This window comes from Glycine soja, chromosome 16 (genome assembly GCF_004193775.1).
Source record: "Glycine soja cultivar W05 chromosome 16, ASM419377v2, whole genome shotgun sequence".
In the NCBI taxonomy this organism is placed as follows: Eukaryota; Viridiplantae; Streptophyta; class Magnoliopsida; order Fabales; family Fabaceae; genus Glycine; species Glycine soja.
Window position 1 is genome coordinate 1502584 of NC_041017.1, and position 69302 is coordinate 1571885.

General features: G+C 31.2%; 5 protein-coding genes and 1 pseudogene across 14 annotated transcripts; 3 read left to right on the plus strand and 3 right to left on the minus strand.

Moving 5' to 3' along the window:
• Positions 1–4507: 4507 nt before the first annotated feature.
• Positions 4508–7457, minus strand: LOC114389624 (soluble inorganic pyrophosphatase 1-like). Its single transcript, XM_028350333.1, has 9 exons — positions 7305–7457; positions 6891–7014; positions 6686–6714; positions 5992–6057; positions 5776–5883; positions 5436–5501; positions 5224–5344; positions 5031–5112; positions 4508–4788 (listed from the first exon to the last, which is right to left on the minus strand). Exons 2-9 carry the CDS (start codon positions 7012–7014, stop codon positions 4746–4748), a joined length of 639 nt encoding a protein of 212 aa, XP_028206134.1. The 5' UTR covers positions 7305–7457; the 3' UTR covers positions 4508–4745.
• A 5034-nt stretch (positions 7458–12491) lies between these two features.
• Positions 12492–18081, plus strand: LOC114391290 (serine/threonine-protein kinase ATG1a-like). 3 transcript variants are annotated; one of them, XM_028352377.1, is made up of 13 exons: positions 12492–13059; positions 13394–13511; positions 13824–13882; positions 14442–14506; positions 14897–14990; positions 15082–15162; positions 15306–15417; positions 15589–15643; positions 15734–15996; positions 16104–16468; positions 16932–17226; positions 17315–17385; positions 17545–18081. In XM_028352377.1, exons 1-13 carry the CDS (start codon positions 12817–12819, stop codon positions 17773–17775), a joined length of 2052 nt encoding a protein of 683 aa, XP_028208178.1. In that variant the 5' UTR covers positions 12492–12816; the 3' UTR covers positions 17776–18081. The 3 variants fall into 3 exon arrangements, with proteins under 3 accessions (XP_028208178.1, XP_028208179.1, XP_028208177.1); XM_028352376.1 differs by having other exon boundaries at positions 12494–13059; positions 15734–16023; XM_028352378.1 differs by lacking the exon at positions 15589–15643 and having other exon boundaries at positions 12493–13059; positions 15853–16023.
• Positions 18082–19391: 1310 nt separating this feature from the next.
• Positions 19392–32468, minus strand: LOC114389615 (protein LHY-like). 8 transcript variants are annotated; one of them, XM_028350322.1, is made up of 9 exons: positions 32180–32468; positions 31941–32064; positions 31797–31822; positions 31361–31573; positions 31141–31252; positions 30867–30928; positions 21659–21880; positions 20142–21569; positions 19392–20060 (listed from the first exon to the last, which is right to left on the minus strand). In XM_028350322.1, exons 4-9 carry the CDS (start codon positions 31397–31399, stop codon positions 19674–19676), a joined length of 2250 nt encoding a protein of 749 aa, XP_028206123.1. In that variant the 5' UTR covers positions 31400–31573; positions 31797–31822; positions 31941–32064; positions 32180–32468; the 3' UTR covers positions 19392–19673. The 8 variants fall into 8 exon arrangements, with proteins under 8 accessions (XP_028206123.1, XP_028206121.1, XP_028206117.1 ...); XM_028350320.1 differs by having other exon boundaries at positions 31936–32064; XM_028350316.1 differs by having other exon boundaries at positions 31361–31673; positions 31936–32064.
• A 14119-nt stretch (positions 32469–46587) lies between these two features.
• LOC114390169 (protein DMR6-LIKE OXYGENASE 2-like) lies at positions 46588–49318 on the plus strand. Its single transcript, XM_028350869.1, has 4 exons — positions 46588–46886; positions 46988–47235; positions 47390–47711; positions 48873–49318. Exons 1-4 carry the CDS (start codon positions 46668–46670, stop codon positions 49119–49121), a joined length of 1038 nt encoding a protein of 345 aa, XP_028206670.1. The 5' UTR covers positions 46588–46667; the 3' UTR covers positions 49122–49318.
• A 1329-nt stretch (positions 49319–50647) lies between these two features.
• Positions 50648–55345, plus strand: LOC114391053 (annotated as a pseudogene).
• A 1684-nt stretch (positions 55346–57029) lies between these two features.
• Positions 57030–59115, minus strand: LOC114389379 (protein CURVATURE THYLAKOID 1B, chloroplastic-like). The gene is made up of 6 exons (XM_028350040.1): positions 58810–59115; positions 58491–58594; positions 58314–58400; positions 58141–58203; positions 57530–57567; positions 57030–57399 (listed from the first exon to the last, which is right to left on the minus strand). The coding sequence occupies exons 1-6, from the start codon at positions 58964–58966 to the stop codon at positions 57342–57344; spliced, it is 507 nt and encodes a 168-aa protein (XP_028205841.1). The 5' UTR covers positions 58967–59115; the 3' UTR covers positions 57030–57341.
• Positions 59116–69302: the final 10187 nt, after the last annotated feature.

Genomic DNA, 69302 nt, shown 5'->3' on the forward strand with positions numbered 1-69302 from the left:
ATTTTAAACGTTGAAAAGTCTACAGCAGCCAACCATACAAAAGGGGAAAAATATTTAGAAATGGAAAGAAATTAAGGATGATTTTTTTATTTTCGGATTTAATATCTTTTTTGGATCTATCGAATTTTTGTTTAGTTCTTAAACAATATTTTAGTGTTTTTTATTTTATATTTTCCTATTAACAGTTTAATCATTTTATTAAGTAATAATATTCACTAATGAGTAATAATAGCATAACAACTCACGTTTGTCCTCTAAAAAAATAAACAACTCAATTTTGCAGTTTAATGACTCAGTCATTTCATAAAGAGTCGAACATATCATTTTTGTAAATTAAATTTTTAATCTTCTATCAATCAACTTGATATCATTAACTGATCTAAACAAATGAAAAATTAAAAATATAATTAAAAAAAAAAACAAATTACATGTAAGGTGATCTAAACAAGTCACTGAATTATCAATGTGACCGATACAATATTTACAGGTAAGGTGATATTTTATTGTCCAGGTTAATATTTAAATTAGCAAAGTAAAAATACAGGGAAATATGTGCTTAATCAAGGTTATGTTTATGGAAACACGAATAAGGCCTCTGCCTTAGGTCCAAATTGAAATTTTCAATTATTTTTAGAAAGAAAAAAAAACAATTGAAACTAGCAAAGAAAAAATATATAGAAATATATGTGTTAATCACCCACTAGGCACACACTATGCTACTTTACCATAGTGAAATTCATAAAAAAAATTGCAAAAATAATATAGGATGATACATCTTATCCTCTTGGAATAAATAGCACCTAAAGTCTCAATCAAGCATATTGACCCTGCTAGCATAATCTCAGGGTGTAGTTACACATGAAAACATTAGTTGGCAAGACTTTGTTGCATATGTAGGAAGTATTGCTGAGATGCAAGAGGTGTGTCGCACAGATTTCAGATGCCAACACATCCACATCAATGACTAATTGACCATACGCACAGTTTCTGGGGGAGATAATTTTGAAAAGTTGCCTGTTGTACGTGTGATCAAAATGAAAGCATAAGAAAATTTACTTCCTCCAGAGGGGGGGAATATTGTCAGTGCAACAGAGCAAATGAACAAAATGGGGTTATGTAAAGTATATTTCCATAGGAAAAATAAAAAGTGGTTTTGGGTGATGAAACCTGAAAATTTGGGAGGCCTTGATTATGTGAATATATATGAGTATGCATTGATTTTATGTGGTAATATATATGCTTAGGTGTATGGATGAGATTCAAAGCGTGGAAAGTGTGAGGACATCTATATGATTATGAACCGCCGACCACCTCATAATCTAATCCAACTTTATTCCCATCAAATCTGAATGCGTGATTCACATGCACTTTCAAAATTATGGCCTCTTCTCTTCTTTTATTTTGGTTATTAAAAATTTACTTGAGTTCAATCTCATTACTTTTCTCTAAGTACTTATAGATACTTATCGACTACTTTTTTAAAAAAAATCATCATATCAGCAAAGGAATTTAAACTTATATATTTATGGGATACGAATTCGATTCTTAATTGCTTGATCAATCTTTCTTAATTTTATTTTCTTTTTTCTTTATCCCACTCAACATATTTTACTTGATAAATGTTTTTTTATATAATTAATGTTTGCATTAAATTAAATTTTAGATTTATAATGAATAATTTAAAAAATAAAGTAAATCAAGTATGTAGATATATAAAAATAAAAGGATAATAGTTTGAGAAGGTTGAAAAATAATATTTTTTTAACTAATTACCAATAGAATATGAAATATTCCGCGAAAAAAGAAAATTAATATTAACAATCTATAACTGAAAATAGTTATATATTATATATAATTTATAATATATGAATAAATTTATCTTTTAACACATAAATTTTTATGCTTATTTTGTATCATCTTTTGTCTCTCTCTCTCTCTTAATTTATCGCATTACCTATTATGACTACCTCTTTTTTGTCTCTTTATTTCCTATGTATATAGACACATTACAAGAAGTGTAAATTTCTTCTTCTTTTTTATTTTGAACCACTTTAACATGTGCCATGTGATCAATTGAACCTTTTTCCAATAGCCACCAAATTCATGTTCTTATTGACGCGAAGTTCTTTCCCGACTAGAAACCAAGAACCAAGCTAGGCAAAGTTTCTTTAATCAGAAGGAACCATATGGAGTATATATATACATTGAACGGCATCTTCCAAAAGTGTTAGTTCCCTTATATCATGTGGAATTTCTGATAAAGATAGTCTATGATTTTATCCCTGGTTTTTTCTGAATTCACCCCCTTTAAACGTTATTGTGTGAGATACGATCAAATGTATGTAGCATATCAACAAAAAAAAAATGTATGTATACACACAATGGACGCACAATATAAGCCATAATTTTATTATAAGAAAATACCATTTACTAATTAATAAAAAATGTTAAAATTACTATCATTAACATAGTCTTTGTCTGATAAATTTAATTTGTTACGAGTCTACAATACACTATGGTATAATGTACTAATATTTTTTTTTTTGAAGGGGTAATGCACTAATATTTAATGTAGTGATAATATATATCGATTTTTATATGAATATAATTGTTAATCATATAATGTATTTTGTTAGTATAATCCACTATATCAATATTAATAATTTATTTTTATTATAGACTAATTTAACTCTAAGTCGTGATTTTTTATTTATTTTTGTAGTGTCAAGGGAAAATATAATGCAAGTAGTGGGTGTAATATGAACTAATAAACATCAGAACAATACTACTCAAGCAAATTTCAATGTAACTATTATTATATTTTTCCAACTTCCGACAGAATATTTTTCTAAGAAAAATCATTTGCTAACAAAAGTTATGCCAAAAACTAAGGGTTTAATGGTGATGCACATTGTAAAGTAATTTTACACTGTTATTTAATTACATATCACTATTAATATGACTTTTGAAGTAATTATCATAAAAGTCAATATCACTATTAATATGACTTTTGAAGTAATTATCATAAAAGTCAATAAACTTATCATTGTAATTGAATGACTGTAAAATTATTTTAGACTATAAGAGTGCATAGGTATTTTTCTTCTAAACTAATTGTTACCAAGTTTTTAGAAGGATCATATTATTGACACGTGTTTGATCTTACACCATCAATCTTTTTTTAGATATAAGGTAGACTAGATGGTTAAGAAGGGAAATAAAGGAGAAAAAAGTTACATGTTTAATTCTCCTGCTAACAAAAAATAACAATTAATATTTGTTTGATAAAAAAATATCAACATTTTTTTTATTTTATTTGGAAAAATATTTGTGATGGAAATTAGTTTCCGTTGAGTGTCTTGATAAAATGTTGTCAAGATATTCAACTGGGTGAATCTTGACATAATTGAAACTAGTTTTTATCAAATTGGTTACTAAAAAAATTAATAAATAAAATGTGGGAAAAGTATTGGAGGTGCAAAAACTCAAATGGAGAAAGCAATGAGGGACAAGATAGACCAATGCTTGTAAAAGAGAAAACAAGATGTGTTGAAAAAGATGAGGAGGTGGAATTAAGGGGGTGCGGATGAAGGGTACTTGGATAGTGGAGGGAGGGTGGGGTGTAAAGATGAGTAGCATAGGAATTTTGAAGAAAAAAGAATGAAAGAAAAGAAAAGTGGGGGATAGAAAAAAAGCAATAGAAGATGTCAATAACATGGGCTTTTTATGGTCATACCCATTTCTAGAATATATTGGGCCAAAATCATAACTCTATACACTTGTTTCTTTTATATAACTTTTAGTTTATCTTTTAAAAAACATTATAAATTGAAAAATATAATGCATAAAATGCTTGTTAATTTATCTAATTATTGAGATTTTTTACCCCATATTTATAGGTAGCAAAATGGCAGTTGCTTCCTACATCTTCAATTTTGCTTCCTGCACTTTTATAAGCTTCCAAAACACCTAATCTGAAATGTAATTTTCGGAATGTAAAATTACATGCTAGATTAGCCTTTCCAAAATGTAGTTTTACATTTTGAATTAAGTGCAGGAACCAATTAAAGAAATGCATAAGTAATTGCCTAACAAAATGATTAATTTGACCAAATTCGGACTTCTAGCCCTATCAGGCCAGGAAAAAGGCCTACTTTTTTTTATTTGAGCCACAAAATAATTCCCTAACCTGACTCCAACCCAAACCCGGTCAAAACTCGAATGGGTCAAGCGAAAAAAGACCGGAATTCAAGCTTAAAATCGAGTGTCTAAATTAAATTATCTGTTTTCGTATTGATTTGAAAATTTACAAAATAAAAGAAAATTTGCAATTTGTAAAATGAAGGCTATTAATATGGAAGTTTACACAATAAAAGAAAATTCGTAAAATCAAGATTTAGGCTAATCGGGACAATAAATTGCTAGAAATAGAACAGAAGTACCCCAAGTGTTTAGAATAAAGGTTACAACTGTGTGCAGAATCAAAATAAAACTAGATTAGCAAATATTAATTGAAAACTGAAATTATATTATTATATAAGAATAAATATCAATCAACTGGGATTCTACATGAAGCATTACAGTTTATGGATTTTTCTTCACTTAGTAAAACAAACAACTGTTATATATTATCCAACTCAATACAAAATACAATATAAAGTTTCATCAAAATGTATTCAAAAACCATCTATAATGCTGCAGCTAATTCTGATTTGAGGAGAATAGTATTAGTATATTATTCTTGTCTATCGCCTCAAGGTATGCAGAATATACTCCGCATAAAGATCCCTGCAACAAATCAGACAGTGAGGTGAAGTGATGCAGATTGCAGGCGCAGTATTTATGTTACATAAATAGAGAAATCTGATAAGCATGGTAGAATAATTGATCTACGAGATAGACAATATTTTGTTATTGGAATATTATCTCATTGGTCATAAAGTGTGTGTCTCTAGAAGGCAATTTTGACTAGCTACTAGAGATTAAAAAAACAAATAAACTAGGTGTTCTATAGATAATTAGACACTCACATTGAGTACTGGATGGATTCAACAGCAGTGGATGCAGGTAGAAAATCATTAACTGCTACCTCCTTGTTCTCATTCTTCTTGTCTGATCAAATATGTTAAGAAATGCAATCAATTTTTTTTATGAAAATACTATAAAGTAATCTTAAAGAAAACTTAGGTATCAAAGTTATTGGAATAAGATTTTTAAGGATACAATCTTCAAAGAAGCGGCGGATCTCCATGAGGCGATGAGGTGGAAGTTCTGTTAAGTCAGTATAGTGCTTAAATTCTGGATCATCAGCACATACCGCAATAATTTTATCATCCTTCTCCCCCTGTGTCAATAAGATAAACTTGTTAATCATTGTCTCAATGGTTGGAACAGAATTGCAACTGTTTATCAGCTAAAGAGCCAAAAATATATACCTGGTCAATCATAGGCATCAATCCAATGGCCCTGGCTCGCAGGAAACAACCGGGAAGAACAGGCTCCTATCATGTCAACAATTCAGTAAATTTACTAATGGATAACCTTGTTGATATATCAGATTTATTACTAATCTAAAAAGGTATTTAAGGTAATATGGCTAATGCAGCATTTGAGTTTATTTGGCAATTAGCACCATCTTTTGAATGGAGGTGGATAATTGAAAAGTATGATAATTAACTGAGGATTCAAAGTTGATGTATGAGAGGATGCTTTTAATTTTCTGCTGGTTAAGAGAGATTAACTGTGCCAAATTTTAGTTTCATTAACACTTATTACCTGCATGAGAACCAAGACATCAATTGGATCATTGTCTTCACATAGAGTTCTTGGAATGAAGCCATAGTTATGAGGATAAACAACTGATGAGTACAGAATCCGATCAACCTGACCATTATTTAGCAGGTAAGAATAATATAACGATGCACAAGTCATCTTTTTCAATTATAGCATTAGATACTCCCATTTTAAAATGAAGAAGCAATTGGTTCATACCTTAATTAATCCAGTCTTTTTGTCAAGTTCGTATTTGACCTTGCTTCCCTTAGTGATCTCCACAACCTGCAAATAGCAACTAAGCAAGTAAGCATTGAACAAGCATAAACAACATATATACATGGTAGGAAATTTCTGGTCAAGAATGGTGTGACAATTTTGAATGAATATTGATATTAAGAAAAGACAAACTAATAATGGAGATTTCAAAATGTTGTATTGTTGTAATATATAAGTAGAAAAAGTCTTTCAGAGTGTTACAGGGTTATGCCAATTATCATGATCAGGAGTCTATAGCAACCAGTGTTATTTTCACTTTGACAAGTAATATGTGATTCACTTGGACTTAAAATTCATGTCTACTTTGTGCTTCTTCTATGTAAAAACTTAGGCTTGTAGTTGATCTTTACACACCTAATTTTCCTAAAAACCAATAAAGGCTGCATCTATGGTGTAATCACTAATCTATAATTAATAATAGACCTGGATTAAATTCGAATCTAATTTTGACAGATACAATAGACCAGTGCATTGGTTACACAATTGTAGAGTCATAGAGACTAAATATTTGCACACTTTAATTTATTGCACATATGAATCCACCCCAAGAGTTTTTCTGAAGTAAATATAGAAAACAATAGCATTATTGTAGAAAATGAAGCAACCAGTATTCTTTTTTAGAATCAGAACTTACACAATTGAAAATCATAGGCGCTCCAGGTCCTGCATATGAAACCTAAGAACATTAACAACTTTTTTTTTTGGTAGGCGAAGACCAAAATAATCCTTGATTTAGCATAAGCATTTGGCCTAGCCACAAGGTAATATAGCAACTTGATTTTAAGTCATTCAATGTTAAATTAAATGTAATGAAGCAACGTAGTCAACAACAAGATTACCAATTTCAAGATCATGCCAAGGGTGAGCAGCAACTGATCTCCTAGACAGAGATGAAAGAATCCTTTCATTCAAGCGTGGAACCGGACGGTTTTCTCGAGGTTCTTCGCCATTCTCATCACTCATCTTCAAAGGAAAACCAAATGATCATGAACATTGTTAACATTTCACTAAAAAATTGTTCGATCCATTTCATGATTTGTTAAAAGTTTACCAAACATTAGTAAGTGGCAATAATAGTCATAGAGACTAAATATTTGCACACTTTAATTTATTGCACATATGAATCCAGCCCAAGAGGCAATGACAGAGAGGAATATGATAACTTGATGCATGAAAACAATACTAAACATAACAATAACATTAACAAAAGAAAAGGACATGTTATGAGGATTGGAAAAAAGCAAGGAACAAACCTTGTACAACAGCAAAAGCAAAACACTTTTTCACCAAAAAATAAAAGCAAATACTTTGAAAGAAGGTAAAGGGTAAAAGAGATCCGAGGAAGAAGAAGGTATGTTAATAGTATATATAGGGGTCAAGGGAAGAACAGGGTCAGTCAAGTCTTTACCTCAATCAACTCGTGTTTGTACGGGAGAAAAGTATGCTTACTATTCCCCCTGTTCTTTGGAACTTTCAAAAGACAATTTCGAGCCAATAAAAAAAAACATAACACTATAATTAAAAATAAATAAAAATTGGGACATGTGAAAGTAGTTTCTTTTTTATTTGTTTCCAGCTACTTTTTTAAGTAATGTCTGAAGACCATTAATTAAAAAATGTTAAAAATATAAAAGTCATTTAATGTTTATTTTTTAAGTAATTCAAAATATGATAAATGTTATATTTAGTTTCTAAGGGTATTAATTAGCGGGGGCGTAAAAAGTTTTTATTAAAAAATACAATATTTATTATATTAGAAATGTAAATTTATTTATTATTTTTTAAGTAAATCAAAACATTTAATGGTTTTTTTTTTATGTTTCTTAATTGATGTTCTTAAAGTATTTATAAGTATGTTTAATGTTCTTTGATGGGCAACCTTAAGTTGAAATGACAATCAATAGAATTTGATTACTATTTATAATCGATCATACTTGGACCTTTTTATCTATACTTTAATGTGTATATTTTTTAACAAATTAATGCAACAGAAAGATTATATTGATATTAATTATAAAAATTAATAAAATAAAATATTAATAAAAAGTGAACATCTAATCCCTTAATAAAGACAATTTTAAATGTGTGTTTTTCAACATTTGTGCTCTGTGTTCCTGTTCAGTTTCACGTCAAAAATAGGGGGGGAAACGCAAAAGTAAATCTGAGCTGCTTCTGCAGATCCACATCCAAAGGTAGCTAATAATGCATTATACCAAAAATAGTTTCTAGCAAGACTTGCTGTTTTAATTTTAATATTTAACCAATAAAATAGAGGCATGCGACTTTGTCAAATTTCGTGCAACGCGTTATTTGTAACAACAAGCAACATCTTGAGTTCTGGTTGATATAAAGTACATATTATTATTTTTTAACACAAATTTGAAATAGAATCATATCTCTTCAATTTTGGAGGGTGTTTATAATACTTGTTTATTTGAAAAGAAAAAGTAAGCTAAAGATGAAAATAATTATATATGAAGCACGAAGCCAGCGATATTACATGCAATATCATCATTTTTTATGCTTAAACATTGGAATTGTTTTTTTTATAGAGGAACATTGGAATTGATAAAGTATTACTTTCTTTTACTTTATATTGAATTTTTTTTAGGATGCTTTATATTGAACTTTTACCCTTAAAAATAGGGACAAATTAACAATGAGACTGAAGTTAATTATGATTATTTACCACATACGATAATTTAGAAAGTTACTATAAATATAATCGATTGAGTTATATAAAAAAGAATTTTGTGATATAAATGATTAAGTTAAATATAACCAAAATGTTTAAGTAGATAGATAGAGAAGAAGGTTACAAGAAAAAAAAAAAGTCATGTGATTTGAAGGAAATTAATATTCCATGTACAACTTCCAAGACAGTGATAAGAATATAAGATATAAGAATCAATGAAAATAAAATATAAAGGTGAAACTTATAAATAAAATATATATATATATATAATATATATATATATATATATATATATATATATATATATATATAATAGAGGTTTATTAATTTATACCTACTTGTTTTTAAGATTTTTTAAGATGAATAAGTTAATAAGTTAATCTAAGTATATTTTAAGAAAATTTATAATTATAACTCATTAACTTTTTCGTTTTAAAAAGTAAGTGGACGTATATTAATAAATTCTTCTTGTAAAAATTAAGTGAATATAAAGTAACAAATTATTTAAGTATTTGCTAATATACACTCACTTACTTTTGAAAATGAGTAAGTTAATAAATTATACCTAGGTATATTTTAATAAAATTTATAATTATAATTTACTAATTTACTTCTTTTTAAAAAAACAAGTGGATATAAATTACCAAACTCTCTCTATATATATAAAGGTGACACTTAATTAAGAGAAATTTATATTTACAAATATACAAGTTATACTATATTTTATGATGCGAACACCATGAATGGTCAGAGTTTTGTAACTTGTGATCTTAATCCCATCAAAATGTTTTAATACTCATGCATGTTCTGCAGTTTTTTGTGCTCCCACTCATGTTCATGATATCTCAAGGTGGGCCCATGATCTGTCATGTTAATAGGTTGTTGTTCATTGCCTTCCATGTTTCTTCACTTCACAAATTGTTTGCACGTTGTGACTAAAAATCACTTTTCTTTGCTTCTGGGAGATACGTTGAACAAGTGGTACGCCAACTTTATTTAGTCCACTCACATGAAAAATTGAAGCCAAAGCACGTGCCCACAGAGAGAATGCAAGAATTGACTATATCACGTCCTTTTCACAATTTAAGTTTGTGTTTTATACTTATTTTCAATTCATTAATTATATTTCGTGTTGTACCATAATGTAACAATACGAAATATAATTAAACACACTAAGTTATATAAATAACAATTTATGAATCTTGAATCCCATACAAATCCACTTCAAACATTCTTTCATGGATCCTCAAAAGTGGAATCGTGGGAACCAGAAAGAACACCATGTAGTAGAATCAAGTTTCAACAGAAGGTGATCAGGTTGGGGGAATAGAAGCGCTTACAAATAGATGAAATTCCATTGTCTGTTTTGGTTCATGCTATGTGAGAGGAATGGCACTGTGAAGGACAATTTGAGAATTCAATCCAAATCACGTGTCACTGTAAATGTCATGTCAAATTTTGATTGATGAGATGATAAGTAAGACATAATTAATCAAAAATTAATTTTGATTGGTGTTATAAAAATTGACTCGGAACAGTGAATTCCACTATTTGATCGGTTTTGCTTTCTATCTAGTGCTTATGCCATTAAATCAGGTTTTAACAGGAAAAACCCGAAAAAGAAATTGTTCAAGTCGGATCACATGTCAACCGCTTTTTAAAATTTAACTTTTTCTGCATTTTAAACCATATGTTTAGTTTGCCATTAAATCATGTTGCATTTTGTTGTAAATAATACAAACAATATATTATACTTTATAATTCTTATAATTTATATTGGTTTATGTAATTTAACCAATGACCTATCGAACCGATCGATCGTTGATTTATTGATTTAGTACGTCACCAAGTTAATAATCAATCTAATTTTTATCACTTTAGGTGAACTTTAGTTGTTCATATATAAGTTAATTGGTAACCCTCTAGTTTTGAAGTTGCAAATCAATGAAAATAGATAACTAATATCAAAACAAGAAAAAATAATACAAGCAGTTAATTAAAAAACGAAATAGAAGCCATAATTATGGCATATTCAAATAAATTTCTTCATAAGTACTTAGTTAGGAAGCAAAATTAATTGTGTGTTAATACATTGAAGTAAAAAATTAATTGAGTTGATCTATTAAAATAATAAAAATGATGTAGATAAGAAAATGTGAAAAATAATACTATAATCATAGAAGTTGCTCTGTTAAAAGTTGTTTCAAAATTCCAATCAATCACCTGGAAATGTTATGGGAGTTTCGTGAAGCTGCTTAATCTTGGTAATCTACAACGAAGGAAGGTTGACTTAATGACTTTTTTTTTATTGACTAATAACTGCAAAAACATTGGAAGTAAAGTAAGAGAGAACGTTGATATTGTGCATATTTGTCTCCCTATGACTCAGCCTTCCATTAATTTGTGGAGCACAAGTCTCCATTGTGGCGTTGTGCAAATTGCCACTCAATAGTTTGCCTACACTTCCTACAATCACATAGTTCGCATTAGTCCTATATGAATTTGATCCAAATTTTCAATTAGTAAATCAATTTAAATTATTGAACGTAAAAACCGTTTAAATATGAATGATAAGATTATTAATTTTCATAATAAAAAACTTTAAAAGTGACACATAAGACTAGTTGTGATTATTTGACAATATAAATTTTTTCATATTAATATTACTTTAAAATTAAATTCTTTTTAAAAATGTTTTCATTAAATAATAAAATTTCACATTTATAAATAACTATAGCTTGTGAGAGTTTCGCTCTCCTTATCCCTCACATTCAATTTCGTTTAAATTTTATTTTATCTAGAAAAGGTTAACTACTCTTTCTTCCTATGCAAATATTTTTCATTATAAAACAAATTCTTGATTTCTCTTTATTCCTCCTTTATCTTTTGATTTAAATTTCTTCATCTCTTCTATAATTTTTTTCAATTTTTTCTTGATTCGAATTAATTTGTTTCCCTCATGTCCAATTTCATAGGAATTTTCTCCAGTTTTTTAGAAAAAATTATCCTTGTCTCTTTTAATTATCATTATCTTCTATCGAATTTAACGTTTTTTTTTTATCTCTTTACCCAATTTAGCTTTAATTATATTTAATAATCTCAACCATATTGATCATGTCTAGAAACATAATAGCACAAAGAATTAATTTAAATTTCAATTATTGTGATTTATTATGTTGACAGTTATTAATTAATACTTTTTGTAAATCATTAAAGTCATTTATATATGAATATCTTTCATATTTTATGATAAATGATGATAATTATAAAACATACACATTAGATTTGATCTGTATAATGCATGAACTAAAGTATTAGTATATAATATAAAGATTTAGATAAATATATCATTATTATTTTAGTTAAAATAAAGTTTAGCTTTTAAAGTATACCTATTTTACTAGGAAGGATATCTAAGAAAAAAAAATGAAAAACGGATCCAAACAGAAACTAAGATTTGCTTTAAAAAGAAAAAAAAAAGGATAACATATAAGATTAGATGAAAGGCAATTAATGACTCATAAAATAAGATGAAAGGGAATTGATAACATTATTTTCCCACTTCATTAATTCAACACTTCAAAAGGCAAATTATTTATACATACAGAATTTCAAAAATCTCCGAAATCTCCAAACAAACAAGTGATTAAGGCAGGTTAGTGTTAGAGATTAGTGAAACATATCTAAAAACTAGAACTCAAAAAAAAAATCTAAAAACTAGAAACAGAAATAAAATCAAATAAATACATCATTGGTCGAAGGAAGCAAGCAAAGGAATGCAAATTCCAAACCTGAAATCAAATCAAATGAACCATCTTAACAGCAGAAAAAGATAGAAAGAAATAAAGCAAAGGTTGTTTTTTGTTGGTGAGAGAGAGAGCCATAAATAACAAAGAGAGAAAGCGTTGGTTCGTCCACTCTTGGCGCACACTCACTCCACTCTCTGCAGCAGCGTCGTTTCCCCACACCAAAAGTTCAAAGTTGGAATCTTTCGAGCGAATTTCGACGTGGGTATGACTCCATAGTTGGTTTTGTTGTTTAATACGTAGTTTTTTTGGGTGACGACGACGATGATGATGGAGTTTGGAGGACCCAGAGTGATCGGAGATTACATAGTGGGTCCTCGAATCGGGTCGGGTTCGTTCGCGGTGGTGTGGCGTGCAAGGAATCGAAGTTCGGGTTTGGAGTATGCGGTTAAGGAGATTGATAAGAGACAATTGAGCCCCAAAGTGAGGGAAAATCTTCTCAAAGAAATTTCTATCCTTAGCACCATTCATCACCCCAACATCATTCGACTCTTCGAGGCCATTCAGGTATGGTTTGTTGGTAATTTAGTTTGTTAGTTAGTTAGGTAATGATTTTGTACCGGTGGAGGTTTTAATTTCTGCTGGGAGAGGTGTTCGCATTTAGTACCAACTGTGTCTCGAATAGGATTGTCAAAAACAAGGATACTTGTGAAAAACTTTTACAAAGAATGATTTTTTTGGTTTGAAAGAAGAACGAATGTGTCTTTGTTGTTGTGGTTTAAGTGACAGGATATAATATCTGATAGTGTCTTAGATAGTATTGTCTCTAAAGGAGGATACTCGTGGGAAACTAAAAAAAAAAAAAGTGATGATTTTGTTGTTATTGTTGTTGTGGTTTAAGACCAATGACAGGATTTACCTTGTTTTGGAGTATTGTGCTGGTGGGGACCTTGCTGCTTACATTCATCGCCATGGCAAAGTTTCTGAACCGGTTGCACGCCATTTCATGAGGCAATTGGGTCAGTGATTGAACTTCAATCATTTGTTGTTTTCTGTAGAGTTAACTGAATTCACAACCTACGTCCTAATTTTCCATCTTTCGGGGTGCTTAATAATCTTTTGTAATGTATGTTGCTATGGATTATTTCAAGTTTATTGATTACATTAGGTGTCTTCGATTCTTTTGTATTTTGTGAATGGTTAATTAGGTAATTTTGCCTGTTCAAACATGGTATTCTCTCATCCTCTGTTGTTTTGTGTTCTGAATTGCTTGCACTAATTGGTATGCAATGTGTAAATTTCTATTATTTATAATGTGGCCATTCTTGTAGCTGCCGGGTTGCAGGTGCTTCAAGAAAAGAACCTCATCCATAGAGATTTAAAACCACAGGTATCTGAGTGTATTTTGTGAGGTTATAAATTTTTCATGGTACTTACTCATACGTTTGTCTTGGTGTATTTTAATTGATTGCCACTATCAGTGATTGCATTAGCTTGTTTGAAAACTCTTTTTTTTCCCCTTTACCTACAAGCTTTGCCTTATTTTTTGCTTAAAATGATCAATTTATCATTGTTTCATGCCTACATTGAAGTAAATGACTGGCAGAGACATACAGGTCATTGTATATATGTACAAACAAGTAGAAGGACTACTTAGTAATTACCTTCAACTCCTTTTTTATTTTTCTTTTTCGTTTTGGGGTTGATGTTTGATTGTAAATTGCTAAGTTACTGGGATTACTGAAAGAATAAATTAGTTATAAGACTAATATTTTAAAAAGTTTGGATAACCCTCAAAACTTGTGGAACCACTTGGTTTAGAAATGATGGCATCAGTATGCACTGTGTTATAAATTATAAATTGATCTAATTAACTCAATTGTTTTAGTTATTATTGCACACATAGTAATTCATTCATCATGTCCTTGATTCCCCCCCTAAACATGCAGAATTTACTGTTGGCAACTACTGCAGCTACACCAGTTATGAAAATAGGGGATTTTGGTTTTGCAAGGTAGGATGGTTTCTTGAGACGTTAAATAATGCAAACACTTTTTTCCCCTATATTGCTGTTATAAACTGGAGTGACTTGTTACTTGTTATTTTTACTTTTTGGTGGAGATGTTATTTCTTGCTCATTGGGTAATACAATTGATAGAAGTAATCATTAATAAATTGATTTACGTCACACTAGCTATCTTATAAACAACGCCTTTGCTTGTAGATGCTTAATTTTTTGGCTCTATATAATATCTCCTTTTTTGTTTTATATAAAAAATATTCAAATGGTAGGCTCATATTTGGTAAATTTTATCTTCAATCCGGTTGAAACAATAAGATGACAGAAGAAAAAAACTTGTGTATTTCTTGCACTTGGTACTTTCCTGATGTATTGTTGTACTAGGTCTCTCACACCCCAGGGATTGGCTGATACGCTATGTGGTTCACCCTATTACATGGCTCCAGAGATAATTGAAAACCAGAAGTATGATGCCAAGGTGACAAAAGATAGAACTGAGATCAAATTGTAATTACTGACATTGTTCCTGTTTTCTTTTGTAAAAGTATAAAGTTGTATAATGGTTGCAGGCTGATTTATGGAGTGTTGGGGCAATATTGTATCAACTAGTGATTGGGAGGCCACCATTTGACGGAAATAGTCAATTGCAGGTTTTGAAGAGGCTAAACAAGTTTTTCTTTTTCTTTTATCCTTATTTTTTCTGAAATTGGGAAGATGATAATCATGTATCTTTGATTTTTTTGGCAAATAGTTATGTACCTTTCTTTTCCCTTAACATATTTTTTGGTTGCAGCTTTTTCAAAATATTTTGGCATCTACTGAACTGCACTTTCCGCCAGATGCATTAAAAGTGCTACATTCTGATTGCTTGGATCTTTGCAGAAACCTTTTACGTCGAAACCCAGGTATTTATTGAAACTTTATTTCACAGGACATTTGTGCATGTTTATTCTGCTGTACTGCTTTGTGAATGTGTAAAGGGAATGAGTCTGAGGTTGAAATTATCATACATATATTTTTAATAACAGTTAGAGCTCATGTAGAGAACTTCTCTAAAGTTAGACTGTAATATGCAGATGAGAGGTTAACATTCAAGGCATTCTTCAATCACAATTTCCTACGGGAACCTAGGTCATTAATTTTTTTCTTCTGTATCCCTGTTGCATTTTCTTTCCATGCCGTAGCTATTTTTTGTGATCTCTCGTAATTCATAATTTATAGGCCTACCGTGAATGTTGAGCAGTTTCAATTACATCAATCAGAAAGATTGACAGATCATCAATTAGGTGTCTCTGCCTCCGAGAAGATTTCTCAATCACATTCTAAGTATCATGTTGTAGATAATCCAGTGGTAGTCAGTTCAGCTGCTGATGAAACCATGCTGTTGCAAAGAAAGGATGGCAAGATTACAGCTGGTACTAAGAGTGCTAAAGGGTCAACTCCAACTATTGCAAGTGATAAGCTGGGGAAGGCTGTTGATGCTGGTGCTCATTTGTCAAACCAACCCCTAGGTTTAATTGTCTCTGGATACTGTGTAGCATGTACTCATTTTTGCATTGTTTCTCACCTGTTGTCTTGTTTTTCTATTCAGTTTCCCATTTAATGGAGTCCATTGAGAAAGATTATGTCTTTGTCAATTCCCATTTCGCATCATTCGAAGCTTTCTCTGACTACTTTGAAGCATCAGTGCAAAATAGTTCCTCACATAGGATTTCTCTGTTTTCTTCTAAGAGGACTAATATGGAGGTTGGACATGCAAAACAAACAAAGGATCTGCCCTTTTCCTCCACTGAAGTATTAGAAAATTTAAAAAGCAATAAACAGGAGGCATGTGTGGCTTCCTGTGAATTTGCTGCCTTAAGGAAAGAGAATGGAATTTCCTCACTGCACCCTTCAAACAGATTACAGCTGTTGCATCAGTATGTGCGGATCCTTGCCGAACTTTCACAAGAAAAGGTAAGGTTGTGCCATTCAGTTAACCTAAGGTCATTATGTTAAGATTTTAAATGAAAAAATAAATTATTATTGTATTTTTTTTCTGTTTAGCATAGCGAAGAGCCTCTGGGCAATGGGGTACGAAGTGAAGTGTATTTTTTTTCTGTTCTTTTCTCTGCCATGGATGTTATATTCTATGAATTCTTTTACCTAATTAATTTGTAATTTCCCAACTGGATTCTTTGTGTGCTGTGGGTGGCTAAAATATAGTCGGTGTATACTTCTTAGTTCTTACTTGTATACTACTGCTTGATCGTCTCCATATTTTCTATATCATCAAATGTGAATTTCAGAAAGTTGTGTCAAACCTCTCCCATGATAAAAAAAAAAGTGACATACTCACTTATGCCAGCAATACAATATCTTACTTTCACTGTTTTCCTTTCTCATTTTGTAATTTAATTTTAATGTTTATTCGGTGCAGTATAATACAGGATTGTATCTAGAGTCGCTTGCAGTTGAGTTGGTGGTTTTAGCTATATGGAAAAAGACTCTAGAAATTTGTAGCTTTTGGATGGCCTCAATTACAAAGAGTGAGTTGCCTGGAAGCAGTTCGGCTAATGAATCCATATCTGCTAGTGATGTTGACTTGCCACAGTCTACAGAACAGAAAATAAATTTTAGTGATCCTTCATCTATCTCCCTGTGGGCGAAACATGAGTTTATTGATGCAGTTGATCGTGCTGAGAAACTATCATGTCATGTTCAAAATATGGATAGTAGGACTTGTTTTTTGTTTCTGAACTTAATACTTTCACATTTTCTAAAGAATTTATCTTAACTATGTACTCCAAAAACCAATTGCAGGGGCAGCTGAGATGCCAGATGCAATGGAAATTATATTCCAAAAAGCTCTCTTAATTGGGACAAGTGGTGCTGTAAGTAGTCCAATATTGTTAACTTTTAAATTTTCTAACCAACCTTCTATATTGTAAGTCTTCCTCAAGAGCATACAGACATGAAAAGGCCATTATTATAAATTAATCAGTACTTGCCTGAGTGGGTTTTTCTTTTTATTTCTTTTACCGTTTTTCTAGGTAGATGAATATATGGAGATCAGAGATAGGGCTGCTGCATCTTACTCAAAAGCGATGCTTCTACTTTCATTTATCGTGACAGAAGCAGAGAACCTTCCACTGAACCCACCATTTTCACTTCTTTCCACTAATAAGGAGCGAATCTTACAATATATTCACAGCTTGCAGTCTCGTAAAAAATCTTCAGCGGAGTCCTCTTCAGAGAAAGCACATACACTTTTATCAAAGTAAATAACTGGTTTTTATAGTGACTTTGCATCACCACTTTTGGAATCGGTGAAGCAATTTGTTGCTGACATGAATGTTGACTTCCTATGATGAGTACGGACGAGAAGCAACCTTTGACAGATACCATATTGTATATAGATAGATATATATAACCTATCATGGCCTTGTCAGGCGACTTTGCCTTTACTGCATGATTTCATGTATAGAATGTTAATTCTTTGACATGGAATTTGTAAATAGTGTATAGCTTATAGTCCTGTACAATTTTTAAACCACTATTATCAATGAATTGAAATTTCTAAGGGGAAAGATGGATTTAAATTTTACTTCCTCGGAAATTTTCCTGCAAATCTTGTTTGCATGCAGCAGGAATATTCAATTATCCAGGGGTTGCAGTAAAAGGCTCTGTCATCAATTGATTGCTTTAAAACAATTATGAAAAATATTTCAAATATAAGATGATGCCTGTTATCTTTTAATGAAAATTCTTTCATTACTATAATAAAGCAATATAAATGTCTATCTAATATTTTTTTTTGTACGGAACAGAATGTTGGGCGGTCAAGAGCCAACATGAGAATAAAGTAGGTGTAACGGAGATGAGGATGTTGCGGTGGATGTGTGGTAAGACTCGACAGGATAAAATTAGAAACGAAGCTATTAGAGAGAGGGTTGGAGTAGAGAGAGGGTTGGAGTAGCGCCTAGTGTAGAGAAGATGGTGGAAAATAGACTTAGGTGATTTGGGCATGTAGAGAGAAGACCGGTAGACTCTGTAGTAAGGAGAGTAGACCAGATGGAGAGAAGACAAACAATTCGAGGCAGAGGAAGACCCAAAAAGACTATAAGAGAGGTTATAAAAAAGGATCTCGAAATTAATGGTTTGGATAGAAGTATGGTACTTGATAGAACATTATGGCGGAAGTTGATCCATGTAGCCGACCCCACCTAGTGGGATAAGGCGTTGTTGTTGTTGTTGTTGTTGTCATGATTTCAGTATTGTAATGCAGAGAACTAGTTAGAGCCTCTGTCATTGTTTCACGCCCACAACCTAACTACGTTAGGCTTCTCAAAGTACAGAAAGTAAAAGGAAAATTTTTTTCCCAAGACAAAAAGCCTACCTAGTGGAAATACAAACAGGCTTAGTGCATGTTTGGATTGAAGTTGGAAAAACTCAAGTACTTTTACTTCAAAGTAACAATTTTCTTTCTCATTTTATGCATTGAAACATGCAATTTTACATTGTTATTCACAAAACATACTTTGTAACTTTAAACCAAACATAGCTTTAGTAACCACAAGCAATTTAAAATTATTTCAATATTTATCATTGATTTTCATTTCAAAATAGGATTTGATGAAAAACAACTATTGCAAACTGCATTTATAAACATGGAAAATTAATAAAAGTCATCGTATACAAGAAATTTAGGATTGAGAATTTATTAACATCATCAAGGAAGCCGACAAACTTCAAAGCCTAGTGAAAAAGAAATCACTTCCGTCACATTGTAATGCATCCACCACATCAACATGCAAGCACATCCTGCAGTCTGAAAAATTGGTTCAATCTGGGTAGAGTTTGTAAAAGAAAAAATAGTTCATATGTAAAACGTGGAAAGTGGCTGAATGAAGGATCATAAATTACTTGATGTTCATGGCTCAAACAATACTTAATGTTTCTTATCTAAGTCTATTTAGCGGAGTTTTAAACAGCATTAACATCATACAAAGATAGTAAAAGAGCGTACACAGTAATTTAATACGGTACACACATCTACACGACAAGTTTCGTGAGCTGCAGAATTAGAAATAAACATACAATATAGGTACACCGTTGGAGGGATAAAGAAATGATATGCAAAAACCAAAGTTTGCCTTTATGTTACTGCATATATCAAACCTCAAGTCGAAGTCTCCCCTTCCAAACGTATTCTCTTACAACCTTGCTCTTCACCTTGATTGCTGCTTGCTCCAACCCTATTTTCCTTGGCCTCCATGGAACATCTTTTGTAGGGTTTAAAACCTGTTCGATGAGTCTTAAGCTTTCCTTGTCCAAGCCCTATGGTTAACAGTCCCTCGTTATTTTCTACAAATAGCAGGTTTTTCTGCATCGCTTCATAATTAGAACTGCATTTCTTGCCGTCAAGATCTTCATCTTTGTCATCTATGTTTTGCTTGTTATCATTGGCGTTGTCCATTTGATGATCCGTATTCTTCAAAGCATGAGGAGGTGAAAAGCTTTGAGGCAACACCTCTCTGGAGAACAGAGCCTGAAAGGCCAGTCTCCCCTGAAAATAAGTAACATGAGAAGAGAAGCAATACATGCAAGAATTGTATAAAAATTTCATTACAAGTAGTAACTGGGATACCTCTTCAGAAACCTCTTTCCAAGAATCAGTAAGGTTGCTAACGCTTCTACGACGATTACTAAACTCAATGGCTAATTGGTTAGCATCAGGTATTTCAGGCTCTTCCTTCCCTTTCTCACCCTTCTCTAGTGCATCAGTTTCCACATCGCTGCTAGAGGCCGTGTTGGAACCACATGAGGAACGGTCAACCGGTTTTCTTCCCTTTGTTTTGTTGGAATCAAGGTGCTCAGAAATTGTTTTGTTCGTCTCATGATCAGTAACCTTTGATGAAGTATTTAACTTGGCATCTCCACTCTCAGAATCTGATAAAATGGCAGCTGGTGACTTTGAAGCTGAATGTTGAGCTTGTTGAGCTTCCGAGTATTCTGGATCCAGCATCTGATCTTGAAGAGGAGGATTTTGTAGAGTAGTTTTTTCTTGCTCTGCCTTCAGAGCCGGTGCTTCACCGGTATTCATTGATGGAACTGTAGTCACTGATGCAGGACAGGCAAAAGAAGTATGAAGAGGAGCACACAAAGGAAGCAATCCATGAGCTGCCCACCATGCAGTTGCAGCTGCTACAGTAGCAGCTGCAATAGCTGCAACGCTTGGAGGGGAACCAATTTGTCTATTTGTAAAACCTCCTTGGGAGCACCTAGGAGAATTTGCTGAAGTTTCTGGATTTGCATACGGCCAAAATGTAGCAGCGAAACTTGCAGCAGCATGAGCTGCTGGGTTTTGCATCAAGGTAGAGACAATAAGATTTGAAAATGTTGAAGACATGTGAAGAAATGATTGGTAATCGTCTTGGTTGTGTTGTGTGAAGGGAGGATAAGGAAGAAATGATTGATGAACAGAAGATCGTGCAGTGTTATTTTGACTTTCACTTGTGTTCGATGGAGCTGTATTGGTAAAAACATTTCGTTGCCCGTTAACCCCTCCTATTGGCTGAAACATGGAATCTCGAAACAACATATCTTGTGATGGATTTTGAGTATTTGTTCCAAGGTTCCCATCAACAACGTGCACAGTAACATGCCTAGGGTAATTCTGATTGCCTTGCATCCCATCTATTGTTAATTCACAATCAAGACCATCTGGTTTCTCATTTTGAACCAATTTCATATGTAAAGCATCAGAATCCTCTAACCTGGAGTCTTTACTAGTGCCATTAGTCTGTTTTCCATCATTGATCTCCAACTTCCCATTTTCAGGTTCAACAGTGACAAAAGATTCAGTTTTTTCATCTCGTGCTATTACCTCTTTCACGGAAGGTGTAATCTCCTTGAAGGCACATGGATTTCCCAGTGGCACAGACATTGTTATTGAACTCTCATTTGCTGAAGATACAGAGGAACAGGGTACCTCCTGGAGAAGAGTAAATACTTTTGCGTGGTTCTCATCCTTATTTTCTTTTACAGTTGTTAGCCCTTCGTCTAAATCATGTTTCTAATAAATAAGGAACAAGCTGAATTATTTCACTGAGAGAAACTTAAAAAGAATTTGTGTGAAGTAAAATATAAAAAAAAAATATTAACCTCTGGAAGTGGTTCTTTTTTCAAGTCCAGTGCTTGATTAACATGTGAAGATTCAACTAAATTGAGTTTTCCATCCTTTGCTCCACTATGTAATGATGTGGTACCAATCCTGGTCTTCCGAGGATAAGGATTGTTTGGCTTTCTTTTGGGCCGTGGAGGGGGAATGTCTATATCAAGAGCCTGTCCAATTGGAACACCCTTTACAAGGGCCTCTTTCTCCAGCTGGAAGTAAAATTCCAAATGGTATTATCAGCAAGTGAAGTTTCACAAAAACCATTAAAAGCACTTACTGGAGTAGTAGCACGTTTGTTCCTAATGCAGAATTTCCAAAATACTTTTTCGAAAATAAAAATAGGTGTAACAGACATTTCAGTGTATTCAAGCAAGAAATCTTAGAAAAGAAAAGATCCAGAAATATTTTTCAATCAAGTTGGGGAAAAATTAGCCGTGGATGTAATCAAGATGCATTTGGATTTGGTGAGCTGGAAACTGCTTGTCTTTCAAATAAAAAGATGTATATCAACATCACTGATTCGTAGTAGACTCCAAAGATGTAGGAAGCTATTGTCATTACGAAAACACAGTTCTATGAAACTACATTGATGGTAGCAGTTCCCAAAAATTTGCAGAAGTCACCACTGATTACTCTTGTTTCTGTGGTGATCCACTGTCACTGCAAGAGGTTAGCAACTTTATATGTGAAAGTAATGTTCTATCAAATTATGTTTAAGCCTTGGATTGATTCTTTCGGCCATTCCTGTTCACAGAAATATACAAAAGGCATTTCAAGAAGTTTCTCTGTTTGGAAGCAATTTATAGATTCCAGATTAGTGATAATAATCATTTATTTATTTTTAATTCTAAAAATTTAACAAACTTTCATTGAGCCCAGTAGAGTGTAGCATTAGTAACAACTAACAAGACCTATTATCAGGCCATTCAAATACTCATTCTTTGGCTTCAATTGCTCTTCCCTTTTTTAAATAGTAAATAAAAAATGTATTCCATTAATAAAAAAAAATGTTGTCACATCATTTTTTTTCAGGGTGTAAATTCCTCTTTTTCAATTTCTCACTTCTGCATAATCAGGAAAGTTCCATATTAGTCGGAGAACATTATCCATAACATAAGACGATAACATTTCCTGTGAGCTGTATAATGGTCAAGTTAAACTTGATGTCAAAGCTTGGTTTTGTTCATTCTTGGACCCCACAAGTAATCCCAGTCAAATTAAGTAAGCTTCTGCTTTTATTTCTCGGGTTTGAGCTCATCTGAAAGTTTCTACTAGGCTCTATTTGAATTCCATGTAAGATCAGCTGTGAATAGTTGTATTTGTGGCTATAGGGGTACTTTTGAACTGTTATCCCAGGCCCCTACACTCATTTGGAGTTGGATGGGTGAACATTTTTGCTGCTACTAATCATAGATTTGACAAGAAGTTTGATTCTATGCAGGATAAATGAATCCTAGCACAGTCAAATAAAGGGGGGGGGGGGGGGGGGGGGGCGGGGGGCTGGTTTGACCATGATAATCAAATTGATTACACCAGCCCCCCATCATTGAAATATGCAAATTCTTTTCCAAGGGAGAGAGGGAGAAAGATAGAGCATTTGCACGTTCACTGTCCATCTTTTAACTAATAATTAGCACCTCTGTTTAACTTTCAGTACTCAAATAGACATTAAGCTCTTCTAGAAATTAGCATGACCAATGTTAATATTCCAATAAACCGGTTCACTTAACACTAAGATTGAGATCATTAATATAAAGGTAGATTGGTCTTTCTGGCTGTGTTTGGTTAAGGGAGGGAGGACAGAAATAGGAGACAAATTTTGTGGGTCCCATGTTGGACCCACACCTTTTACACTCTACTTTAATTAAAAAAATTCTCCTCTATTTTCGTCCTCTAAACCAAACACATCATCTGTGTGGCAATGCATGCCAGCATCCTAGCGCTGGAATTCCATCCACCCTTTTGGGTTTGAAGGACCAACTTTTCTTTATATAGAAATCAATAATCATAACTTATAACCTAATAACACTAAAGTCCTCAAAATCATCTAGTCCTTCTTGAAGAATCCTTCTTAATTTTGAAGACAATAATTGTTCTAATCTACCTAGCTGTTACTCCCATGATCCATCATTAAAAATTCAACTCCAGTATCAACACATCAAATGATAGATTGATAGTTATCTTCCAGTATCAAACAATTTACTAGGTCTTGAAACTCCCAAGTTCCCAAAATAGGTACTGCACTCTTGTTATGATGAATCAAACAATCGTGTAACTTCCCTCAGCTAATTTAGCAAACATAATAAATTCACACCTCGTTATTTTCAATTGTCAGAAAGTCAACTTGGAAGGGATATAAATAAAAAGCAACATTGTTGTTGTTGTTGTTGTTGAAGTAATCAACTTTTGTGTTAAAAGTTTCATATTATTTTCCCATAATAAATAACAAACACATAACATTTAATTAAAGGGATCACGTAAAATAGCCATCTTGACAGCTAAGCATTCCTAGAACACAAAGACAGAAAGTTGGGAACATTTCAATTGAGTACATAGAAGGAAATATTGCATTAATTCTTTGGAAATAAACACATTTTAAATTATTCGATAGATTGAGAGAGAAAACAGATATTATTGAATATCTCAAAAGTTAGTTACAAAGAGGTATTAGACCTCTGAACTGAGTACTGAGTACAAAATTGTTTTAACAGCCCTTGAGTTTTAGGGAGGTTCTGTTAGCAAAAGCTAACAGCCCTTACAAAACTGTTTTAACAGTTATACAAGTATATACTCTAATACCCCCCCCCCCCCCCCCCCCCCCCCTCAAACTCAAGGGGAAGAGTTTTCAGAGGAAAAACTCTTCACATTGAGTTTTCAGAGGCTTGGTCAGCACGTCAGCCCACTGATTCAGAGTTGGAATATACAAGGTACCTTTGAGATGCCTCAAAATCCTTTTAAATACTGCCCAATGAGATTCAAGAGGCCTAGCCATAAACTGACAGACTTTATTGACAGCAAAGCTGATTTCAGGTCTAGTTAAAGTAGCATACTGTAGTGCACCCACCACTGATCTGTATAGAGTTGGATCTTGAAATAAATCAGCACCTTACTTGGATAACTTGCAATTAGAAACCATGGGAGAGGAAATAGAATGGGCTTCTGCCATGTGAGTTTTGTGAAGTAAATCACATATTTGTTCTGAGTCATCACTATAGAGTTATTATTAGGCAGATACTTGATCTCTAGGCCCAAGAAATAATCCAAATGACCAAGTTGCTTAAGAGAGAAAGCGATGTGGAGTTTAGTAGTTAGCTGCTGAATGAGAGAGGTAGAACTACCTGTGATGATAATATCATCCACATAAACTAGAAGATAGACAGTGTGAGTCTGATGCTTGTAGATAAACAGGGAAGAATCACATTTGCTGCCCACAAAACCAAACTGAAGAAGAGTAGACTTTAACCTATCAAACCACTGCCTTGGGGCTTGTTTTAAGCCATAGAGAGCCTTGTTAAGTTTGCAAACAAGAAACCTATCCCCAACTTCAAAGCCAGGAGGCTGTGTCATAAACATTGATTCTTTAAGAACTCCATTTAAAAAGGCATTGTTTATATCCAGCTGAAACAGCTCCCAACCATGTGAGAGTGCAAGGGTGAGAATAGTATGAATTGTGATAGGCTTTACCACGGGAAAAGTTCTCATGGAAATCGGAACCATAGACTTGATGGAAACCCTTAGCTACCAGCCTTGCTTTAAATTTGTTAATAGAGCCATCAGCATTTTCCTTAACTCTAAAATTTCACTTACATCCAATAGCTTGTCTGTTGGAAGGTAATGAAACCAAGTCCCAAGTTCTGTTTTTCAGAAGAGCATCATACTCTTGTTGCATGGCAGCAAACCAATCTGGATTCTCAAGGGCCTGTTTGACAGTTTTAGGCTAGGAATGAACAAGAAATAATGAAGGATGAAGTCTAGGACTTGGACCTTGTTTGCATAGGATGAGTGTTAACTAGGGTAGAGTTAACAGCAGAAACAGACACAAAAGATGGTAAACTAAGGGTGGTGGACTCTGATGTTTGAGGATGCAAAGAAGTGGACTCAGAGGGTCAAGATTGTTGAGAAACAAAATGGGAGACTGTAGGGAGGGTTGACTGGAATAGGAGAAAAATCAGGGGGAATGCAAGGTGCAGGAGAGGAGTGGGAAGTAGACAATTAGGATGGTTGGGGAGTAAGACTCACAGATGGTGGAGACCAATTAGGACAAAGGCTGAAATAGGAATCAAGATTCTTTACTGAGTTAGGAGAAGAGGGAAATAAGTCAGAGTATGGAAACCTTAGTTCATTAAACAAGACATCTTTACAAATGTAGATTCTGCCAGTTGAAGACAGACACTTATAACCTTTGTGAGAAGACGAATACCCTAAAAACAGACACTCTTGAGAACGAAAGCCAAGCTTGTGTGTATGATAAGGCCTCAATAATGGAAAACATGCACAACCAAAGGTTTTTAAGAAACTGAAAATCAGGATCTTTGCGGAACAGAGTGACATAAGGAATAGCAAAGTTGAGGGAAGCAATGGGAAGTCTATTAATTAAATAGACAGCTGGGGTAAAAGCATAATCCCAAAATTGTATGGGTAAGATTCATGATGTAATAAAGTAAGACCCAAGCCAACAATATGTCTATGTTTTCTTTCAACCACACCATTTTGGTGATGAGTGTTGGGACAAATGAATCTGTGAGAGAAGCCATGAGAGGCTAGGAGAGCAGAAAAGGTTTTGTACTCACCTCCCCCCTTGGAAACTTTTAATTTTAGTATTAAGTTGTAATTCAACCATGGACTTAAAGGTTTGAAAAACAAGGAGTGTTTGGTCCTGAACTTCCCATGCCTCATACTCAGGATTGACACAATCAGCTATGTGATCGTCTTCAGTGAGATAACGTGGTGGAACCACCGGATTCACAACAAAACACTGCAATTTATGCTATTTGATGACATGCTCAACATGTTGTCGCCAATGGAGATAGTTCAAATCATCGAGCTTCTCGGCGATGGAATTAGGAAATGATTGAGAAACGAAACTCGGAGATGCGGAAGCCATAGACAAAAGGATCTAGAACTTGCGAAGGGAAGAACGCGTCGAAAAATTGGCTCTAGATACCATATTCGATAGATTGAGAGAGAAAAGACAGAAAACAGATATTATTGAATATCTCAAAAGTTAGTTACAGAGGTAGTTACAGAAAGGTATTTATAGACCTCTGAACAGAGTACTGAGTACAAAATTGTTAGGGAGGTGCAGTTAGCAAAAGCTAACAGCCCTTACAAAACTGTTTCAACAGTTATACAAAATTGTTAGGGAGGTGCTGTTAGCAAAAGCTAACAGCCCTTACAAAACTGTTTTAACAGTTATACAAGTATATACTCTAGTAAAAATTGTTTCAGAAACAAATGATAATTAAATTAGGAAGAAAGAAAAAAAGCTTACCAAAAACAGAGGAATTTTATCTTCACAAATAGTACTTGTATCCAGGTAAAGAAAAAAAGATCACCGAAGGAAAGCATGAAATAAATTATCAAGGGCATTGAATAACTGAAACAGTAGTTTTATGTATACGATGAATCAAAGCAAAACAATGCTAGATAGCCCTTCTAAGCTCTACCACAAATCCTCCATCACAATATTGAATTTGGTTCTTCCACCACTTAAAATGCCTGATAAATTCAATAAAGTTCAATGCTTCTACATACATTCTCTTTGTGTTTTCAACTCTTCATATAGAAATTGCTTGTTCTCTCACCACCAAATAATAGAAGCAGGTGCCTTCAAATTATCATGCTTCTCATGAAACCTAATATGGCATTGTGACTGACCCATTAATTTTCTCCCTATGAAAGGCATAAGCATAATACAGTGGGCTCCAGAAAAAGAAAACCACCACACACCACTATCTGCATTTGTAGAAAGAAAAGATCTGAACCTCACATCTTCACACTTGAATAACTCACTCAAACTTCATCAAACAAATATAGTTCTAGTCATCCCCCTCATAGTAGGCATAAAGTTTTATCTGTTACACATTGCTTTCTAAACAGCAAAACTGTGATGTAATCAACAGTACTGAAAATTAAACAGAGTTTTTTTTTTTTTTTTTGGAAGGCGAAAATTAAACAGAGTTGCTTACTATTGTCCACCCCTTTCCTTCTTTCTCAATTGACAATGTCTTCCATGTCCTCAAGTTTTCGATTAATCTATTATCCAGTAGTCGCCTTTGCTCGTTCTCTTGATTATGTGGTTTGATTCACTAAATATTTTGTTTTCTTGCAGGATTAGAGTTTGGGCCATACGTGAGTCATGGGGACTTAACTACATTCTAGTTTGGTTGCATATTCTCCTATTCTCATCCATTATAAATTGGGTCATCCTAGTCTTGCAAGCAAAAACAAATGGTGTCAAGTCTGTCCAAGTTACCAACCTTGTCTTGTGAGTCTTGTCAATTTGGAAAACATGTTCAAAGTTCTTTTCCTTATTGTGTCATTTGTAGAGATAGGTTTCCTTTTGTTTTGGTTCACTCTGATGTATGGGGCTTATGTCATGGCATGCCTACTTTAGAGTCAAGATATTTTGTCACCTTTATAGAAGATTATTCTTGACAGACTTGGCTATTTTTAATGGTAAATCGATCTGAGTTGTTTTGAATCTTTACATCATTTTATCAAGAAATAAAAAACAATTTGGTGTTCTCATTCACACCCTACAAAGTGATACTACCCATGAATATCTATCTCAACAATTCCAAAGCTTTATGGCTTCCAACGTAGAGGTGCCAAATTTGACCACCCAGCATAGCAGGCCAAGGTATGAAATACAAATTGAGCTGAATTTCTTGTAGACTGCATTTTTTGGCCCGACCATCAAACTGGGCCAAATTGGCCCCTTTTGTTTTTTTATCTAAATATATATTTATATAAAAAAAACTAAGAAAATGATGTAAAGATTTATATAAATATAAAAGGAAAAACTAAGAAAATATTGGGCAAAAATAGGCCCAGTAGTTTGGCCCTACAATTTTTAGGACCTCAATTTTAAGAGCCTAGTTTGGCCCTACAATTTTTAGGGCCTCAATTTCAATTTCCTAGGATGCACTCAGTCTCAAAGTTATTAATGTTAGTATGTTGCTCTCGGCTTATTCGTCATTATTTAGTCTCAAATGATGTTACATTTGTGTGTCTTCACCATCCACACCTAACTCAGACTCCACAACTATACCACTACCTCCCCTAATGTATGTCCCCATTACCTTTCCCCCTTCAAAGTCATCATTTTCCCTAAAGACACTAGCAACTAGTGATGGGAACAACTCTCCTCCAAAACCAATCATCATGTAACCTCAGACATTTCCTCAAGAACTTGATTTTCCCATTGCACTTCGTAAAGGTATACGTTGAACTTGTAATCTTTCTCCAAATTGTCACTTCTTTAAGTTATCATTATTTTTCTTGTACTACACTTGCATTTCTTCTTTGTCTTCTGTTTTTAGGCCTAAAACTTTAGGTGATGCCTTATCTTATCTTGGATGACAACAAGCTATGCTTGATGAAATGTGTCCCCTTCAAATGGACCTCATTCTTCTCCCACTAGGCAAGTCTATTGTTGATTCGTCGCGATATTTTTACTGTGAAACTTGGCCTTGACAGTCAAGTTGTGACTTATCACTTAAGGCACGTCTAGTTGCCAAAGGCTATACACAATTTAGAAGAATGATGGTCAACAAGAATGAAACTCTAGACCACATGGTCATAGAAGCTTTGATGCTATGTCATGAACAAACTATCTCAAAAAACTTATACGGACACATTAATGGTTTTATATAACATCTCTAACACACATAATCTCAGAAAAAAAAATCTCATTAAAACAAAGCACTAGAAACACAGAATTTTTTCCAACCTCACACAACACCACAAATGGTGAGTTTCAACTTTTCCTTACATACAACATTGCTCAAACATCAAGACCAATTTCTTTTATAATCAAACGTTAGGTGTTGCACCTCATTAGGCAAGGAAGAGGCAAATTTTAAAACCCTCTCCTCCCAAATATGTCAAATGCATAACATGTCCACACTAGCACCTTCCTTTTTTAACTCCAAGTTGGCTCAATCAAAAAAAGCCCAACCCAAGGCACTACCTAACATATAGAACACCTATACTATATCATTATGACAAATAAAACCCATTGTTGCTAGAACCCCCAGAGTAGCATTGCAAATTTTTGTATTATCGAAATCAGCAACAAAAGGAGAAAATGATTGCCTTGCCAATGTGCTACCGCTTTTCACTGATACTATGCCAAAGATGAACCATTTGTTGATTAGGTATGAAGCTAGAGTTATATAATATTACTTTATTGGTGCAAGTTAAAGCATGCTTCTGCGTAGTGTCTATTTGGGATTGCAAGATCAAGCCAATCAGTTTGATCATGACTACTGTGGATTTCTTTGTTCAAATTAGTCCAAACTCTACAGAAGTTCTAGTGTCAATTTAGCATTTAGGAGTGGGGGTTCTATTCAATTTGAGGATAAGAAATGAGGCTGAGAAAAGGATAAGAAAAAAAAAATCATTTTAAAGATAATACTCTTAAAATAAAAGGATAATATTCACTATTTAAATAATGCTAATTTTACAAACCAATATCATTATCATTATCTCAATAAATTTATCTCCATTTTTTAGTGGTAAGTTTATTGGATTTTCATTCCCTTCAATAATTACTTTAATTTTGCAATCCCTTGTATAAAGTCAACTCACAAGTCCCTTGACTCGTGTTCACAATTTTATCAACAAAATTATTTTGGGTTCTGATACTGAAGAAGTACTATACTTTACATGACATTTGAATATCACCATGGAAGTTGTTAATTTAGTTAGGATTTTTTTATATTTTTAAATTGATATCATGATATAGTTGAAATCAACCAGATCAGATACAGAACTATTTACTGTACCCAAAAAAAAAAAAAGATACAGAACTATTTTGAGCAGTTAGAAGGGATTTTTATTCATCAAAGTGAATCAAAAGAGATACGGAACTGATACATAAATCGACAGCAAGTCTTTTAAAGCATAAGTTAAAAACAAAAGGAAGGAAATTTTAAACATATAAACCAAGGTGAGAAGGTACCCATTGACCTTTGTAAAGAACTTCTGTGCATGACTCCTTATTTGCACGGCAGTCTTTGTTCCTATATGCTCTGTACAGCAGAAGTGAAACACCAAGAAGGGGGGTCGAGCCATGGAATAAAAAAAAGGACAGATCAAATCAACTATAAATTAACGAACCAAAAAAAAAAAGCAAGAATAAATCAAATATGAAGATCAGTTCATGCCATTTTCTACTAGAATATTACACCAATCTTTATATAGGAAGAACAAGAGATAATCTTCAAGTACAACACACTATCACCTTCTATGCGCTGCCATGCTCGCCCGTGTAGTTTCAAAGCTTCTAGAAATCTATTATGCTCCTCCTCTGTCCATCGTTCCCTTTGCTTAGTGATTGTATATGGTTTTCTAGTCTGCAAAAAGCCACTTAACCACTCATCAGACAACAGTACCAAAACTTTACTAACTCACTTTCACGAGAAAGTGAGAAACTTCCCCATATATATCACAATAACTCTAACCTTAACAACCACTTCTTCGCCGGAGGAGTATGCGTCCATTACAGGACGTGAGCAGCTAGCACTGCTTCAGATCTTCCCTGACGAGGAGTGGATACAGGGAACACCTCCTTTCATTATTTGCGGTGACACGAAAACGAAACGCGGTAAATAGTAAAGCCTTTGTGGTGAAAGTGAGCAGAATCTGAACAAGGTATGGTGATGATGATGATGCTACTGCAAAAGAAACAAAGCGAGAACAATAGGAAGAGATCCGTCTCTGTTTTGTATAAGCTGGAATAAGCATTCCAATTCACATGTCACACGTAAAACAGTACTACATAGAAGAAAAAGGAAAATAAAATTTCAAAAATAAACAACCGAGGGAGAAAGAGAGAGAGTTTGAGACGCTTCTCCTCCGAATGAATAAAAGAAAAATTTCCTTAATCAGAATCCTCACCAAAACGAACTCGAGAGCGCCAAAACCTTTCAAACGCGAAAAAAGAGAGAGAGAAACTACAATTAGTACAGAAACAAGAAAAATCACATCACAAATTCAACAACAACAACCATTTCTATCTTCACTTTCACAAATATACTTTACTAATTAATCAGTGCAAATTTTGAATCCTCCTGTTTGGTTGCCGAGAAAAAAAAATAGTCACAAAGCAACTCAAAACCAGCGAAATTTCAACTCAACAGCGTCGCGCTGTGAGCACTGACAGCACCTGTTACATCCAAATCCAGATGAGGTAAATCCGTTCGCAGTTCGCTTCAATTTTCTCGGAAACCAAACAGAACAAATTAAATTAAACTAAAAAATATAAAAAGGAAAACGAATACCTCAGATCGAAACCATGACTTCGAAGAACAACAACGATAACCTCAACAACCTCTCGAGGGAGCGATCATCACCGGACACTTGCCGGAGGACTCATTTTCCGGCAATAGCGAATCGAATCGAGTTCAGATCAGAAACCGAAAAAGAAGAAAACAAACGAAAATCGAAAAATCGCGAAGTGGAATCAATCAGAAGAAGAAGAGAGGTTTTGCAGAAACGAAACCAAAAACAGAACCCGAAACTGCTACACACTCACTCGCCCGAAAGTGTTTAAGCGCGAGGAGCAATCTCAGCCACTACAATTTCGTGTGGATTTATATTTTTTTTGTTTCGGAAATTAACGACTCGTTATTTTTTATTTTTGAGACGGAGAAGCTTTGGCGTGTACGATCGCGACAAGTGGCGCAAATTTACTGGCTATTGGTGCTGATGCTTACCTTTGCACTTTTCCTATTTTTTTTTATCACTTTCTTTTTTTATTTATTTTTTTGGGATGAGGCTTTAAGCTTTTAATCTTTTTTTTTCCTCCTCGAATCTCATCCACAAACTTCATCATGGCTGAGGTTTTAGGTCCGTAAAAGCGTCGCCAGCTTGTGACGGTGGGGGCCCGCAGGTGACGTGGCGAAGTCGACCGGCTGTACCCGGTCACCCAGTTGCGCAACGAGTGGGCCATTTGGGCTTAGTGGTGGGATATTCGCCCAGCGTGGCCACTCACTTTCCGGTCACCGACACGTGGCAATTCTTTGGGGGTTTATTGGTGGGTGTTCCATTCGTGCGTGCGGTGGACACGTGTGCGTTTTTAGTGAGTGAGAATGTGAGTTACACTGTTATCAGGTGCGAACCTGTACGGTTCTTGCAGTGCTTTTGTTTTCTACTTTGAACATTTTTCTTATATGGGTTAATTATCCTTATCATCATGCCATGTTTTACTGTTTTATATATTTTGTCTTAGGAAAATAATTAAAAGTGTAGTTTTATTTTATTTTAAAAATAATACAAATATTTTTTTTTGGTACAACAAACAAATTTTAAATATATACATGTATTGTGTTTATATATTAAATTTAGGAAAAAAATTCCTTTATAAAATAATTAACCAGATCCCCTAGGAAGAAAAGTCCTAAAGAATATTCATACATCATTTTGACAGGTAAAAATTTAAAAGAGCAAATTAAAGCTGATGTAGAAAAAAAATGAACATTTTATTTTGGCTGGAAAAAAAAAAGAAAGGAAAAATAAATATAGTAGAATTTACATAAAAGGTTTTTCTTCTAAAATAAGAGAAAATGAAACACAGGAGAAAGCTTTCAAACAATCCTTTTATCTTTTTTACCGCTTAGTCACAGTTATTTTATATTAAAAAGATGTAACAGTTATTTAATATAATTATATTTTTTACTTTTTTCAGTTGAATACACAATTATAACTTTGTTTCGCTCTTTTTTTTTCATCTGTTTAATGACAAAAGAATATTTTTATCCTCCACAACTTAATAAAGCCTGATAGTGGAATATTTTTTGGCACAACATAAAATCACAAATAACAAATGAATAATAACTTGTCCTAAAGATTTGAATTAAAAACACACACACGGCGAATACGTCACTAGTTTAAAATATATTTTTCACATTCAATGTCTATATCAATTGTCTAAAAATTGATGTAATGTGTGGATATTTTTGTAATATTGATATTGAATATTTTACATTAGTTAATATCAATTTTTTCTAACACAATTTAATAGACATAACTCAGATAATAATATCCGTTAAGATTGCCAGGGAAGACTTGGATGATTGAGCTCTATATAATACACTTTTAAACAGGAAAATAAACTTTAAATATGATTAAATTTAAAATTGAGATAGTTTTATAGTTAATCCAAAGATCTGAAATTTGTAATAATACTTTAAGATTCATGGAAAAGTCAAAGGTCCTAACCATGATAGTTAAAAAAAAATCTATTTTTAACACAATTGATAAGTTGATAAATAATTGGATTCTTTAAGCATATTATTAGAAATTAAATTTCTAATAATGCATGAATATGGAGAAAATTTTGTTGGATTTGACAAAATCTAATCTCTATATGGCTAAAGGAACTAGTCTTGAAATGGAACATTGGCTCGCTGATAAATCTCAGAAAAAACAAACAAAAGTAGTTACTAAAAAATAGGTCTAGAAAAAAAAAGATTAGTTGAATGAAAAAATTGATATAGAATTTTTTTTTATACCTAAATTGGTTCCCCAATTAATCTTAAATGTGAGTGTCGATCTTATCATTTAAAAAAATCATAGTAAATTCTTTAGATTGGTTTTTAATTTAACTAGTGTAGAAATTTACTTTCTAATCAGTTGCCATAAATTAGTCTCAGGCTAAAATGCTGACACATTCTCGTGTCATGCATTCTTGCTCCTAGTTTGTCATTGTTACTTTATGTTTGCTATTTACTAGTGTGTGTTAGTCAGTTAGTTAGTGTGTTTGCTATATATCAGTGTGTTTACTCTTTGTTAATGTGTATTTTTCATTGTTAATACGTGTTCTTTGTTACCGTGAATCTGTGACTCTTTATAATTGTGTGTTAGTGTATGTGTTTCATTGTTAATTTGCTCGAGCTATGTTTGTTCTCTATTTTTAGATTTTGCACGAATCTATATATGACCCTTTTTAACCTGGCCATGACATTTTACTTTCTTGATTTTTTTTTTAATTCCTAATATAAAATTATAACATCCAACGTGTACTTGCCCATAAAAAAACAAAAATAAAACATGTACATCATTTATCTAATATTTATAATTTTTTTGAACTATGTCTAAATATTTTTAAAGATGGTATGTTTACACAAGTTATATTGATGTAACTCTTTTTGCTTCATTTTTTTTTTTACTTTCGATATTGATATAACTTGTATCAACTATATAAAGATTATTTTTGGTATCACTTTTAAGATAACTATCATAAAGTAACATATTTAATTATTTATCATATATAATAATTTATGAATAAATAATATTATGAAAAATCTTTATGATTTCAAAAATTCTTTATTCTTACTCCAATTTATTTTTCTCTCAATTCTTTTTAGTTCAATAAAATTCATATCTCTTCAAGAAAGTTTATATTATTTCCACTTAAAAGAAGTCAAAAGATAACGAACAGTAAAGAAAAGACACCAAATTAAAGCATATGTACCATAAATGAATTTAAGAAATGGGGAAAAAAGGTTCAACTTCTCTTGTATAACACATAAATAAATAGATGGACGCTAGTTTAAATGATTCATTGAAAACACATAAATAAAACTATATAAAATAAATAAACGAACGTATATTAGAACCGAATAAAAGTGGCTATCCGCTAACAACAACGCAGTGGCATACAACGACAATTCCAAAAGGCAAAAACGAAAGAGAAAGCAGAAACAAAAGGACTCTTACTCAAATTTATTAGTATCAATGGTGAAATGAAAATAGAAAGATATGTTATGGTTGTGGTTCTTCTACCATCTTCACGAGTATCAGGTGAGCACCATACCAAAAGTAAAAGTGAAAAAGGTTTGGGGTTCAAGAAAAGGACTAGCATATATGATTTAGTTAAGTATTCAAAAAAATTAGTCTAATCTATATATTAAAAATAAGGGCTTTAATTTTCATAAATTAATCAATTATAAAAAAATACAACAAAAATCATTATTTTTGGGAGGTTATAGGTATGTTCTATTCAAATCAAATAGAATTATGATAGGAACGAGTAAAAAATACATAATGTGAAACTAGATTTTGTTAAACATGAGCCTAAACTTAGTCACACATACATCACATGAATATGACATGTTTATTGAATGTTTGGAGTAGCATTCGAGGGGTATCCAACTTACGTTAGTCAAAGCATCCCTTTAGTAATTTTTTTCGTTTAGGTGTGATAGAATTCATGCAACCAAGATTTGAATGACAAAGTAAACATATACTTACTTGTCATAAGCCTTTTTTTAAACACATAACTTACATAAAAGTTTGGTTTGACTTATAAACCTCTTTTAAGGATACACTTTGAAATAATTTAGTACCCAAACTAATAATTACATTCAAGTTGTTATATAATATGAGTATATTTTTAAGGTCTAATTTGACATTGATGATAACTTATTTATGCTTAACATTAAAAAGATAAATAAATATAAGAATTTAGTATGTTATAACAAATTAAATATTATAATAATAGTAATAAATATTTATTTATGTTTATTTAAATTAGTCGATATGTTAGGCCTAAAAGGTCTTTTAAATGAATTAGAACTTGATCATTTTAACTAAATACATTTCAATAAAAAAAATTGATTTTTTTTTCTAAACGAGTTTGGCCTAACTTAGGCATGATGTAGATTAGACCATAGGTTCCTATTGAACAATTTGACCTATTTTTATCCCTAATTACAAGTAGGAAAGTTTTTCTTTGAATATTTAATGTAGTTAGGATTTAAACTCAAGACCATTAATTAAACTTGAATAATCTCATATCAAATGATTTATGTGTTTGATAATCCAAAATCATCCCTTTTTAAACCAATAGGGCTAAGACTATTTTTAACAAATATAAATTGTAAAATCTAAATTACATTTTACCATAATTTTTTTCATTTCAAAACTAGTGGTGTTTGCCACCAATAGGGATCCATAAGGGCCCATACGGATTCTCCAGATTGGCAATTCATATGGACCCATAATCAGTATTGGCCCTTACGGATTGTTAATTCGTATGGTCCATACGTAAGGGTAATGCTGGAATTTTCAAAAATTTGTTGGGGTAAAAGAAAAAAAATGGGTGCAGGAAGAAAATGCGACTCTTACTTTTGTAAGAAAAAAAAATGCAATTGTTTATTCGGGTGTAGTTGCAGGCCTTCTGGAAAAGCTGTTACTGATCCAACAGAACACCGGCCTTCATGAACATGGGTGGTATTTTGTTGTTCTTTCTAATTTCTTCAAGGCTTTCGCACTTTTAAATATCCCAAAGGGCAAGTTTGGTGTTTTCTTCCTACTAATTAAGTTTAATTTTAAATTATTTTATGATAGTGTAAACTATAAAAAGTCATAGATTACTTATCGGTTTTGACATGATTTTTTTCTATAAAAAAATTTAACAAAATTGCGGAAACTAGTATTAATTTAATGACGTTATTCTCACTCGTCACTTAAGGAAGTTTAAGCATTGATATATATATATATATATATATATATATATATATATATATATATATATATATATAAAGTTGTCCAAATTCAAATTAAGAAAAAGAGAGAATTATTAAAAAAAATCATGATATAAGAACATGATATATCTAATGTAAAATAATAATGACTTATAAAAAAGAGAATTGTTAAAAAAATAATTTTATTCATCGTATAAAAATGGATTTATATTTTATGAATTTGTCAAAAAAATAAAAATATAGTCACAAATTTACAATACGCAACAATTTATCATTAAAGCTTTAAATTGAGAATATTTGCATATTCTTTCAACCTAACATAATGACGTGTATCACATATGACGATGATGAAAAAAACATGGATCATGTGTATCCACGCATTTGCATATTTCATGTTTTGAGGTTTGTATTTTTTAATCAAAAGATAAAATAAATTTAAATTTAAATTAATTATTAAGTATGAAATAAATTATATTAGAAAAAACATTTATCTTATATGTATTCATAATTATCAACAAATATTTATTATTATTTTTGACCGAATAAATTCATATCAATATCTTCATAAAAAAATTATAGGCCGATCATCACTGGCGTATGGAGTAGATAATTATCACTTTATTCAAAGGTGAATTAGGTATATATAGCTTCCGCTTTCATTTTCACATTTTGATTGAAAGAAAGTTCAGCTACCACTTCTGATGAATCAAGAAATTGACTGATTTATCTCTTTTGGCACTTAATTGAAAGACATCGTGAAAAAAGAAAAGGGTACATTTATTTTTTTAAGAAAATTATCATCAATTACGTATGTGCACAACTCTATGATAACTAAACTTTATAATTAGCATAATAATTTTAACCAAAAAATCCTAGTAAGTTTCTTTTTTCTGCGTATTGAATTTTTTATAAGTATGGGATTTGATTTATGGAAGAGAGGCATGGTATTTATAATTTACTTTTAATGTAAATTGAGGATGTGCGTTGATACAAAATTGTATTCAACAAGCATTTCATAACATCATTGTTGGAAGAAAGAAAAATGGTTGGATTCAAAGATAAACCGACAAGTTGAACCTGAACGCAGGAGTGTTGAATTTTTTCAGCTGTTTGGTCGAAAGAAGAGCATTTCCTTTGAAATAAAAACGAGATGAGCTGTTTTGAATTCTTAATTAAAAAATGAACGCTACTATATATAACTATTATATAATGTTAGAAATTTAATGATCATATACATATAATATAAAATAATTTGATATCATCAACTAAATAAAAAATATTGTTTATATAACTTTTGAAATAATTAGTATAAAATTAACCATTTTATCATACATAACTATTTGGAATTAAATAAGAGTGTAAAGTAATACTATTATTTTACAACTTCCATAGGCTGCATTCTCCAATATATAACACATGATATTTTGCATTTTGCCTTTAAAATTGGTGACTAAGGATTAAGAAAGACATAGGGCGACAGTTTTTAGTGCCACAAAAAGCTGAAAGGTAGGCCATCGTGGGTATGATAAAGGACTGCTAACTGCTCCCAAATGAAAACCAATCAACGTTTGCCAAAGAAGGCAGCTGTTTGTTTTGAATGCTGAAATGAGAAATCTTAATATAAAAATTAACAGATTAGAGATTAGTCGTTCCCTATATGTAAACACCCAACATGACTACTTTTTTTCTTCTATATTTTAATTATTAACAACCCAAAAAAATGTAAAAAGAAAAATAAAGGTTTGACTAAATCACGCCAATCAATTGTTTAATATATAATAAGCATGTGTATCTCTTGAATCATGGACCTAATTTAACTCTTCAAATTAAGCTTAAAAGATAAGGATTATTCCCAAATTTATATATTTCCTTTTGGTTTAATATGGTGTCAATAGCAATAGTTATTTTTTCAGTTTGACGATTTCCGATTATAAGTTATTTTTTACCACGACTTATAGGAGGCAGGCTATCTACCGCTTTTAACCCTGTTTGCTAGGTTTGTGTTCAATGATCGCTTAGGGTCCCTCTTCCATCAATAGGTACTCCCAACGCGTTAACCATATGCCATAGCAGAACTTTTCCGCATGAACATCCAATATAGATTCAGTTGGTTAGTTTGATAATATATCTCCTTCTATCTTCGCCAAAGACAACAATTCCAGTATTCTCATCCTTAGACCCAATGTTGAACATGATTTTTTTTAATACACTCATTTGCATCTAACACTTATCAACTTGATGAGTAAATAATATAATAGATGATTGGTTATATGGTTATCAAATTTTTGAATTAATTCATTATTTTTTATAAGTTTATGAATTCATTTATTATCTATAAGTTAACTAGTGTGAAAATTTTCTTTTAGAATTAAACTTTATAAATTTTAAGTAAATTCGATGAATTTTTGAATTTATTATCGAGTTAGAGTTAGAAAATTTAAATCAAAATGTAAGTCATTTTAGATTTTACGTAAACGATCGAATTTAATAACTTTGATTGATTTAATAATTTAAAATAAACACAAATATTATAAAATTAATTTATAAAGTGAGAGTCCTCCTCATTTATATTTTATATCTTGATATGATATTTAGATGATGTGAGATTTTTTCTTTTTTTTTTAAATAATATCTAAAACAAATTAGTCTTAATCATAAATTTTTATGAAAAATGCGTGTTTTTAATTAAAAGATCAAGAAGAGAGGATTGATTTTTTAACATTGAATTGAAACATCAGGAGGCTAGTTTAGTAGATTCTGTTCTCATCACGCAGCCAGATAGAACAAAGTGATGGGGACCAGTAATGCAACTTACCCAAGAAGACAACACAACCTCTGTCTGGAATCAAGAATTAAATCGAGGCGTTAAATAATTACTCACCCTGCGATGCTAAATACAATGTATTATGTAGTACTAAACATGATGAATTTTTTTAAAATTATGTTCTCGCAGTGTATTAAAAATACATGATCAGACCTGCATGTTTGGTTTTGTTCAATTTTCAAACAGAACGACTTTCACCCGTTACGTTTTTCTTTCTAAATTTTTTATCACACTTATTTTTTTTAAAATAAAATAAATAAATCTAAACATTTGAGTAATTTTTATGGATACTTTTGCAATTAGCATGCAGCTGAATCGTTAATGAAAGGGGCAAATTAAAGGAGCTGGTTTGGCTGATGCATGCGATCAAGAGGTAACAGAGGAAAAACTCTTCGGTGCAGTCGAAGGAACTAGGAAAACAAAAAATTTCATGGTATAACTTAACTCACTTTAAATTTAGAGGGTAATCTACGCATTATATTCACTTTGTCCGATAACGATTGAATGAAAAAGTATTACTTGACATCGTCGAGTGTAAATCCCTGTTAAAGAAGTGAGAGGTAGAATAGAAAGAAAAAAAAAATAGGAGATTTTTATTATATAATCATACTATTAGTGTGAAGTATGATTAATTTTAGTAAAAAATTTAACTAATAATGAGATCATATGTATATATTTTTTTTACAAAATTTGAACATAAGATGTTACTCAAGAAAATTTAATTTAATTTAATAATATATTAATAAAATTAAGAGATTATTTGACGAAGGATATATATTCTTGGTGGACGAAGTGTTGTGAGGTCATGAATTGCGTAAGCACTGCCGTATTTGTGAAAAGTGATTTTGGGAATAGAAGGAAATTTTTATCTTTCAAGTCCCTCGATAATAGAAGGAATTTTGGGAAATGTTTTCATTCATTAGGACTTAGGTGAAGGTTAGTAGGCCACGAACAAAAATAGCTTTTAGTAGGCTACCAACAAAAATAGTTGGATCTAGAGATTTCGAATAATGATATGATATTATTCACATGTGAATTCTGTGTATTTCAAATAAAAGTGAAAGTAGATTCGACTGTTAGTTGGGGTCTATGTCTCGATTTGGTTAAGGTTTGATTTGTTCAATTCATTTATTTAATAAATAGATTAAGTTTGAGATTTTTTTTAAAAAAATTATTTAATCAAATATGTCACGTTATAAACTTTAAGAAAAATTTATTAAGTCTAATCAATTAACCCATCTAACAATAATATATTATAATAAAAATATTATTATTCCTATGACTATTTTATTTAAATTATTTTAATTAATATAGTATAAATGGATAATAGAAATATATATATATATATATATATATATATATATATATATATATATATATTTGTGTGATTTAAAAAATTTTGGTAGCATGTCATATGTAATGTTTGTAGGCAAATTTTATCAATATATTGTGATTTAAAACTTTATTATTTTCAATGAAAATATTTGATTTTGTTTAAAAATAATAATATTTTTATATTTTTTAATATGAAACAGAAAATGAATTGACAAACCTGACGGACAGGCCTAGACTTAAACTGTAAAAATATAAAATGAGTCAGGCTAGACTAGGTTTAGGTAGGATTCGGCCCAACTCAACCCAACATATTTCCACCCCTAATTCTAAACAATGAGTTCGTGGCATTTGAATTTTAAAAATTATAATACTTGAATGATTTAAATACATTTTTTTTTCATGTAGTATTTTTTTAATTATTTTTGTCTCGATAAATTTTTTCTTTCATTTAAGTTCTTATAAAATATGTTTATTTTGTCTTGATAAATTATCCTTAAAAGAGCTTTAGATAATACTTTGAATAATTAAAAAGTACTTTGCATAGTGAAAAAAAAACATTATATAAACCGATTTAAGAATGAAAAACAAAATAAATATATTTTATAATAACTAAAACAAAGAAGAAAAATTATAGGAACGAAAATGAAAAAAACACTAAATTGTAAATGAAAAAAGTATTTAAGCTTACTAGAATATGAGGTACAAAATTTAAACAATTTTTTTCTCTACACCTCTTGTTGTTGTTAACTTGTTGTTATTAAAGGTGAGTTTGATTTTCTGGAAGAAAAAAAAATGAAAGAGAATTTAAAAAAAAATATTTGAATTAAAGTAGAGGGAAGGAAATTTGAAATCCAGTCATAATTTTAAAATGTTCTCTTTCCCCTCTTATTTTTTCATAACCAAACACATGCTAATTTTTTTTATTAACACAATATTATCACTATAAAATCTTATTAATAAGATTTTGGAATTTTGGTCAATAAAAAATGAAATATTCCTAAGAATATCACAGATATACGTTAATAATATGATGAAATATGATATATATATAGTCTATGAATTTTTTTAGAGGAGAAAATAGTCTATGGTTAAAACTATTATGAATGATTAAAAATAGTGAAATGATGCATTGTTATTGGCACTCCCTGTTACGGGGGTTGTCAAATTTTTTTCCTTGTTTTCTTTGTATTATGAGGACTGTTGAAGGATGTACCAAAAAAATGAGGATTGTTGAAGGTTAGGAGTATTTTTTGTAAAAAAAAAAAAAACATGTTTGGAGGGGTATAAATAGTTATTAGAAATATGTCAATAGCAACGCCCAATATTTAGGGACTATGGAGTAACTTTAAAAGATAAATTATATTTTTACTATTTTCTTTTCCATAATATTTTTTGTGTGTAAAATAAAGTTTTTAAATAACTATTATTTTAAATTTTTAAAGTAATATTAATTATTGGTTTTCACTTATATTTTTTATAATATTAATAATGAACAACAAAAATTATAAATTGATTCTCGTGGGTGGTCTCCTCCCAAAATCGAATTGATTCTTGTTAAATTGAATTGTGATTATCTATTAGACCATAAAAGGCAGTTTCGTGTGGCGGGGTTATTCGGGATAGTAAAAGTAACCTTGTTAAAACCTTCTCTAGGAGACTAAGGTTATGTTTTACTCTTGAAGTGGAATTTTGGACAATGTTTTTTGTTTTGAGAATGGCAGAGGAAGCTGACTGCAAGAAGATTATTTTATAGTCTAACTGCTTGAAGGCTGTTAAAATAATGAATAATAGCTTTGTGCTGACACTCCTTTTATCGAGTTGGTAGATATGATCTGTGGAAATTTATTGGCTTTTCAACTTAGTAGTGTGGTTCATGTTTTTAGGGAGTCAAACATGTTAGCAAATTCCTTTGCAAACACATGGTTTGACTAGTATAGAAGTATGTTCCTTTCTCTCAAATCCTGATTTCGTTAAAAACTTCTTCATAGATGATGCATATGTAATTGTTTAGTCTTTGAAATAGTTAATTTGGTTCTAGGGTGCTTTGCCCAATGTAACACCTCCATGTGTTACTAGAGCTATTACTTTATCTTAATTCCAATTAAACTCTTAATTAATTTAATTTATAAATTGTGAGTTAATTTTTTTCACATCACGATGATTAATGACAATGTAAAGATATAGATAACTAAACATATATAAACCTATTTTACATAACATACATCCATATCCTAAGAGTACTAGGCGAGATGACATTTATTTCATGCCTCTTTAGATATATATACATGCCAAGAAATAAAGAATATCTAAAAAAGTAAGTGAAGTGTGTGCAATACAATCATCAATGTACCCTCTATCGTATATAATACAACAAAAGGGGAAGGGAATATAAAGACTCGCTCCCTTACACTTGCCTACTAACAAAAAAGTACATAGAGTCATTGCCCACTAAGGACAACGAGGAGGAATAGATGATCCTCCATTGTCAACAAGGCCACCAAAACCGTCATGTCCACGATCACAACCACGACCAATCATGAGCATCACTAGTCCTGCGATGAATCGCATAGGGGATATGTCCAAGAGTATGCATTATCTCCTCGAAAGTCACAGTGGCATCAAGGGAATGGGTCATCATAATAGTACCATCGGAAACATAATGTATCAAAAGTAATCCATCATAATGAAAGTCACATCAAAAAGCAACATCCATACTTGCTTAGGGCCCTAGATAATAGGGCATAGCTCCACAGAGAAAAGGTTACAAGGTTAAGTTTCTGCTATTTGCTCCCATGAACGCCACGATCATTGCAGTCACACACATACAAACAATGCAACTATAAGCTAACTAGACAAATGAAACAATATATAACGAAAATTCATGCAATATATCAATTTAAGAAATTCTCATATAAAAGAAATAAGAAAACATATTTTTACAAGTCAAACAACAATACATGCCTAGTTTGACAATTCAATAATTATTTAACAACTTCCAATTTTTCCCTCTCACAAGGACTTAAATCATTATTGTATATGGTGGTTAAAGATTTTAACTCTTCTCTCTCACATGGACTTATAAATCATTACATCTTTCATTATAGCTTTTTATAAGAACATAAAACAAAGGTTACCCTCTCATAAGGTCAATAGGCAATATTGTACAGTTTCATCCAAAGAACGACATGTTCTCTCACAAAATAAGGTCTGTTCAAGAGAACTTTATAGAACATCCAGAAAAATGATTGACCTGGAGGGCGACTTGTCCTTTCATTGGAGAAGGTTTGCTCCCAGGGACTCTACGAAATCCCAAAATTAATTTTTAAAAGGTGACAAGTCCTTTCATAAGAGAAAGTCTTTTTAGTAGGACTCTACAGAAATCTCATATTCATTTGATATCTTAAACTGTTAAAGTTTCAACTTTTACTTCTTATTTATATGATAATCACATCATCGTATACTCATCAAATTCACAATCCATCAACAACAACATAATTTTCATACAATTTACACAATTACTAAGTCAATGACGTATTTTATTCACAAGGACTTATATTTATGTTAAGTTTATTATGATATTTATTATATTCAGCAAGAGCACATTTCAATTTACTCACATACATATATAAATCAAGTTTGGAAATCATTTACATCAAAATAGTCAATTTTGTTGATAGAGCTATGCAAATTCATTTTAAAATTTACTTTGCAATAACAACAGCTGAAAGATATTAACATTTTAGTACCTTAAATAATTTTCGTTTAGCTCATGCTATATCTTCGATGGAAATATAATTAAGCCCATTTTCAGAATAAAAAAAATTTACTTATCATATAAAAATTTACAAAAATTATAAAAATCAAAGAATTCAGATTTCACAATATTGACAAACAAAACAACCAATAAGATTAGTGTATAAATCTAATCCTTTCCAAATATTTATGCAACTAATTTTATATCACAGTAAAGATAAATGAGTCTAGGTTTTAAATCTTTGGAATCACTCAAAAACATAAGATACACTATTTATAACAATTTTTTTTATAAACAATTTGAGGAGTTGACGCAAACTATAATTAGTGCACATCAAACATCGTAAAAAAATTAGATAGAATTGAAAACTTAACAAAAATTAGCTTAGGATGTGTAGTTTGATTGGAAAATGTTATAGATTGAAAAATATAGTTATAAAATATAGTATCATGTTCAAATGTTATAGATTGAAAAATATAGTTATAAAAAAGACTAAAGTTTTTTTTAAAAAAAAAGAAACTAAGTGTTACTTTTGATTTTTTATATTTTAGTATTTTTTGTTTTAATATATTAAATTTTAAAAGTCTTATTTTAATTTTTTATATTTTTCAAAATTTTATTTTGATCTTTTGTTCTATTTTCTATTAATAACGTTAGTGTTTTGTTAATTTTTAATTTTGAAATAATTAATTTAAAATAATATCAACTAAACATCATTATTATCTTTATTTTATTTTTAAAAATATTGCACACTATCTTTATTTTTATTTAAAGAACTAAATGAGGAGGCATTTAACAATAGCTGATGAATGGTTTAATTATGTTTTTGTCACTCAAATTAAGATGTTTATTTTTTAGTTTTATAAATAAAAAAAAATATTTTTAGTCTCTCAAATTTAAAAATAATATTTTAATTTTTTTTATCAAAATTTAAGAGTCTAAAAATAAAAAAAATATTTAAAAAACTAAACATAAACCTCTAATTTTAAAAAAATTAAAAACATAATTAACTCTCTCTATATATATATATGTATGTATGTATATTTCTACCTTTAAATTTGATGTCAGATACGTACTCGGGAATTGGGATTCGTATAAAATTTGCATATAAAACTTCTGTTTTTGTTTTTATGGATAAAATAAAGCTTATGTTTTTTTAAAGCATTACCATGTGAGTGAATATATTATATATTACCTCATAAGTGGGTCTAGTGCTGAAGTCATGCATACTACGTAAGGATGAAGCACAATCGATTACCCCATGGCTACAATATAAATTCAGGTGCCAACCTCATCAATTTTCATACCCTAATCCGTAGCAGGAATCTACAGCACCATCCTCCATAGCCACCACATCATAGCCAGCAATGGCCACCACAAAGCCATTGTTAACCGACTTAGCCTCCACCGTTGATCGTGTTCCCTCTAACTTCATCAGGCCCATTGGTGACCGTCCAAACCTTCAGCAACTTCACTCCTCCATTGCTTCTATTCCCATCATCGACCTTCAAGGCCTTGGTGGCTCCAATCATTCCCAAATCATCCAAAACATTGCACATGCTTGCCAAAATTATGGCTTCTTTCAAGTACATATCAAACTATACACACATACATTATTGTTATTATTGTTATTACTTTTTCAAGATTAATTAATTGTTTGCTTGTGGGTGTGATTTAATTTTTCAAGATTGTGAACCATGGGATTCCGGAGGAGGTGGTGAGCAAGATGGTGAATGTGTCAAAAGAGTTCTTTGGTTTGCCGGAGAGTGAGAGGCTGAAGAATTACTCTGATGACCCAACCAAGACCACAAGACTCTCCACCAGTTTCAATGTCAAGACTGAGAAAGTTTCCAACTGGAGAGACTTCTTGAGACTTCACTGCCACCCCCTTGAGGATTACATTCAAGAATGGCCTGGCAACCCTCCATCTTTCAGGTTAATTAAGTACTATTATATGTGTTTTATTCTTGAGTTAAGAAGTGTTATCAATTAATTAATATTGGAAAATGCATTTGATCCAAGTTTATGATTTTAAGGATAACTATTGCAAAAAATAAATTTATCATTTAGTTTATGTTATTAATTTCAGGGAAGATGTGGCGGAGTATAGTAGAAAGATGAGGGGTTTATCACTGAAGTTGCTTGAGGCTATCTCAGAGAGTTTGGGGTTGGAAAAGGATTATATAGACAAAGCATTGGGGAAACATGGGCAGCACATGGCCATAAACTACTACCCTCCATGTCCTGAGCCAGAGTTAACATATGGTTTGCCAGCTCATGCTGACCCAAATGCAATTACTATTCTGCTCCAAAATCAAGTCCCTGGCTTGCAAGTCCTCCATGATGGCAAGTGGCTAACCGTCAATCCTGTTCCTAACACCTTCATTGTCAATATTGCTGACCAAATTCAGGTATTTAATTTCTTCACTCAACTTTTAAATATTAAATTTTAATTAATTATGTCATCAAAGAGGAAATAAAAAATACAAAAAAGGGTAGCCTTATTTCTTATTAACTATTTCATCTTCTTTCACTAGAAGGATTTACTAGAATTATTCAACACAGAATAGTAGTATAATTTTTTTTTGTTAATGTATGAATCGTTATAACGGAACTCACTGACATCTGTTTAGGCTTGAAATAAGAAGTATATATCTCTTTGCAGAGTCAAGAAAGACAACCAATCTCATTAAGAATTTACGGTCAAATTAATCTGTTCCTCAAATAGGGTGTATGATTATTAATTTCAATTCTTAAAATTATTGAAATTCTGAAATCATTAAGATTTTGACTGTGATTATTGATTTCAATTAAACTTTAACTATGAGCACTTAAGAAAATTAAATTAAAAGACTATAAAAATTAAAATTAATTTTTTTTTTTTAGTAATATAGAAGAAAAGGTGTCAAAATCTTGAGTTACAACCTTTATTGACTAAGGCATCAGTACAATTATGATTTATTGGTCTCTTTAAAAACATGGGCAACTCTGACGGACCTGCCAGTCTATATTCAATTATTAATCACATGCTGATTAGCTTGAATAATTCTAGATCCTTTCTGCCATAAAATAAATAAAGTAGTAATTATATATATATATATATATATATATATATATATATATATATATATATATATATATATATATATTAAAAAATAAGAAGCATTTAATATTTTCTTTTTTAACAACTAATTTTTTTTAACGAGATGTATTATATACTCTTTGACTGATATTTTATGTATATTTCTTAGCTAGACCTGTATCTTATCTCTCCAATCGCATTAGATCTTGTTAATTATTGATGAACTCGAGTATCATACCTTCATTGTTACTATCACAGTTTATTATTATTAGTAAACACAAATTGAGTCACATGTACCATACATGACGCGTGCTTATGATAACATATCAATTATATGAATCAGTAATTTATATTTTATGTGTAGAGTTTATAATTGTATGTTGGTTCCATACAAATACTAAATTAAAGTTAAGAATGAGGCAAGAGTGATAACATTTTTATTTGTTTTTATAAATACTTATACTCATTGTTGTGGGTTTTGGAAAATTAGGTGATAAGCAACGATAGGTACAAGAGTGTGCTGCATCGAGCATTGGTGAATTGTGAGAAGGAGAGAATGTCCATTCCAACATTCTATTGCCCTTCACCTGATGCATTGATAAAACCAGCACCACAACTCGTAGACAAGGAACATCCTGCGCAGTACACAAACTTCACATACAGAGAATACTACGACAAGTTCTGGATCAGAGGACTTTCAAAAGAAACATGCGTGGACATGTTCAAGGCTCAAGATTAAATTAGCTCAACCATATTGCTGACAAAAATATGCGCGCACACTAGTTGAAGAACTTTAGTTTATCTCATTTTGAATATTAGACACCAGTTAATGAGCTTTTAATTTAGGTGAAAGGTCTTCAGAGTTTTTGAAATTTGTACGTAGAGATCTTTTTATACACAAATAAAATAAATTATCATATGATTTGCGAGTATTGATTATTAATACACATGATAATTTTTAGTTTATTCATGTTTTTTTTAAAAGATCATTTCTTTTGTTTCATATCTTTTTTTTTTTAATTATTATATATTTTTTCAAAAACATTTTAATGATCACTAAACTACCCATAATTAATCAAGAGAAATTGAAGGATAAAAAAAAAGGAGTTCCTTGTGGGATTCTTTGCTAATTTAAGCATGATAGGGGGGTTTATAAATATGATATTCTTTTATTTCTAATGATATCATCATGATCACATCATCATTTTGATGATGTAGCACTTATTATAATGATCATACATTTAAGAATATATGTTGGTTGAATTCAATCAAATAAATTTAAAATTAAACAAAGATGGTTGTCAAATATACCTTCCATCTTTACTTTACATCCCATTTTTTTATTTTTTATTTTTTAAGTGTATCCTTTTTTTTTCTTTTAATGAAGATCACTACACCCCCTTCTACTATGCAACTCGAGACAAAACTTAAACCCCCCTATCTCTTATATTCACCTAAATCAAAATGAAGCACCCAAATCAAACTCAAACTAGCCTTACGACAAATTGATTGGCACAAATTTCCTCTCAATTTGTCATTTGGATTGCACAGCACCCAAGTCCTAGAACGCGTTTCTTCACTTTGATTTAAACTCACTGGTATCAAACTCTAGCTGCAGCGATCGATGTTATTTGAATTGATTGATGGTTGCTTCAAAAATTAATTTGATGAATTATATAGAATGGAGGAATTCCTTATCCTGCTTTGGTCTTTAAGTAGGCCTAGAAATTGGGGATTTGTGTTTCCATGATTGGATTCACTGCACGAACTTTTCTGAATTACTATGAGAGAGTTTGGGCAAGGGATTTCCCTAATAAGATTCCTTGATAAGGTTTTGAAGTTTTAGTGTTACTCATTTACTTGAATGTGTTCCCTTGCATGTTTTCATTCGGTGATGATGGCAATGAGATAATATGGAACGAAAGAAAGAATGAAGGGGACAGAGAAAGCGGTATACTAACTTCTGGAAAAATAAAAAAAGGATACAGTTGGAAAAATAATAAGTGTAAGGAGGTGTACAAGTAAAGATGGGTGGTGTGTTTAGCAAAAAGCCATAAACAAGTTGTTGCTAGCTACTAGTGGCATGTGTGTTAATTATATTGTGTGGTATTTTGACTTGGATAAAATCCAGAAATAAAGTATTCTTTTATCAATTACTGACAAGATGATTAAATAAAAAGATTGCCCAAGATCATACTTGGAAATCATCTAGCAGCAACAAGCTTGTTTATCTCGAGCTGTTTTGATCCTCTCATTGCAGAAACTATGGCATTTAGATGGGCTATCAAGACCTCGTCTCAGATGTGTTTCTTGAATATAATGTATGTTTGAGATAGATAACCAGATTCTGTTTTCGTGCTCTTATCATTCCAGAGCTATTGAGGGATTGCTAAAGACTTACTCATACAAAACGGGGTTGTAATACACCTAGGGATTATAAATGTTATTTGTAGTATTATAAATGTTGCAGGCCCAAAGGATTTAGGCACACAAGGGAGATTAAACAAGAGATTTCTCACTAAATAAATTGTCGAGCATAAAGTGCTTCATCACTTCGTCAACCTATTAGGTTTATTAAAAACTTATATTATAACATTAATTTTTAATTTCCTAATTTTTTTGAATTAACGGAATAATATTTTTTATGAATTAACGTCTTAACAATAGAAAGAATTGATTTTTCAAACAAAATTTTCATTCAATTAAAAGCTAATTAATACTATTACAATTCACCATTAAAAACATTACATTTATAGGCGCGAGTTTAGCTTTTAACGAAAATTTTATACTAGTTAAAAACTTTACACTTATAAACGTGAGTACACCCATACAAACTTTATACTTTATTATATTAATTAATTAACATTATCGTTTATACAATTAATTCAATCTATACAATTCATGTTTAGTGGGCCTAATTTTCGGCCTAACTAAATAGTTTATCTAGTAATGGGCTCAAGGCCATAGCCTCACTCCCCTTGTCATAAACATGCCCCCCATCATTGGTTAAGGAATTATAATTTTTTTAAAATGTATAAATCATAGAAGAGCATAAAAAAACTTATGGGTATTGTAATTTTGAGTCTTCCAATAAAAAATTTCTACTCTTAATTTCTTGATCAGTGTCCTTAAGACACTTATTAGTATTTGTTTTTTTTAACCACTGATTTTTGGTTGTTCGATAGAAATTTTGAAGGTATTTTCACAAACTTTGGATTTGGGCTTATCATGAGACTAATTCTCAGTTCGACATGTAGTCATATTTAAATCTCCCGGTACCTCTCCAAAATTATATTTTATGAAAATTGTAGATCATTTCCCATAAACTCAACGTTACCAATCAAATAACACTCATTGAGTTGTCACAATAGAGTTTTATGTACTCTCTACTGTAAATTAAAAAAATTCAACTACGTGTTATGTGCAAAATTGACATATACAATAAGTTATGTTTGTATAAAAGTTGACTTCCGTTGAACGAAGAAACAACATTTTTTCTTTTTTTTTTTGCTCTTACGTTTACAGCTTTGGAAAGTACAAAATTGCTTTGGAAAGCGCATAAGAAATTTCCAACTGATTTTACAAAAATACAATAAATAGTAGCATTGTTTAATAATCTCGAAACATATAATAATTTTTCCTAACACGAGCTGCCATGTTTTCGTCTATTGTCTAGCTAGGTAGTCCATTGTAGGAGAGGATACAATACAAGTGCATCTATTGTCAGTCACATTTAGGTTATTATTAATATAGTAAAGTTTATTTTAAAATGTGACGATTAATATAAAAATGCTTAATTTATAGGAAAAAAAACCATCGAACAATTTCTTACTGTTCTTACATCAAAAACTTTTCTCCATAAATTTATTTACAATTTAATGAAGAGTCATGCATATGTGTTAACTATGTCACATAAGATCCTAGCTGTAAAGGCTTGCTAAAACGAAAGCTTCTGTGTCCATAATTCAAAGGTACCAACTGAAAGATGCAATTCTGGAAGGAGGTAGTCCATTCAACAGGATCCATGGCAAACACGTGTTTGAGGATTTCAACATGAACTCAAGCTTCAATCAGCTTTTCATGGCAACAATGACCAACCATGCGACTTTAATTATGAACAAGATTGTTGAATCCTACAAGGGGTTTGAGAACATCAATAAGCTGGTGGACGTTGGAGGTGGTCTTGGGGTCACTCTTAACATAATCACTTCTAAATACCCTCATATTAAGGGTATCAATTTTGACTTGCCTCACGCCATAGAACACGCCTCTCCCTCTCCTCGTACGATCTCTAATTCATAGATCTAGTTCAAGATTATGTTTGATGAATGCTGCAAAAGAAAGAAAAAAAACCCCAAAAAAGAGGTCAATGGCACATATATAATCCAATAAAATTTTTCTATTTCTAAATTCCTTAACCATTAGCCATCAAAACCTATATTTTAGCCATCAACTTTTTTTTTTCTTTTAAACAAATATTTTTGAATAAAAAGTTTGAAAAGATAAACTAAAATAAAACACCGCTTGAATTTTGAAACAGTTTTTATTATTATTATTATTATTATTGATGTTTACTTGATTTTGACTGATTTCAACCCTTTAGACTAGTTCTTTGGTAAGCTAGAGGATTTGTCTGGACAAGTTACCTTCTTTGTTTATGAATTAACATCCGATCTTTTTGGTTTGGTTTTAAATTTTAACAACTATATATGGTATTGCCCTTTCTCGACATTTCACATAATTCATGGTTATAATTTGAAGTGAATCAAGTGATCAAGTCAGGAATGCTTATTGAGCTAGCAATGCATATATATATCGAACAACTCATGATGGAAATTCTCGAGGTTTGATCTGTTTCACATTGTCATGACCCTGATAAGATCAAGTCACTTGATGATGAAATTTATAAAAACTATATAGGAATAGCCGTTGTTGAAATAAACAATTTTAAAAATTACTCAAATATTAAATGTGAAGGGCCAAATTGCTTTGCACAATTGAATTATCTGTTTCTACCTCTGTCATCAATATTAAATTTGAATGATAAACATGATGATGCCGAATTACACTGTTTAGACATAATCCTGTATTTTCTTTTCCCCAAAGGACGTTCAAGAAGCATGCCACTTTTCTACTTTTCTTTTTTTGTTGGCTAGTGAAGATTTGGAGTTCCACCTTCCTCATAAAACGATATATGGTTTGTAACATGCCACATTTCGGATATACCGATAAAGCACCAGTAATTCGTGTTAAATATGAATTATATATATAAAAAATTGATAACGCATTCTTTTTTAACATTCTCTTTATGATCAATTGAAATTTATTAAAAATTACTAAGTTTGGAAGGTCTTATTTATTATTTAATAATTCAATCTCTTGATTTATACAGTGACTGTGTGACTATATAGAATTTATCAAAATTTATAATTTTTAATAAATTTTACAAAAAGATTTTAGATAAAAAGTATGTTAGCATTCCTCTTTATAATATACACATATAAACACTTTTGCCAAATTTGTGCAGCTCTAACGCAAACATACGCATCACTTCTAGTCACATTTTATATTGTTATTATAATCAAAGTTCTTTAAAAAAAACGTGACAACTAATAATGCTTAACTCTAGGATATTGGATCGAAGTTATTAATTGAACTATTTCTTAATTTGTTTACATAAAAAGCAAAAACTTTTCTCCATGAATTTATTTGGAACTCAATGAAGAGTTGTGTTATATACTTATATCGTATAAGATCCTGTTGAGAACTGCTAAACCGAAGGTTTGTGTGTCCATATTTCCAAGGTACCAACTGAAAGATGCAATTTCTAGAAGCAGATATTCCTTTCAACATGGTCCATGGCAAACACGTGTTTGAATATTCTGACATGACCTCAAGCTTCAATCAGCTTTTCAAGGCAGCAATGACAAAACGTGCAACATTAATAATGAAGAAGATTGTTGAATGCTACAAGGGGTTTAAGCACATCAATAGGCTGGTTGACGTTGGAGGTGGCCTTGGCGTCACACTTAACATAATCACTTCAAAATTAGAGGTATCAATTTTGACTTGCCACGTGTCATAGAACATGCCTCTCCCTATCCTGGTATGATCTCTAGTTTATAGTCTAGTTCTAGATGTTGATTGATGGTTCAAAAGAAAACAAAAAGACCCAAAAACAGAGCTCAATGTCCCCACAATCCAATAACCATTTTCTGTTTATAAATTCCTTAACCATTAGTCATCAAAATCTACTATATATATTAGTTAAGTAAGACAAAGCTTAGATACAATTCCTTAGATATTTTCAATACAGCTCTCTAATTTGAATTGAAGCTTACTTCCATAATTCTAAAAGTCTGCATTAAATCTCAATAAACTCAAATTCTAATTGAACAATAATATAAAAAATATTGAAGAAACTCCATAACATGTATTGTAACAAATTCAATTTTCAAATCATGTAATGGTAATTGATTGCTGGTGTTGAGCATGTAGGAGGAGATATGTTTGAAAGTGTGACACAAGGAGATGCCATTTTGATGATGGTGGGTATTAAGTATATTGCAAGTCTAAACTGTCCTTCTCTTTAATATGTCATGTTCATGCATGCATGAGTTTCATTAATTTATTTCCATCAATAAAATTTGCTGAATTAATCAAATACGCCTATGGTAATTTGTACAATGTGTACTTCATGATTGGAGTGATGAATGGTGCTTGAAGGTGTTAAAGAATTGTTATGCTTCTATTCCTAGTGATGGAAAGGTGATTGTTGTGGATGGAGTTCTTCCATATGAACCGAAGACAACAGATGCAATTTGATGTGCTGATGATGACTACAAATCCAGGAGGGAAGGAGCGAAGTGAAGAGGAATTCATGGATTCAGTGGCATTAGATTCACATGCTTTGTCTCTGACTTATGGATTATGGAGTTCTTCAAGTAAATGTTATATCATTGTATGTCACACGTGCTGGCTGCAGATGAAATAAAATAAAATTAGAAATTGCAATGTCTAGTCTTCACATAATGAGTAGACAAGGTTGTTGGAATTAATAAAATGAGCAGACGGATTTTCGGTTCTTTTATGCCATTAATTTACTAGAAATGATTACAAGACTGAAATTATTCTTTTAATTAAAAATAATATTAAAAGCTGTATCAAAAAAATTATCCTTTCAACCAGCATGTTTACAGTCAACCTACTTGCAATTAATTTTCTCTTATCACAAGAAGTCCATATCATCAAAAATATATTACTTACATACAAGGTTTATGTTTAATATTTTTGTTGTGAAACTTATATATAAGTTGTTTCCAATAGTTCCTACATCACTTATTTCATTTAATGATTATCATACACCACTTGCTTCATTAATATTATATCACAAAAAATATACAGAGGTTATTATAATTAGTCAACAATGTATGAAAGTTAAATATTATTAACGAAATAAGTGATGCCACGAGTTATTAGCACTTTATAGTGTTTTTTTTAAAAGCAGACACTTTATAGTTATACTTATATATGTTTAATTATCATTAAAAATTAATCATGAAGACACATTTTTCCGGTCAAAATTTAATTTAATTTAATATTTTGATATTCATTAATGGCTGAATTCTGCCAAAACTTAATTCTGGGCATAGTTTAATCGTCATGAGCTTAAATTTAAAGAAATATTAGATTGATCTAGTGATAAAAAAAAATCATTCAATTAACAAAAATTAACTATTAATATTTATCCATAAAAAACACTAGCTCAAATTTGGGTGCATTCTTCCCAGGTAGTAAGTTACTTCTGTTGTTTAGCGAAATAAGTATACCCTACCGTGTGCATGGCACAGATTCTTTATGTATTTACTGTGTGACTGGTTTACTCTTTCACTCAGAATTGATCCACGTATCCAAAAGCATATATTTGTGGCTTCGGCGTCTTTAAGCATCGTTTGATATTTCCTGTTAACGTGGATCCATAACTAAAGACATGCAATTAATTTTAATCTATTAATAGTTAAATTAGATAAGTCGTTTTAATGAGAACTTATACTTACATTCTAAATTTCCAGAGTTTAATTTTAATACACTTGCCTAAAAATTTTGTTTTCATTAATTAATCAATTATAGATAATTTTATTTACTTTTATAAGTTTATTAAGAAACTTATCTAAATGATCCCTTATTAATTCTTTGGATAAACAAATCAACTGAGTCATATTTTTTTTTACCATATAAATTTAGGAAGAAATGATGGAGTTTCAGTCTAAGATAGGAAAAGTCTTCGGACTCAAAAGACATTTACAAATTACTTATATTTATCTCATTCTAAAAAGATCAAAAAGACAAGGGAAGACTCAAACCTACAACGTATTAGATACAGGACTATGTTTTGCTGCACTCAGACATACCCGAGGTTTCTCTGAAATATATTTATTCCTACACACTGTCTACGATACTTTTTTCTAATACATTTCTTCTCTCAATCTCTCTTCATTACATTACCTGTTTTATCTCACCCATCTCTCTTTTCTCTCCTAATTGTAGAAATAGTTGTAGGAATAAAATTCCTAAATCTCTTTGCATACTTTACATCAAATGAAATGGAAATATTTTATCAAGGTTGTGTGAAAGCATGCTGCATGGATAGATATAACAAATATGTTCATGAAATAATCTTTTCAAACTTCAAAGTCATTGAATTCAGCTCAATGAACTCAATTGCTTTTTCTTATCCTTGTAATCAATCACTACACAGATAATTGAGGAAATGAGTTTGTCTTAAAAGTGGATCAATATATATAAAAAGATACAATTTTTTCAGAACTTATTCCATTACTTGGGATAAAGTATGGTCAGAAGCTTATGGCAACAAAATGAAGCATGGTGACATCTTCAACAGGAAGCTGCAAGATATGACACTTTCATGTCAACAGCATCTCAGCATTTCCTAACACTTTCAGTTGCTCCCCAGTATTTCGTTGTATGTTTCTTTTACTTTCCGTACCAAAGCTTCCCTGGTATTCAATTAAACAGGTTTAAAGACAACTTCTTTCGATGGGAAAATTGTTGAAAATCATTCATCATCAACTTAATGATGCATTGTACCAAATTATAGTAAAAATATTAAAGTATAATTGTGCTCACCTGTCTGGCTTGAAAACTATGTTCTTATATACAAACCACTGCAAAGAAACAAGTAGAAGATGAATGATAGGTTTTCATGGAGATAAAATCCAGTATTACAAGACTTAGTTTTAGAACCATTCTTATGTATTTGCAATTGTTAAACCCCCAATGTTTTTTTTTGGCTATTCTGTATTTGTTGAATAGTGCCTCACCCTGGTTAAGGGAATTGAAGTGCATGATTCATTTGTTAAACCAGTTAGACAACTATCATACAAGAAGTTAAAAAAAATATTATAAAAAAGAAGATAGTAGAAACTAAGGGGTAGAAAAATGTAGCAAGAAACTAGAGTAAGTTTGGATTAGCTTATAAACTTTTCAATTGAGAGAAGTATTTGATTCCCAACTTAAAAAAAGGTACTTATGAAAACATTAGATGAGAGAACTAATGAAAAAGTAGAGGTACAAAAATTCATCTGAACTTATGCATGAAGTTTGATTCATTTATTTTTCTATTGTAAGTACTTATTGCGAAATTAAACCAAATTGGTTCTAGATTCTTAACCAATTCTTATGAGCATAGATGGTGTTAAGTGTGTAACTATGCCAGCAATTAAGCATAATTTACTTACCCCAGTGTATCCAATGCCTACAATCTCAAGAATCCCAGGAATCAAAGGAAGCCTATCAATTGCCTGTTTCAAAGTGATGTAGTAACTGCTGAGGACAATCTCAAACATATGATCATAACTAGCAGGCAATGATAATCAAATAATTCTAAAGAATAAACATTTAAATAACCTACTGAGATCAACCCAACTGAGCCCCACAATGCAACCACACCAACCAGGGCCAGTGAACTCACTGCATACTTATCATCAACTTTGTCCCACTATGCAACCAACATCAAGTAATTCTAGTCAGAAAAACATGAAGAAGAAAAAAACTTGAGATGCACATTAAAAGAATTAGAGACTCTTACAGTTTCTTGAAGAGTCTTGACAATCTCTGGCACCTCAGTCGGGGCAGCTTCAGCTGGTGCCTCTCCTGTGGCCATTGCCATAACATTTCGAGCAATACTGCGACCTGAAAAGCAGCAATCACCAGGATAAGCTCTAATATCAGCTTAAAATGTTTTCCAAAAACTAACTTATGAAGTGTTGTATCTCAGTTAAATACACTATTTTGGCCGCATCACTAGTCAATGTGGGACATAAGGCATGTGTGAGCACTTTAAAGTGTTTTGTGAGTGACTTATAAGGCATGTGTGAGCACTTTAAAGTGTTTTGTGAGTGACTTACAATAAGCAGTGGTCTTCCATGAACAGTTCTGAGAGTGCAAAAGGGGAGAGGGAAGGCTCACACATTGTGGTGAAGCAGCTGGTGACTGTCTTGGAGCCTTGCAATCATGAAGGGTGGAAGAAGAGGATATAGTGAGAGCAGAAGAGGTTGAGGCCATTGCTAGTGAACCCTTATTTCAGGCTATAATTTTAATTAACTGTCCTATGAAAGACTCTTCTTGAGTCCACCAGGGACAAAATGTGGCTCAAGTTCCTTTCCTTTTTTTTGGTGTTAGAAGTTATTGATATGTTTCTTCTGTTTCTAAATTTTTTGGCTGTATTAATTTCATTAGTGTTTGATAATTTGGAAATGAATGTGGAGATGCTCTTCCCACGGTTGGAGTTGCAGCAGAACCACTCGTTTCTTTTCTTCTGGATAGTGTGTGCTGACATGGCTGCAAGATAGGACTTTTATGGTATTTCAAAGGATAGGAGGTTCCTGGTTGGGCTTTTTGAACCCAAAATTGCTTGTAGTTTTTCTGTTTTTTGAAAGGGCCAAATCATGGGAAAATAATACACCTAATTTCAATAGTTGATTGAGACCAACTTCTTGCAACTACTTAAAAAAAAAATGGGTTCATCTTTCAACCAGAAGACTAATAACAGGACAAAATATTTGACATGTCTAACAATAAATAACATTAAATATGTTGTTGGAAGAAGCTTTAGAGTAACTAAAAAAATGTAAGTCCCCTTGTCATACAATAAAAGCAATCAACCAAATTTAAAATTGAGAAGCACTTGAAATCAGCTAGGATAGTTTACGTAGGTAAATAGTACCATGGAACCTAGCTTGAAATTGGTTCCGATGGCTGGATGCAATACATGAACAAGTTAATTTAATAAATGTATTTGTACGATTCAAATTTAACAATTTTAAATTGTGTGTTATCATTTTGCTATTTTAATGTTTGCGAATCTAGTTTCTCCAAAATATTTTCTATTTGTCAAGGATGCTACTTTACATTGTAATATGAACAGAGTTTTTTTTATTTTAAAAAAAGAAGAAAATGTCATTGAATATTTTATCTTTATCACTAAAGAAGAGAAGTATAGTTTTCTTTCACTTCAAATTTATTTATGTGTGTATGAAAAATACTTCTCTTTTATTAGAGATTTATATGTTAGGCTAAAATAAAATTTTAATCCTTTTATATTTTTAATTATATTTAATTTGTGAGCTTATAATCTCAGAGATATTATTTGTCCTTTATTCCTAGACCAACTCTAGTGAATTCACGTCAAGAACCTTCCAGCAATACATCAAAATCACTATGCATCAGATTTGATGCTAGAATCCATTAAGTAAGCGTGGTAAATTTACTAGATTCACTTCTAGAGATATTTCTCACACTTCATCGTGCATAATGCATTAACACAAATGTTATTCTCTTTTAATTATCCTTACCTTAAGGTATTGGTTGACTAGACCCAAACATTAACTGTAATAAGATCAACATAATATATCAATCCAATTTTTAAATTCAAATTAACGAAACGGAATTAAGATCATATGTACTCACCAAACATTACTTTGATTTCTCGTGTATGTAATGAAATCAAATTGCGATATGAAAATGTTAAGGACATCCACCAAATGGACTGAGGCAGAAATTAATTTGGATAATCGTAAATAGTTGACGGCCCGGAATGGTCTTAGGTGACACCTTAGCATAGATCCATCATAACAAAATCTTGATGCCTTCGAATTCGATGGCCTTCTTCACATATCTTTTAATACAAAGTTTGAAATTGAAATTTAATGAAACTTACAAAATCATCTCTCTCATCTATTTGATAAATTTCATACATGACGTTGTATGTTTTAATAAAATTTAGTTAATAATAATGAAATGTATATTAAAGTAAATGATCATATTTAATAAGTAATTTTAGTTATCTTAACTCTTTTTATTATTTGAAAAATTTATTTGATTGATAGATAAATAAATTTTTTAAGTAACTATTTTTTAGTAATATCTAATATTTTTAAAATGTTAACTTCTCATTTTTAATTTTTTATATTATATTTTTTATTCTTAAAATATTTATTTATTTTTCTTATTATTCTTTTTAAACATGTCATTTATGCCATTGTATATATTCTAACCGTGAGTTTTATCGAATATTTAAAATTTAATAAAATGACTTAAAAGCCTTCAACTACTTTTTCAGTTATGTAATGTGTTGTTATATAATGTTTCTTACTTTAAATTTCCAAAACAGTTTTTCAACCTTTATATCCAACTACCATTTCTTCATACATGTGAAACGAAATTTGAAAAAAGTTTCTAACAAGCATTCTCTTTCAGGTTAATTATAAAAGGAAGAAAGAAAAACCCATAAAAAATTGCCTTCCTTTTTTTTTTTATATAAAGGAGTCAGTACATAAGTAAAAATGAGTCAGTTAAGGAGTATTAAAATATTATTGCTGATAACATTTCAAGGAAATTAAAGAGAATATATATATATATATATATATATATATATATATATATATATATATATATATATATATATATATATATATATATATATATAATTAATAGGGTTAATTATTATAATATATATTTGTTTTTTTCTTCCATTCATGATCTTTACCTCATTTTCTCTTGTATTTTGTTTTTCCTTTCTCCCTCTCTTTCTAGTATCTACTACCCGAAAATTCCGCTAAAATGGGGTGGATATGTTTAGAGTTATCCTGATTAATATTTATCTTCTTTGTTTTCTTCAAAATAGAGCATAGCAATTCATCCATATATATTTCACTCTCATTTCGATAAATATGTAATAGCTAAGACATTTTTTCTTTAGTAAGCAAATCTACACTCACAAAGCACTATATAGCAAGGACCACTACAACTTCACCTAGTGAAAGAGACGAAGATTGGCAGTAAATAATTCAAATGGTTGAAAGGTGAGAGTCACATTGCTCTTTTTACTAATATATATATATATATATATATATATATATATATATATATATATATATATATATAGGACCACTATTCCCCCTCCCCCACCCCTCTCACTCATGAGTCCCTATTGTACAAATATGTTTTTGTCTTTGGTTTAAACTTCATCTCAATCCAACACTCGATCATCAGGTCATGTGATTCCATGCAGGGCATCTTTTGCTGGTATGGGTAGTGTGTGCAAAACAGAAAACAGAATTATCTAATCTAATATTTTTTTTGTATAATCAGAAGGTGTAATTCCTCCCATAACCCATTTTTGGATAAAATGATACCTCCAATTATCATTTCATGTTTAAGTCAAAGATTTAACTCTAAACCTTAATTAAGGGACTCAAGTATTGGATCGTGCCAATTTTTTGTTATATAATCTAATATGGCATCACATTCATTGCTTCCCCGAAACAAAAACTCACGCTCTATAGTCTCTACCAACTGCATTATGAGCTCATCACTCTCATGAGTCATGACCCATTGCATCAGTCACACTTGCTTACCCTTCAACACAATATTTCAGTACATTATTCCAACCCACCATACCGGACAATACTCATGTTCATCATTTTGCACGAACTAGCTAGACACGTTTTTAATTGTTCAATCTGTGTGCCAACCTAAACAACAACAGTTCAAGTGTGGTAACTCTATTTGTAGAGATGGGGTTATATTAGGGGAACCCCAAACCGACTTAACTAAACTAAAAAAAAGAATTTGAATGGGTTTGGACAGGTCAATGGGGGTAAGTGGGTTTAAATTCGGTTTCAAATCTTTTAATCCGTTGGTACCTGACCCCACCCAACAATTAATCATTTATTGTTTTATTTTTAGCTGATTTTGTAGCCTTTTAGTCATCTAATTTCAATTAAAGAGCTCAATTCAAAATTTTATGGACATTAAACAACAAAGAAAAAAATTAAATGATAAAATTTGACTTGATAATTGATAATATAGGTCCAACCCGAATGAATGAATTAACTAGGAATTTAAAAAATAAAATAAAAATTTAAGCCCAAAGTTTTTCGACCAATCTGATTGGATTCAGCTATCTCACTCATAATCCATCCAATCTGAAGACAAAAAATTATCAAAATTAGGCCTGTTTTGTAACATATTGGATTGGTCCGAATTGTCAGAGTTATACCCGAACCCGACCCATCCTCAACCCTAGGTTATAAATATTAAGAACCGTATTAATATTGATTTGATTTGTATGTAATGCAAATAGTCCATGTTTTCACATAAAACAAAAGGTAAAACTCAAATTATGGCTTTCAATTTAAGTTAAGAACGTACTTTAATTTTGAAAATTCTAATGCACATTGAAACATATACACGATATAAGATGCATTTAGATTTTTAAATTATATGTATAACATCTCTTTTCTAAAAGTAAAAAGGCAATATAAAAATAATCTTCTAAAAAAAAAATTCTAATTTCTAAAGGAAATTAAGGCGAAAGCTATTTTTAGGTTATTTTTTTTAAAAAAAGCTTATTAAAATAACACATTTTCTTAACAAAAAATATTTCATTTGAACTTTCTTCGAAAAAGCACACAAACTAAAGCCTAGCTATAATCTACCTTTAATTTGATTAGCCGACTTTTGGTCAAAGCATGCGTCGCCGCATGGTAGTGGACTCATATCCACGCTGAAAACATCCATCTCCAACTTTCCTTAAAAATTGCGATTAGAAATAAAGTATTGCAGTTTAAATTTTTTTTCTAAAAAAAAAGATTTATATTTGTTTAATTAGCGTGACATAATTAGCAATTACTTGTTTATCTTAAAATCTTTTCTCATTGTATACTCTTCTTATCATATCCACATGAAAGATTCATAAATAAAATTTTTGACGTTAAGAGAGGCTAGCAATAAAAAAAATGTTAATGGGTCAATTACTTGGGTGAGGTTTAATTTGTTTGTAGTTTGATGGCACACAAATTAAGTGGAGAGGCTAATATAAATATAATTAGGTTAGGTTCCTGAAAACCATATAGTCTGAGTAGTCTCAGAGAGAAGATCTCTGCCTCTCTGTGCAATGATCTGCATGCCTCACAATTCGAATCTCTGACCCCTCTTCCCCACACTCACACGTCCTAACACCCCAAAACCAATGGTCAAAGACACACAGACAAAAGAAAACAAAAAACAAATGCCCTATTAGCTAGTTAGTGCGCAATTCAACTATTTTTATTTTGTACATATATAATATGTTGGTTTCTGATCAAACCTCAGAACAGAACCTAGCTCATTTCTAACTTCAAATAAGTGGAAAGTGGAAGCTCTAAACATTTTTAACTTTTCACCACCGTGACGCTGTAACTGTAAAGTTGATTGAAGAAAGAGGCCAAGGTCAGAATCATAAAGGTTCTCTTTGGAATTTGAAGCGCCTAAGAGACACAATTATAACCAGCTAGATCTGGCTGTTGTTGCTCGTGCTATATGGTACGATCACTGTTTACCCGAATTAGTACCAATTTGCAATATCCAATCTTATTATCATTAACATTTTGGTAACTCTGTTGTCAAAAACACATCAACAAGAATGGTTGGTGCAGATGCCTTTGTGTTTGTTGTGCACCCTTCTGTTCTCTCTTATCACTATGTATATACTATCTTATTCACATTGCTACCAAAAATAAGGGCACGCACTACCAAACCCGCTAACAACTTGATACAAGTCAAAATTTCAGAGACAGGTTATAGACAAAAAATAGAACATGACCCCAGATTAAACCATTTTTTTTAAAGATTTTCCATGTATCGGGGAGATCAAGATTGATGCAATGTTTTAATTGAAGTGATTGCTTGCTACCTTGTATTTTCATTAGGAGATCGAGTATCAATATGAACTAATAAAAAACAAGTATCTGTATGTTAGACTCGCATCATAAATGAGTTAGAAATAAATTTTAATGATGTTTTAAATTTTATAATTGTAAAAAAATTCATTGAGGTTTATTTCAATTCTTCAAAATTCAATATTAAACATAAAAAAATAAGTGTAAGTGGAGTGGATAACAAAAGTAATCCTATATATGAGTCATTTTACAATTAAAAAATGACAAGATCTTAAATAATAAGGCATATTATTAGTTGCATATTGTCCATCAGGTGAATATTACAAGTTCGAGTGTTTACAATTTATTGGTCAGTTAAGGACGATATTGGTACCCTTTAACATATAGTACCCTTTAATTGATTACTTAATTCATATTATGCTATGTCTGAATAATTTGTTAATGGGTTAAAATTAGTTTGGATTTGATATTTAAAGAGAATTGTCAATTTTGAAAACGTTGTGCAGTGTATAATCATTCTTTTAAAAAGTGCAATTTTATAAATGATGATAAAAACAAATCATCATCACCATTTTCTTTTTTGTCTAGAAAGAAAAACGGACTTGGATTTTATGCATTTATGCAATGCACTGTCCCATCCCCATCACCTGTGAGGGACGTAGTCTTATAACATGCATTATGCATAGTCAAGTAACCCGTGGGACGGGCTATGCTAAGCAGGAAATAATAATAATAATAATAATAATAATAATAATAGTGGCGTAGCGTAGGTCAATAATTTGCATTTAGCAATAGTTGTGTTGACGTTATCATAGTAAACCAATACCTACAATGAGTATCAGCCAGGTTATGCAAGCCACATAATTCAGTAAAATCCACGTTCATTTATATGAAATCATACTAAGAATAGTACTTCATTTAACTGCTAATGCTATTCCTATGTGTCTTCCTCTATTATCCTAGTCTTTAGCCACCAATCATCTCAATTGATTTATTTAATGGTTAAGAAAAACTGAAATAAAAAGGGAAGATACCTTTTTTCAATTGTAAGTTTTAGGTATGCAACAACCAAAAATAATTTAGAGCATGTTTGGAAATAATCTATTTTAGAAAAAGCAATACTATTTGAAAGAATAAGTTAGTAAATAGTTTTTTTTTTTCTGGTGGTTAGGATAAACATCGATGAAAATAGAGTTTTAATTGATTTGATTTTTTGATAAAAAATTAAAAAGAAGGAAATGTTACTTTTTTTATTATGCGGTTTAGGTATGCCACAACCAAGAATCAGCTGGAGCATGTTTGAAAACAAATTATTTCACAAAATATAATTACCTTTTTTTTTTTGCTGGATTTCAAAGTTTTGTTAATAGTCCACTATTGAATCTTATGTAGGTATGACAACAAAGCCGAGCAAGGTGGATTTAACCTCCCTGTCCCTCACCCCCGACTTCCCAAGTCCTCCTTGCCTCTCCTTTCGATCCTCGTTGGGATCTAAAAATTAGATTCACTCCTGTTCTCACTTGGGAATCGGGTTTCCTTACCCCACCCGTCTTTAATCCTATCTTGTCCATAAAAAATGAAAAAAACAATTTTTTTCTTATAATTTGACTGAATTTATTATAATATACTAAATTGAAATTTCAAGTAAAAATTGTTTAATTTCATTTATTTTTTATAGCTTAAAGAAAATAGATTATCACACATTATTCATCAAGGATGAAATTCCAAGTGCTTAGTGCGGAACAAATTAAGTAAAGAAATGTTTATTTTAATTTTTTTGAGCTAAACATAAAATTAAGTAAAAATAATATACAATTATAAAAAAAAACAATAATTTCATACATAAAATAAATATTAATCTATTAAAATTATGAGATTATAATAATAATTTAAAATATTTATTATATCAAAATATTAATAGGTGGGGGACATGGGTAAGAACCAACATCTCTAATTTCATCCCTAAATCCAACTTTTTTAATTGAGAAAAATTTGAACCTTTCCAATCCTGATTAAATTTTCTCCTTCAAAGTTGAAACGATGTCATGTTTAATCTATGAGTTGAAAATACTTTAATTTTTTTATTGATTAAACTGTTTAATAAAAGAATTGATACTTTATGAAAAAATGTGCTCTTCTTTTTGGATATCTTTAGAATAAGGCTTACATTAATCATTCTAATGATAGAATGAAAAAGCGAGACTAAGCGGGAAGTTCGAAGGATGTCTATTATTTTCCAATAAAACAGTCGCTTAGTCCAAGAACTTCCGACAAGTCTTCCTTCTGGTTTAATTAATGTCAAGGTTGGTGTTGTAGCCCGAGGACATGGTGCCACCATGCAAATCTTAGATATTTTATTTTGTGAAATAATTTGTTTTATCATGGTGAAAAAAATTGAGAAATTATTCTTTACAATAAAATTATAAAAAAGTAAACAGTTTATATCATCGTGAAAAAATCAAGAAGAGGAAAAAGTATAAAAATAATAATCTCAATTAATTGAATTCATTATCTTATTTTTTATCATTACGTATTAATGTGAAATATTTTTTTAATTTTATTAATAATTATTTTTTATCAAAAAAATGATTAGTCATTTTAATAATTTATTTCTCGTACTTACATTTTTTCCTACAAAAATAAACGAGTCAAATCTAATATTTTATTTAAGAGAATTGAATCTAATTTTACTTATACAAACCATAATATAGTTGGATGACATTTAAATTTAATTAGGGAAACTACTTGATCAAAAAAATATACTGTATATTATATCTTTTACAAATCTCATTATAAATTTTTTAATATTTTATACTAAATTAAATAAAAATAAATAAATGTAATTTTTTTACATAAACACTTGTATATTTCCATAGTATTAGCTAGAAGTGTCAATACAATAGGGCACTAAGCTTAGATATATAGCCACCCTTATTGGGGATTGTCTTTCATTAAATTAAAATTTAAAATTTAGATTTAAAGTTAGCATATGCCTATAATCCTCAAGGACGACACCAAATTTAGATACATCATCCTTTAGTTGAAGAATTCTATGTACTATCATTTTACAATCTATCTCAAAGCTCACATTCTACATTCCTATTCCTATGATCGATTAAAAAAGTAAATATATTTACTGTCCTAGAAACATAAAAAAAATTAATTTTTACTATACAAAGTAAGATTATTAAAAGAAGAATATTATAAGAAGATTTATTTTAAATTGATTTTCAATGTTGACTTTCTCCTTCATGTCAAGATCACGCACAAAGAATGATTGGGAAGTACCTAAATTTTATTCATCAAACCCGTGACTTGGGAGCTCTCATCTACAGTGAATTTAAATCAATTGCTAATTAACTGTAACAAAATATCCCCAATTGTGATTCTGAAAATGGACCAGCTAAGAAATTTGTCTTTGTATGTACGTGGCTTGACTTTGTGAGCTCTAGCATGCAATCTGAGATAAGGAGTACTTGGATTATGAAAAATTGAAGCAAAGTTAGTAATCATGAGTGATGAATGAAGAGAGAGTGGGGAAAGTTAGTGGCCTGGGAAGGCATGATGGGGTTCTAAATTAATTGGGACAGAGAGAAGCTTGGAGACACAAAGGAAAAGAAAAAAAGCTAAGCAGAAATACAATGGGAAAAGTGGTACACCACGCTAGGCACCAGCAACTCCAGGACCAAAAATGAATAGGACTAAGGCTGGGGTTGGGCCTGAAAAGGAGAGGGTGGTTTTGTCTTTCTGACACATTTGCACATGGGGATGGCTGCTACTTTTGTTCCTCTCTCTGTAATTGCCAGAAAGACAAATGCATTATACAATTTCAATGTTTTGGGAGAGACAAATATACTACTATTATACATAACTTTTACTTTGAGGAGAGACAAATATTTAATATAACTTTACTATTGGGAGAGACGAATATATTATATTATAATGATAATTTGATTATCTCTCAGACCCAGGCAGGGTGTGGGGCTATGGGATTGGGACTGCCCCTTCATCATTATGTTGACTTCCCCCGCTATCCTTGATACAGCTTCTCGTCAAACACCTTTCACCATAGGGAATTTTCCACTACGTCACTCCCTTTTACTCCTTGGCTTTGGAATGATGCTAGCTAATGAGCAAAAATGCACGAACCATTTGCTTAGCAAAAAAAAAAAACAGACCATTTTCAAATTTGACAGTGTTTTCAAGGAGTGTGCCATCCTGTGTCTCACCGGATATAGCTCATTCCCCCTCAATTCTCAATTTCACAAATTTGAATTCCAAGTGGGGAAGATAATACAAAGACGTAATGCCATTGTTGTGAAACTACGAGCTGTGTTTGATTTATCCATTCAAACGATGTCTTAGAATGTGTGTTCATCCATTCAAACGATAAATCATTGTGATCCTGTTATATAGCGCATGGATTGTGCCATGTTATAATTATGTCAATTAGCCAATAACTAATTAGGACAAAGGGTTTGTGAACATTTTGTTTTTGAGTGGGTGGAAGGGGTTTACAAATACGACAATCATCAGTAAGTTTGAATTTGAGAAATTAACGCTTTGAGAACATCACTGTACATAAACCTTTATATACAGATTAGAGACATGTCGTTATCAGCTATATATGTCTTAATCATAGGCAGCATAAATATGATATTATTTCAATACAACTCCTA

Bases quoted from the DNA above. Each gene is read 5' to 3' on its own strand.
- LOC114389624 (XM_028350333.1), bottom strand. From the start codon at position 7,014: ATGAGTGATGAGAATGGCGAAGAACCTCGAGAAAACCGTCCGGTTCCA. The intron at 6,058-6,685 runs GTAAGTTCTGAT...TGCTATTTGCAG, and splicing joins CGCCTATGATTTTCAATTGT to GTTGTGGAGATCACTAAGGG. The intron at 5,345-5,435 runs GTATATATTTTT...TTATTGACACAG, and splicing joins TGATGCCTATGATTGACCAG to GGGGAGAAGGATGATAAAAT.
- LOC114391290 (XM_028352376.1), top strand. From the start codon at position 12,817: ATGATGATGGAGTTTGGAGGACCCAGAGTGATCGGAGATTACATAGTG. The intron at 13,883-14,441 runs GTATCTGAGTGT...CTAAACATGCAG, and splicing joins ATAGAGATTTAAAACCACAG to AATTTACTGTTGGCAACTAC. The intron at 17,386-17,544 runs GTAAGTAGTCCA...CCGTTTTTCTAG, and splicing joins TAATTGGGACAAGTGGTGCT to GTAGATGAATATATGGAGAT.
- LOC114389615 (XM_028350314.1), bottom strand. From the start codon at position 31,399: ATGGACGCATACTCCTCCGGCGAAGAAGTGGTTGTTAAG. The intron at 21,881-30,866 runs GTCAATGGGTAC...TTTTACTTCCAG, and splicing joins CACAGAAGTTCTTTACAAAG to CTGGAGAAAGAGGCCCTTGT. The intron at 21,570-21,658 runs GTTAATATTTTT...CTTATTTATTAG, and splicing joins AAAAAGAACCACTTCCAGAG to AAACATGATTTAGACGAAGG.
- LOC114390169 (XM_028350869.1), top strand. From the start codon at position 46,668: ATGGCCACCACAAAGCCATTGTTAACCGACTTAGCCTCCACCGTTGAT. The intron at 46,887-46,987 runs GTACATATCAAA...TAATTTTTCAAG, and splicing joins AAAATTATGGCTTCTTTCAA to ATTGTGAACCATGGGATTCC. The intron at 47,712-48,872 runs GTATTTAATTTC...TTGGAAAATTAG, and splicing joins ATATTGCTGACCAAATTCAG to GTGATAAGCAACGATAGGTA.
- LOC114389379 (XM_028350040.1), bottom strand. From the start codon at position 58,966: ATGGCCTCAACCTCTTCTGCTCTCACTATATCCTCTTCTTCCACCCTT. The intron at 58,595-58,809 runs GTAAGTCACTCA...GCTGCTTTTCAG, and splicing joins ATGGAAGACCACTGCTTATT to GTCGCAGTATTGCTCGAAAT. The intron at 58,401-58,490 runs GTAAGAGTCTCT...TTGGTTGCATAG, and splicing joins TCAAGACTCTTCAAGAAACT to TGGGACAAAGTTGATGATAA.